General features: G+C 37.8%; 4 protein-coding genes across 4 annotated transcripts; 1 reads left to right on the top strand and 3 right to left on the bottom strand.

Annotated features, from left to right (window-relative positions):
• The first annotated feature begins 13,737 nt into the window (after positions 1-13,737).
• On the top strand, positions 13,738-14,673 carry LOC106830187 (olfactory receptor 52P1-like). Its single transcript, XM_014839601.3, has one exon. The coding sequence runs from the start codon at positions 13,738-13,740 to the stop codon at positions 14,671-14,673; it is 936 nt and encodes a 311-aa protein (XP_014695087.3).
• A 26,192-nt stretch (positions 14,674-40,865) lies between these two features.
• Positions 40,866-42,908, bottom strand: LOC139041241 (olfactory receptor 52P1-like). The gene is given in 3 exon segments (XM_070491522.1): positions 40,866-41,852; positions 41,854-41,895; positions 42,837-42,908. Coding segments are annotated over 3 exon segments (1,101 nt in total).
• A 9,030-nt stretch (positions 42,909-51,938) lies between these two features.
• Positions 51,939-52,889, bottom strand: LOC106830389 (olfactory receptor 52D1-like). Its single transcript, XM_014839969.3, has one exon. It carries the CDS (start codon positions 52,887-52,889, stop codon positions 51,939-51,941), a length of 951 nt encoding a protein of 316 aa, XP_014695455.3.
• A 16,779-nt stretch (positions 52,890-69,668) lies between these two features.
• LOC106830388 (olfactory receptor 52H1-like) lies at positions 69,669-70,616 on the bottom strand. The gene has a single exon (XM_014839968.3). It carries the CDS (start codon positions 70,614-70,616, stop codon positions 69,669-69,671), a length of 948 nt encoding a protein of 315 aa, XP_014695454.3.
• Between the last annotated feature and the right edge of the window lie 1,473 nt (positions 70,617-72,089).

Below are 72,089 nucleotides of genomic sequence, written 5' to 3'. Positions count from 1 at the left end.
TCCCCAAGGATCACAGAATATGCTTTCCCTCCCATTCATCTCTACAACTATCTCTGGGCTCTTCTGCTATGTTTACTCCTTCCTGGGACTCCACTGTTATTGAGAGTTTACTAACCATGTCTTGGGACTAGCCATTGCTACACTGCTGCAGAGTGACTGGCTTTGTAAGATGGCTTGTCATTTTTTTAATATTACCTGTGCAAGATATAGCAAGCTGGTAATGGAACTCAATAGGAAAATATACCCAAATCTAGAAGATGTGATTTGCTAAAGGCAGCTTTTCAGTATATGAGATAATTATATTGAGAGGACATATACATTAATCATTATCAAACCTATATCTCCTGGTAAGCTTTGCTGAGAATCTATTCACTCTGCTTATCTCAGTAAACTCTATTGTAAGAGAGTTCCTTTGTATTAAATACATAACCCAATTTTCTCTATCAATACTCCCATACGCAAAGAATTTATTTGGTATAACCTCACCACTCATATAGTTTACTCTGCCATGCATCATAAGGCTCTTTCGGAGCATGAATAAATTTCTTAAAATCCTATTCTCAGAAAACCAGCCCCAGTCACCATGTAGCACCCCACATTATGCCAGGATAATTCCAAGAATTCTCTGTGCAGAATTATGGTTGCTGTCCACAATGTACTACCAGACTTGGTCTCCTCATCACCTTTCTAAATGCTCCCCTGTTATTTTCTGCTCTAATTCCATGATGTTTACAGGGATCTATCTTCACTATATGCAGTCCTCACAACTGGACTAGATATAACTTCACTCAGCTGTATACTCTTGATCGGAGTTTGAGAGACTCTCCAAGACAGCAGTTTTCAAACTTTCATGTGCTTCAAAATTACCTAGAGATCTTGTTAAACAATGAGTTGCTAGTCCAAAACTCCAGAATTTCTGATTCAGTAAATTTGGAGCAGCACCCCAAAATTTGCTTTTTTATGACTTCCCAATTAATGCTGATCCTTCCAGTTAGAAAATCACACTTTGAGGATTACTGCTTTAAGAAAAAAAATATATATATATATTAATTTCTATTTGGTTTCCTCCACAAATTGCTATCTGGTATGTACTCCTAGTGAGTTCTACTGGACAATGTAGCTACCACAAACGTCTTAATAAGTCACCTTAAAAATCTAGAGCAGAGCAGCCTTGCAGTGGCTTTCCTTTTTTAGAAACCTGCCCTGAAACATCTTGTCTGTCTACAGCTAAAGGTGCCTCCAAGAAGACTTCAATCCATACCACTCCTATTAGTTAGAGGAAAAATTAAAAATTAAAAGTAAATAACAATAAATCTTTAGAATGTCTTTGCTCACCCCTCCCCCCCACAAACAAAGCTACCTCTCAGCAAGTTCTAAGAAAAGTCCTGGATGATGCATTCTATAGAACAGCTCTGTGGTCTGTCAACTAGAGTAGGCTAAACTCCCCAGAATTTCCTTTTTATTCTGTTTCTAGATAGGTTGGGCTGCTAGAGGTCGTCTCTAGAGAGGGTTAGCAGATGGAAGGGAAGCGGCAGCTCTGGTGCTGCACACAAGCACCTCCCAGTTATTCAAACATTAATATAAGTGCTGCTGCAAAGGGATTTCAAAGATGCACTAACACACTTAAATGAGTTGACTTTAAGTTAGAAGAATTATCCTGAGTGGGCCTGACTTAATTACTTGGAAAGCCTTAAAACTGGCCTGGGTCTTCCTTGGAGATAGAGAGACCTACACTGTGGAAAATAGCTTCAGTGCATGCCCAGGAAGGCTCCAGCCTACTTGTGTTCTTTCCCTCCTGACAGGCTGTCACGGACTGGACTTGCTTAGCCAACACAACACTGTATAAACCAATCTCTTGAATTATACATGTATGTCTCCTACTGGTTATGTTTTTCTGATTGAAACTTGAGTGACAGAAACAAATGTATTTTTCTTAATTTATCTCATTGTATTATTGATATATGTTTGCCAGGAATTTGGAGGTGTTTGAGAGAAGAAAAATGACAAATAAAATGAAAATTAGAAATAAAAACAGGACACAAATCAGACATACAAATATGAAAGTATTACATGATGTTAGTACAAAAACTTAATGAAAATAAGTATGAAATCTTAGACAAACAATATGCTTTTCAAGAAAATATAATGGGAAGCAAGTGGTATCAGATATTGGCAAGTCAAAAAATCAGGAATGTGAAATAAATGGGTGAAAATTTGGAAGCACTACTAAATGACTCTAAAGCAAAAATACAATGGAATCCACTACCATCCCCACTCCTTCCATATTGAGTATTGTGCTGGAGGTCCCAGCCATGAAATGAAAAAGAAAAATAACAACAAAAAAATAAGAAGTATGAATGATATTTGTATTTGTATAGAAAGTATAAGAGAATTTCTTAGCCTATTAAGATAGGTCAGCAAGATTTACAGGTACAAAATTAACATAAATGGGAAAAATTTATGAAAAATTATGGAGCAATATGAGAGATGTTTATGAATATAAAATATGTGATTAAAGAGAATACCACATCATGATCTTCGATGAAAGACTTGATACCCTATAGATATCTAATCTCCTCAAATGAACGTATAAATGAAATGTAAGTTCAATTAAACTCTCAAGAAGAATTCTGTAGAGCTTGTCAAACAATGACATTTAATTGAAAAACTAAAAATCTAAGAATAGCCAAGTTTGTAAGAGCAAGGTTGGGAGACTTGCCCTACTAGGCCTGAAGAATCATTAAAGGATATATAGGTTTATGTCAAAATGCTACTAGAATAACACCTCTAAGAAAATAATGGAAAGCCCAGAATCAGAGCCACACATTTATTTGATATATGTGCCATTAATAACTAGACAGCATAGGATATATTAATTAGTAGTTGGACTTAGCTATTAATATATTTAAAACATAATGAATATGATTGTTTCATGACCCAAAGGCAACAATAATTCTGGATGGGTTAAAGATAAGTGTTTGAGATAGTGCAGGCTTATATTTCAATGGCACTGGAAAAAAAAATAAGACAAAAATATACAAATCATAAAAGACAATTAATGTATTTCTCTTTTTCATAATTTATGTTAGTATGACATGTAATAATAACATTCAAAATAAGTAGGTTAGGAAAAAATTATTGAAACACATATGAGTGACAATGTATTTATAAGATTAAAATAAAAATAGTTACAAATCAATAAAAAAATATTAACAACCAATTAAGAAAATAGGCAAAAATATATGGAAAGAAAGTTTGCTTGGTTAACTGATAAATTTAGCCAAAAATATACAATTCTAAATAATAATGAGAAGCCATTTCACATGCATTAGTTTAGTAAAAATAAACCACACCAAGTGCCAGTAAGAATATGGGGAAATGGAGACTCTCATATATTGTGTGGATGTTAAAAGGACAGAAATATTTTGACAGAAATTTAACAATATGCAGTAGAGGTGAAAGTGTGCATAATCTTGAGTGAGATAACTCTGTTTATTTACATAGCTTATATTTTAGGATATTTCTACATTGTAATAACATGGAACTTCAAAGAAAAGAAAAATTATGGTATTTTGGTATAAAGGAATGAAGCTTCTCATAATTGGAGGCAGCCTAGCCTCCATAACAGTGCTCCACTTCCACTCCACCTCCATCCCAACCCTCCACCTCTATCCCTCTCCCCCTCCTCCCATCCCCACCCTCTCCAACCCTCACCTCCCACCATGAAGACTGAGGAGAGCAATAATTTGGCACACCTGTAACTCATCTATTATCACAAAAGGCATATCATAGCAGGCCAATTAGGACACTAACACAGAAAACTTCTTGTAAAAGGAGACATAAAAAGGAAGTTCTTTATTTGTAACAGCAAAAAGTTAAAACATTCACGTGAAAATTAAAAATATATAAAGCACATTCAAAGGATGGAATACTATGTTACAGTTAAAATAAAGAACTAGGTTATGCAAAATGTTGCATGTAAAAGATTATACAGTAAAACTATATTTAAACACACACATAAAGAAGGCAATATATGTTAATAGCTCAATCCACAATTATTTAGGAAACAAAACATGTGAGAAGTATGTATGCTAAATTTGTCATTAATTAATTCCCAGGTGAGAAAGAGGACTGTGTCCTTCTTCATTTAAAAGACAGAAAGCAGAAATTATAGAATTCTACACAGTGAGAAACTACTTGAGATTAATTAAGAGATATTCACGTGTGTGGAAAATCTCTTGATCATCATCTAGCCCAAAACTAAAATAAACACAAAGTATGTTAGGTTTAGACGTCTTTTGCCTTGATAATGCTGCAACCCACAAGTCAATGGTTTACGTGATAGGCAGAATAATGTCCCCCCACACTCCTTAAAAACATCCAAATCTTAAAATCTGTAATATGTTAGATTACATAGAAAAGAGCAATTAAAGTTTCAGATAAAATTAAAATTGGCCAACAGCTGAACTTCTGATGGGGAGAGTATTCTGTATTATCCACATGGACCCAATGTAATCAAAAGGGTCTTTACAAGTAAAAGAAAGAGAGAACTAGAGAGAAGGCAATAACTGGCTCTTACTGGCTTTGAAGAAGGGGGAAAAGGGCAAAAAGCCAAGAAACAAGAGTGCCCTCTATAATCTGGAAAATCAAGGACACAGATTCTCCATTAGATTCTCTAGAAGGAACGTAGCCCTGCTGACATCTTGATGTTTACCTAGTGAGACCTATTTTGGACTTCTAACCACCATAATTGTAAAGTAAGAAATTTGTATTGTATTAGCCTGCAAGTATGTGATAATTTGGTGCAATAGCAATAGGAAACTAATACAGTTTATAATAACATGCGTTTTGTTTCAGTTATAGTTGAGTTAGTTTGACTAAAGGCTGAGCTCAGCTGGATAGCTCTGTACATAAGACAGGTTATCTGAACTTGGTTCTAGGATTTGAATTGAATTGATGTCAGCTCCAAGTGTTTTCTCCCTAGATCCCAGACTAAAGAGGCAGAAGCCACCTGGGGCATGCTTTTCTCAGATTAGATCCCTGGCACACAAAGAGCCAAGTCCAACTGCATAAACACACTTAGGGCCTCTGCTTGTGTCACATCTAGCAAGCTCTCAGTGTTCAAAGCAAGCCATGGTTAAGTTCCGCATCAATGGGGTGGGAAAGTACATTCTACCCAGAGCCAGGGGAATCATAATTGCTGGATAATAACCCACACTATTATGCATGTTTTTAATATTCATGGAATTTTCCTATGAAAGAATTAAAGACTGGTTCTACCTTAATTTGTTCAGAACTTTACCAAGTTCTTAATAAGAAATGTTAAGTCACTAATGACAATGGAGCATGGTGTATTTGAGTCTCTTGCACCATTCACTTCTATCTGTCTGCATTTGCAACTGTCCTCTTTACAGAGATTAACTTCTAAATTCACTAGATTTCTGTTTTTTGTCATGCCTGAATATTGCATACTAAAGGACATTATTTTTGTTTATCACACACATGTGTTATATATACATGTATATATTATACATATACTTATCACATATATGTATGTATCACATACATATATTGTATATACAGTTATTACATCTATTGTGAATTTATTTATTCTCTGTATTACTATTAGCATATTATATAGCCTTTGTCTATTAAAGTAGATTATACCCATAATTTTATAATTAAAAATTACTTAAAGGTAATGTTGGGTTTGAGAAGTATAGAGGAATGTCCCTAGAGTAAAGCATGCATTAACACAAAAGAGCAAAATGTACTCAATATCATCTAGATTCCCACAGAGAATTAAAACCATGCCCCCCACCAATACAAAGTGAAGAACAATATTGATTAACATCATTATCAAAGGAGAAGAGAATTTAATTCCAAAATCTAGGATTCTCTAAGAAATCTCTGGCTATATGTGATAAACTCATCACCAAAAAGTTGTTCCTATTTTGACTAAAGAGGGAAGAAATGCAACTATGAAAATGTCAAAAGACTGACATATTTTAAAGAATCTTGAGAACCTCCATTAGCATCTCTGATCATCTGAAATTAAACGTGAATGTATGAGAAAAAAATTGCAAATATTCCCCTCTTGCAGTGTTGATAACACAGCTGGCTGTGCATTAACCCAGTGCTTCTCAAATTGGGGTTCTCAGAATAGCAGATTCAACACAAGGGGACTTGTTAGACACGAAATTTTTGGGCCCCACACCAGATACACTGAATCAGAAAAACGGGAGATGGAGCTGAGCAATCTGCATTTTAAAAAGCCCTCCTAAAGTTTGAGAAGAACTGCTGAATTCTTTTCAACAGAGATTATACAGAGAAATTCATTATGGAGACATTTGGATGCAAAATGATTGTATTTGTGTCTTCCAAAATTAGTGTCCATTTGGAGAATTCTGTTCTTATTTGATATGAAATTGCCATTTGTTGACTCAGTCCTTTGCGTTCCTCTTATAATGGCATAGAGGTACCTAAATTTCCTCATAAGCAGCATTAATTGTTTTGCACAAGGACTGTAGACTATTATCTACTGAAGCATGACCTTATTCAACAGTCCCTATTAAATTCTTAAAATTGTATCCATAGGCATGTAACACCATCATTATATGGACACTGGGAATGGTCAAAATTATCCCTTTTCCTCTGGGAACTGCTATTCAGGTCAGGTTGCTCTTTGAGTAAGAGGCTCAGTGGGATCCCCTAATGAACTGCTTCTTTCACTCCCTATCTTTCCTTGATCTCTGGAGAGTCATGACTGTGCCCAGAGTTGTTGGATGATGAAATCATAGAGTCCAAAATTTCCCATATATAATGTGAGACCCTTGGTCCACCATAATAAGAAAGCTTATATGTTGTGTCCCAGGAAAGAACACAGAAGGAGAGCCAGGGTGGGAAGGGAGCCCCTTGCCAGGGGCTAAGATCAGCTCAACAAAAAAGAAAAATAGTGTTCCATGAAACAAGAGATAAGTAGCTTCAAGCTGTGACTTCCAAATCACAAGGCTCTAATTATCAGAGGAAAAGATGCTGGTAGGAAGAATATAGTAGAACGTTTCTGGGTAAGTTCTGATTTAAATCATTAAAAGTACATCTACTTCCCTTTCTTTCAGTCAGATTGTTTCCCTAAGTGCCTTCCATCTGTAGTCCCACTAATTCTATTTAACTGGCATTTATTTGATAGCCAGCCAGCTACCTCTACTCTGGATACATGAAAGTACTGCTTCACTTCTGAAAGTTGAGCAAGTTTACAGAGAACGTAGGGGATGAGGGAGTAGGAAATTCAAGAATCAGAGGGTTTTAAAATAATGCAGAAACGTTGTCAGATATGGCACAGTGGAGTTGATTTACAAATCCTTGCCTGTAGTGACTACTTAATAAACACTAGTGAAATGAAAGGAAGTGCTTAAAGAAAGGAAAGTTAGCTTAAATGCTATGCAATAGAGCACACATTTGGGCAGAACTGTGATGCTGACAAAGTGGAGAAGTAAGGATAAGATTGAGTTAAATAAGGATAATTCTTGAGTTTGTCAAGAAAAGAAGAAAGAGATGTGGAAAGCATTTTAGACAAAAGGAGCTGTCAGTCATGGGTCTACTTCTGACTTTGTCTCCAGAACTCCATGCACTTGGCAGCAAGGTCATACCAAATTTCTCATTATAGATTAAATAACCTAAGTTTTCTTTTATTTTGTCTTTTCACTTGTTTCCTCCATTCAGAATGCCCTCCCTTCACTTATCCATTTGACTAATTATTGTTTCAAGCTATGGAAAATTTTAGTTCTTTAAAATTTTCCTTGTTTTCTGTACAAGGAAGAGTCCCTTTATCTTCCTTTAGCTCCTTTTTATCTCAGTTGTAACACTTATTGAACTGTTGTAACTGTGTGATCATGTTTAAATTTACCTGCTAGACAAAGAATGATGAAGGAGAATGAGGAGCAAGGGGCCAAAAAGGAGGAGGAAGAAAAGGAGAACCATGTCTTGTGCACCTCTTGCATCCATAGTTTCTGACTCAGCCCTTGAGCTGGTCATTCCCAAAATGGCTGCATAGGAAAATCCCCCCAGAAGCTCTGAAAGAATATAGATCCCAGGGCTACAGTTCTGTACACTCTGATTCAATTGGTGAGGCCCGGGTATCAAAAATTTTTCAACTCCTCAGATGTTTCTAATATGCAGCCAGGACTGTGAAGCACATTTGACCCTATGAACTATAAAGATATTTACTGGGGGTGCAGGTTGGGGGTGGCTATTTCAGAAGATATGTGGTTTAGTGTGATAAAAGTAGAAGTTTAGGAGGTAATTATATTTTTACAGACCTACATAAAGGTAGGGAATGGGTCATGTGAAGGTATTTGGGGAGATGAAACAGCAAGGGTAAACATCTTGAGGCAGTGACAAACTTATCCTGCTTAAAGTAGAGCAAAATAGACAAGTGTGAAGTGAGCAAGGAGGGAGGGTGGTAGAACATGAAGGCGAAGAGGTGAGCTGAAGCCAGATGATACTTTGTATATCAAGAGTATCATGAGTATTCATGGTCAGAATACATCAGAGTATCTTGTATATCACGGTAAAGACAATTAACTTTATTCCTTATATAGTAAATATTTGAATAGGAAGATATTGAGGATTGTAATATCATGTTATTTATATTTTTAAAGATAATATGGCTGCTCTGTGGGGGATAAGAAGTATGTAGGCAAAAGAGAAGCCAGATGACCCGTTAGGAGGTTATTTCAGTAGTGGAAATGAAAACAAAATGTGTCTTGGCTAGAATGGTGGTGATGTAAATGAGAATATTGGGAAGTCTCACTAGAAGAGGGAAAGTCAGTTAGGCAGGGGGGAGTGGTATAAGTGCAGGAATAAGTTTGTATATGAGGGAAAGGAAATGTGATTCAGTTCAGAAGCAGATGGGTAACCTTTAATTAGAAATGAAGCAGGCCATCCGTCCTAAGAGGAAGGCACAGTATATGGGTACCAATTCACTGGGTGCTATTTTGCTGGCAAGGAAAAGAGAAAAGTATCTTTTGGTTTATCCTGTTTTCTTATGAAAAGGGAAGATCATCTTCTAATTTTGAGGAGGGAGCTCAGAATGTTGGGAGATTAAGAAGAAAGACAATGAAATATCTAGCAGGATAAGAGTGGGAACAGAAATGGATTATGATTGTCTGGCTATGCTGAGAACTCACCTAAGGACTGTGGTTAAACTACAATCAATGAGTATGTGTTTTTTGAAAGCCATGTTCAGCTTCTTAGGTATAGATGCAAAGAAGATAGAGTTGAGTATAACAAGGATTGGATCTTTACTATATTAGTATAATTAAGGGAAAGAGAAACAAGGAAGTGGACTATAAACAAAAGAAGATGATTTTAGTAATGGAACATATTTTCTAACTTGGTGAGGTGGTAAGATGGTAATAGACAAGAAAATGTGGTAGCATTGATGGATTAGAAATCTTTATGATGTCAAAAGGTTGTTGAAGTAGAAGGTACTAGGAAGGATGAAGTGGAAAACAATGAGCTAGATGTAAGACAATGAGTAAGAGTTTTAAACGAGATTGTTACAGTTTGTAAGAGTTTTAAAACAGGATTTTAAAGGTGATGCAATTATTCTAGTGTATTATTTATGATATTGTGAGTGGCAGAGTGGGATGAAGGAAAAGACCTTTGGAAATGAGGTCAAGAAACAAAAGATGAAGCTTTTTATCAGATCATCTATATGAATTGATTATAGGCAATAATTACGACAGAAGTAGTAATAGAGGGAAAAGGAGTAAGAAAGATGCAGAAATGTAACTTGATGGGGAAAGGTGACTGAAAGCATACTAACTGCTCAGGGAGTGGAAAAGGGTGGAATGATCTGACAGCATGTATTTCAAAGGACCCTGGGTTTTTTAGGAGGAAAAATCTGGAAAGTACAATCAGGAGCAAGAGGATTTAATACATACCTCATTTCTAGACTCTGTAGTGTGCGAGTAGTGAAACTTATAAAAAAAGCTTCCATTTGACATGAATGTACAAAATGCAATGTGCTCAGAGCATAGTCTAATTTCCACTAGAGGAAGAAAGTAAAGTGAATTTTCAAAGAGAAGTCATTTTTACAACAGTCTGTAAATTCCAAAGAGCACAACATAAAGATTTTGGTAGTGATGGGTGGTTAGGGAGTTGAATATAATTAGGAGATTCCATAACTATTTGGTGATAACAATACTGGCGACAAAGACTGATTAGGAAAGCTAAGTTTTCTTCAGATGGCAATAGTAAACAAAGATGTGATCTATGATGGGATTTATTCTGAAAATATATGAGGGGGAAATGGATGTTCAGATCTAACTTAAATTCTTTTGTGGAACCATTCTATAGACAGATTGTTGTGTCAAAAGGGACAGGAGATGTGTGTTGATGGTGGATAGTGGGTAGGTTTCCAGACTAGCGTTGATTTGCCTAAAGCAGAAGGACATCTGTGGGTCTCCTCTAATTCCTGTCATGGACGGTGTTTAGTTCAGGAGAACTATCAGTCTCATTAAGAGCATGCCTTCACTATATGCTACAGATGCTGGAGTCAAGGCTCTGGAACAGGAGCAGTCTTGACAAGAAATAATATATTTTACCATTCTTTCTTAGCAATGACTCAAGATCAGGAAATTACTTTTCAGAAATCTAAGCACTTTATTTTCTCCATGACAAATGAGAAATGTTGTTGCCTGAGAGTACCGGTCAATTAAATATGAGATCATAGCTATTGGCCTTCTGGGAAGTAATGATTTTTGAAGTAAATGACAAACAAATAATAATTATTGATATTTGAGAGCTCAATTGAGACTGAAAAAACTATAAATTGATTGTGGGCTCTATTAATAGAATTGTGCAATGTTTTGTCTATATTATGATAATCAGTACTGATTTAGAAGTAAGGGTTATGGTTGAAGGACAATAGTTCAGACATCTTGATGTTGGGAGGAAATTAAAACAGTTTTAGGGTGAAGAGTTAGAAGAGTGGAAGGATAAGAGTGCGTGCAGGGAAGGTGATGGACATTGGAATAGGAAATCCAAGGAAGTATGAAATCCTCTCATCTGCATATAAACTTAATTTACCCAAAAGAATGACAGGAGTGAGGATAGAGGAGAAGAATGTGATGTATGATTCTTCTATATCTTTAAGTGGTACATGCCATCTCTCTACCTGTATTTCTGTTCCCATTCTCCCTCTAGGTCTTGTTAGCTCCAGAATAAATACAGACTAGCTAATGCCCTATCAATTATTTTCTTCTTTGAATATGTATCCCAAACTGAGTCCAATTTTACGAATGTGGAAGAATCTAGCAACATAAATTCTGTGTAATCTTTTGTAGCAACCTTAACAAATGAATTAATTTTATGGGTGTCACATTTTAATTGATTTAAGTATGATTAAGAGAGTAATCTGTAAGAGGTGCTGCTTTTCAAACTTGAAATCTCAGATCACAAGAATTTTACTTGTAATAATCAGTTAGGGTCAGACACCTATAAGAAAAGTGAAGATGATCTTTAGGGAATGTATAAAAACAATACAAGTAGTAACCAATAATGAGTGAGCTCAAATTTGAGAATGAGAACTGGAATAAGCCATGCTTATTTTTTTAAAAAACACAAAGAATATGCAGAAAATAGTTAGTATAGGCAAATTTAATATTTATGTTCCTACTACATGCAGGCAAGTCCCAAGAATCCTGATGTGTGGTGCAGAGTTTATTTTAATACAGAATTCATTTTAATCACACTACAGATAATCTGAAACAAGTATTTCTTGAATTATTATGTTCTAAAGGAGAGATTTAAATATTCAGGTATTTTCCCTAGGTTGTGTGGTGGAAATGGTATCCTGTAACATTATTAATGAAACCAGCGATTCACATTGTTCTCAGAATATATTACCTGTTAATGTCATGTGTGTTCTCTACAGTGGGCTTCTAGTATAACTCAAGAACTCTTACCAATATGGGTAAATTAATGTCTCTGTTTTCATCTTAAGCTCTTAGTGTATTGTGTGTGATCTACAGATCCTCTTCAATAAACCCGACCTGGGATGCTGCTTCCTTCTATAAGAGCTAACTGTTCTCAGTGCCTGTGTAGATGTCAATGCAAAGTTACTTCTAAGTACACCCTATATGACTATTTTCCAAAGAAAAATTGTTCCCTCTAGTATGTTCTACAAAACACTGGTGACAGTGTTACCTTTATATATTCAGGCAAGATTCTTCTTCCTGTGTCATTGGTCCGGGCTGTTCCTCCCACATACATGTGTACATAGTCTAATAAAGATTAACTTCCTATTAGAAATCTAAGTTTAATACAGATTTCCTTCATTATGCAGACATATGTACACCTGTTTCTTATAGAAATCATTAATCATCCTCATGACTGCAATAACTCAGATAAATTTCTAAATATCATTTTAGATCATAATGTTAAGTTTCATAACATATGGAACCATGAGTAGAGGCTATAAGCACAAATTCAACGTACATGAAGTAAAAAGAAAAGAGGGAATGGGCAGCATGTGTGAGATGGAAGAAAGTAGGTACCATACAGGCAGGCATTAGTGAACAACTTCTCGATTTAAACACTCCTTGGAGTGTCTATGGAACTCTGGAAAGAGAGAGAAATTCTGCATAATTCATGATAGGAACTGAAGAATAAATGAGAACTTTTAGGTAGCCTGGTGGACTAATTTGAAGTAAATGCCCCATGTATAAAGGCAATTCAATCCACACATGAGGGCCAATTGTAGCGAAAGATGCATGTGTCATATAAAAACCTCAAAGGACTGTCCTTTAAGTGCATAAATGCTTAGCTTTAGAGATACTGGGATGCAGCAATATAATTGTGTCTTTATTTGGACAGTACACCCTTCATATTATGTCCAAAAAACAGAGGACCCCCACGGGGAGAAACAGAATCACGGGGAGAAACAGAATTATGACCAGACAGTGGATTCTTTTTTTTTTTTTTAAAGTAAGATTAGCCCTGAGTTAGCATTGGCCAGTCCTCCTCTTTTTGCTGAGGAAGATGCCCTGAGCTAACATCCGTGCCAATCTTCCTCTACTTTATATGTGGGACACCTGCCACTGCATTGTTTGCCAAGCAATGACATGTCTGTACCCGGGATCCAAACAGCGAATCCTGGGCCGCCGAAGCGGAACGTGCGCACTTAATCACTGTGCCACCCGATCGGCCTCCAGACAGTGGATTCTTGAAAGAAGGTTGACACATTAAAGCAAAGTAACTCAAAGGAAATTTTCCCCAACAGCTCAGCACTCCTGTAGCAAGGGTTAAGGGAGCATATTTCCTCTCTATTTAGGAAGTTTCACAATGAGAAGATCATTGTTCTCTTATCAAGTTCTTCCATCCTTTAATCAAGGATAAAATTATTTTCTCCTATTCTTAGAACGCCACAAAAATTTTTGGAAGTGTAGAATTGCTGAACTGGGAGAGGAAAGAGTAAAGCTCCACTACAACATCCCTTATGCAGAAAAGAAGACTAAGGTTTGAAAAGAAATGAGTGTGAAAACAATATAGGTGCTTAGAGATAGGCCTGAATCCAGTTTGCAGACTCCATGATCCCAAAGAGGTATTCTGTCTTTCTCTGAGCCCCAGCTCAGCATGTCATTAAAAGACAAACTAATAAAAACAATCCACAACCCATGTCTCATTGGCAGGTGTTTAAACTTTCTTTAACAACCACCAACGGTGTCTACTATGCTAATCTTCAACCATTCCAGCTTCACAACCTTCACTTTGGTGGGTATACCAGGCTTAGAGTCACAGCATTTGTGGTTATCTCTTTCCTTCTTCTCCATGTTTTTGGCTATCCTCATTTGCAATGGTGCTATCCTCTTCCTGGTGGCAACAGATCCCACACTCCATACACCAATGTATCTGCTCCTGGCCCTGCTTATGGTGGCTGACCTCATATCCACTCTGGCTCTGTTGCCCAAGCTCCTCTGTCTCTTCTGGTTCAATCACCGGGACATAACATCCAATGCCTGTTTCACCCAGATGTTTTTCATCCATGGAGCTTCTGTGGTACGATCAGCTCTACTTGTTGCAATGGGATTTGACCGCTTTGTGGCTGTGTGTGAGCCATTACGCTACAACACAATTCTGAGCCATTCCTTAGTTGGACGCTTGGGACTAGCAGCTCTAGCCAAGGGTGTGATTCTTATTCTGCCCATGCCTCTTCTACTTCAAAGGTTGACTTTCTGCCATGTAGTCATTCCTCACACCTACTGTGACCACATGGCTGTGGTGAAAATGGCCTGTGACCACACCAGGCCCAACCGTATCTATGGACTCTTTGTGATTTTGATTGTGGTGGGACTTGATATGCTGCTTATTGGTTTCTCCTATGGTCTCATTCTGCAGGCTGTGGTGCACCTCAACTCTCGAGATGCCACCTGCAAAGCACTCAGCACCTGCTCAGCCCATCTCTTTGTCATCCTTGTCACTTATGTGCCTGCACTCTTTTCATCTTTTACCCACCGTATTGGTCACAATTTCCCACCTCATGCCCACATTCTCCTTGCCAATCTCTACCTTCTCCTACCCTCAATGCTGAACCCTATCATCTATGGTATAAAGATGAAGGAAATGCGGGACAAGGTGGCCAAATATCTGTGCAGAGGAACTACATAGGCTGTGGGCCCTGGCAACATACCTGTAAGTAAAAGACCAATGAGGACAGCTGACAATGCCTTTACCCAACCATCCAAGATCCAGTTGTATTCCAAGATGAGCTGTAGAAAAAATAGACCATGGAGTAGCATTTTGTTTTGTTTTTTGGCTTACATGAAGGACCAATTTGTTTGTACTTTCATTGAGCTATGAACTGAAAAAAGGAGTGCTTAAGATATCTCTTTCTATGTCTGTTTAACAGGAGCATCTAATAGTATGGGTTTCCTGGTGATGATCACATATGTGTTCATGTTCATCAACTACCTGCAAAATTTCTCTGTAAATGATCCCAAATCATCTTTCCATGTCTTGGTGGAAAGTTTATGTTTGCTCCAGTTTTCTATTTCTCAAATTCTCTGTGTCTGTTTCTAAATAGTATCTTATTTCTGAAAGGGACCTGACATACTCATTATCTTTGGATACCATCTCAACATGTACTATCTCTTCAGGCAATTGCTCTTTTCATCTAGATGTTTTTAAATACAACGGTAAGGTTGCTGGGAAGATAGTGGTGTAGGAAGACTCTGAAATCACCCCCTCCCATGGACACAAAAAATACAAAAATTTTACAACTACCTTGGAACAATTACCATGGAGAGAGAACCAGAAACTGGATAAAAAGAACCCCCACAACAAAGGGCAGTGCTTACTGAGGTGGAAGAAGCAGAAATACCTTTATGGAGAGAAAATAGCCAATTCTAGCCACAATTCTAGCAGTGTTTCATGATCTGGAGCCATCTTAATGGATGAAGCTTTTCCCGGGGGAGTGAGGAACCTGAGTAGGAGGGCTTTTGCCACAATAAACACTTTTGAACTCAGTAAAACTTTCATGAGTGTCATAATATCTGTCTTTGCTGGCCATTGAAAACAGTGGGAAATATCCCCAGAAAAGCTCTCAAATATAAGAGAAAATAAAGCCTGCTTTTAAAGGATCCAAGCACAAATTCATTCATTCCAGAAAGCAATACAAAATCACCAGAAAGAAAGTTGCACAGTCCTTTGGTTAAAGAGACTCACTTGATAGACTCTAGGTGTATCTCAAGGAGGCAAGAGGTAGCTGGGATGACCTCCCCAGGGACTTAAACATTGGTGCCAGCCATTATTTCAACTTAGTACAGGTATGTTGACACAGACACTGGCAAACACCATTGGAGATCTTTGCCTAGCTTGTTAGCACAGGGTTTGCTCCACCCACCAGAACATCAATTTAACCTAGCACAGCTAGGCCAGGCAGCCCAACTTGAGGACTGGCCTCACCCACAAAGAAGCCCTTTGGATACTTGTGGACTCACATGTGGGGGTGTGTGCGACCTCTGCAGTGGGGTGAGTGTCTGCTTCAGCAGGGTAGGATGTGTGTACAGGGCAAGACTGTGTTGACAAGGTGTGTGGGTCTGCAGGCTGTGGGGCTTGTCAGCTGCAGAAAACTTGTGCTTCTCAATCAGCTGCATAGGGAATCCATTCCAGCTTCCAAACGTGAAACAATTGTGTGCTGTCACACTTGGGGCCAGTACGACCTAGCTGCACTGCTGAGAAAGCTGACAACAGCCTAACAGTCTGGAGGCCTACAGCAATTATGAGTCCCTGAGCCTAGAAACCAGCAACACTGGGGGCTTACTCACTTAGAAAAACTGCAGCAGGAACGTGCCATTGGACCTTGCAGTCAACTGTGCTGGGGCTTCCCATGCCTAATAAAGTGATTGAAGGAACCATAGAAGCTGCACACAGCTGAGCCTTACAACCAGCAGGCCAAGGGGACAGCCTAGCCTCCCTGTGCACCTGCAGTACAAGAAACTATAACATAAGGACACATGTGATCTGCAGAGGGGAGACTCCTGGAAATTTAGAACTTCTGATTAAAGAGAAGCACATTACTGGGACTCATAAGGCATCTCTTACATAAGCCCACTTCTCCAAGATTGGGAGACCTAGTTGACCTACCTAAGGCATAGATATAAGACAGAGAAGTAGGAAAAATGAGGAGACAAAGGAATATGTTCCAAATAAGGGAACAAGACAAATCCTGAGCAAAAGAAAAGAGCTAATAAAACAGAGATAAACACTCCAACTGGTAAAGAGTGCAAACTAATAGTCATAAGGATGCTCAGTGATCTTGAGAGTAAAATAGATGAACATAGTGAGAACTTCAACAAAGAATTGGAAAATATAAAAAAGAACCAATCAGAACTGAAGAATACAATGATGTAAATGAAAGATTCACTAGAGAGAATCAGCAGCAGAGTAGATGATATACAATCACAGATCAGCCAACTGGATGAAAGACTAGGGCAAATCACAAAAACTGAACAGAAAAAAGAATTAAAAAGAATGAGGAGAGTCTGAGGGACCTCTGGGAAAACATCAAGCATACCATAGATGTCCCATAAGGAGAAGGGAGAGACAAAGGGGAAGAGAATCTATTTGAAGAAGTAATAGCTAAAAACTTTCCTAACCTAATGAAAGAAACAGACATCTGGGTTCAGGAAGCACAGGGAGCATCAAACAAGATGAGCCCAACAAGGCCCACACCAAGACACATTAATTAAAATGTCAAGAATTAAAGATAAAAAGAGAACCCTAAAAGCTGCAGGAGAAATTCAGCAAGTTACATAAAAATAAACCCCATAAGGCAATCAGCTGACATCTTAGGAGAAACATATAGGCTAGAAGGGAGTGGCACTATATTTTTAAAGTCTTGAAAGGAACAAGACCTAAAGCCAAGAATACCATACCTGGCAAGGTGATAATTGAGAATGGAAGGACATATAGTTTTCCAGACAAGCAAAAACTAAAGGAGTTTATCACCAATAAACCAACCTTATAAGAAATTTAAAGGGATGTATCTAAGCAGAAAATAGAAGACAACAAATGTGAATAAGAAAATTGCCAAAGAAAAAAATCACTGAAAAAGCCAAATATACAGTAAAGGTAGAAGATCAATCACCTATGAAGCTAATATGAAGGTCAAAAGACAAGAGTATTAAATTGTTTATTTCCATAATAAGAGGTTAATGGATACACCAACAAAAAAAGAAATTAAGTATAATATCAAAAACACAAAAATTGAGAGGAAGGGAGTAAAAGAGCAGAGCTTTCAGAAACAGGTCAAACTTAAGAGACCATCAACTTAGTATAGATTGCTATTTACATATGTTCTTATATATGAACCTCATGATAATCACAAACCAGAAACCTATAATAAATACACAGAAAATTAAGAGAAAGGAACCCAGACATAATACTAAAGAATGCCATCAAACCACAAGGAAAGAGAGCAAGATAAGAAGAAAGGAACAGAGAAAAACTACTAAAACACTCAGAAAAAAGTATCAAAACAGCAAAAAATAAATACTTAATAGCTACTTTAAATATCAACATACTAAATGCTCCTATCAAAAGACAAAGACTGACTGAATGGATAAACAAACAAGACGCATATATACTCTGCATACAAAAGTCACACTCAGCCCTAAAGATACTCACAAACTGAAAGTGAGGGGATGTAAAAGGAAACTCCATGAAATGGCAAAAAAGAAAGCTAAAGTAGCAATACTTATATCAGACAAAATAGACTGAAAACAAAAACTGTAACAAGAGTCAAAGAACAGCACTACGTAATGATAAAGGGAACAATCCAACAAGAGGATATAACACTTGTAAATATCTATGCATCAAACATATGGGCACCTAAAGATATAAAGCAATTATTAACAGACATAAAAAGAGAAATCTTAGGGCCGACCTGGTGGCGCAGCAGTTAAGTTCGCAAGTTCCACTTTGGTGGCCTGGGGTTTGCTGGTTCGGGTCCCAGGTGCGGACATGGCACCATGTGGCAAGCCATGCTGTGGTAGGCGTCCTGCATATAGAGTGGAGGAACATGGGCATGGATGTTAGCTGAGGACCAGTCTTCCTCAGCAAAAAGAGGAGGATCAGCAGCAGTTAGCTCAGGGCTAATCTACCTCAAAAAAAAAAAAAAAAGAGAAATCGATAGTAACAAAATAGTAGGAGGGGACTTTAACACTCACATCAATGGAGAGATCATTCAAACAAAAGATTAATAAGAAAACATTGGACTTAAATGACAAATTAGACCAGATGGACTTAGCAGATATACACAGAACATTCCATCCAAAACCAGCAGAAAACATATTCCTTTCAAATGCACAGAGAACATTCTCCAGGATAGATCACATTTTAGGCCACAAAAAAAGTCTCAATAAATTTAAGAAGATTGAAATAATACCAAGCATCTTTTCTCACCACAATGGTAGGAAACTAGACATCAACTACAAGAAGAAAACAGGAAAAGTCACAAATATGTGGAGGTTAAACAAAATACGGGTGAACAATTATTGGGTTAATGAAAAAATCAAAGGAAAAATTTTTAAAAAAACACCAGGAGACAAATGAAAATATGACGTGAAAATTTACAGATATAGTGAAAGCAGTACTAAGAGGGAAGTTTTTAGCAATTCAGGCCTACCTCAAAAAAAAAAAAAGAAAAATATCAAATAAACAATCTAACAGTGCACCTAAAGGAACTAAAAAAAATGAATAACAAAGCCAAAACTCAGTAGAAGGGAAGAAATAATAAATATCAGAGTGGAAAAAATGAAATGGAGACTAAATGAACAATAAAAAAAAACAATGAAACTAAGAGCTGGTTCTTTGAAAAGATAAATAAAATTGATAAACTTTTATCTAGACTCACCAAGAAAAAAAGAGAGAAGCTCAAATATATAAAATCAGAAACGAAAGAAGAGAAATTACAATGGATACCTCAGAAATACAAAGGATTAGGAAAGAATACTACAGAAAAGTATATGCCAACAAATTGGATAATCTAGAAGATACACCTAAATTATTAGAATCATACAAGATTCCAAAACTGAATCAAGAAGAAATAGAGAATGTAAACAGACCAATCACCAGTGAAGAGATTGAAATAGTGGTTAAAAATCTCCCAAAAAATAAAAGTCCAAGACCAGATGGCTTCCCTGGTAAATTCTACTTAATGTTCAAAGAAGACTTAATACTTATCCTTGTCAAGCCCTTCCAAAAAGTTGAAAAGGAGGAGAAGCTTCCAAACTCATTCTTCAAGGCCAACATTATTCTGATATCAAAACCAGACAGGACAGCACAAAAAAGAAAATTATAGGCCAATATCACTGATGAACATCGATGCAAAAGTCCTCAGGAAAACACTAGCAAATATACAGCAATACATTAAAAAGACCATACACCATGAACAAGTGAAATTTATTCCAGGGAGGCAAGGATGGTTAAACATCCATAAATCGATCAACATGATACACCACATTAACAAAATGAAGAATAAAAATCACATGATCATCTCAATAAATAGATGTAGAGAAAGTATTTGACAATAGCATCCCTTTATGATAAAAACTGAATGAAATGTGTTTAGAAGGAAAGTAGCTTCACATGATAAAGGCCATATATGACAACCCACAGTTAAATTCATACTCAATGGAGAAAAACTGAAAGCTATCCCATTAAGAACAGGAACCAGACAAGAAAGCCAACTTTTGCCACTCTCATTTAACATGGTACTGGAAGTTCTAGTCAGAGCAATCAGGCATGAAAAAGAAATAAAAGAGATCCAAATTGTAAAATAAGAAGTGAAACATCAGTTTTTGCAGTTGGCATGATTTTATATATAGAAAATCCTGAAGAATCCACCAAAATGCTATTAGAAATAATAAATGTATACAATAAAGTTGGTGGATACAAAAGCAACATACAAAAATCAGTTATGTTTTTATACACTAACAACAAAGTAGCAGAAAAAGTAAGAATACAATTACAGTCAAAAGAATAACATATCAGAAATAAATTTAACCAAAGACATGAAAGAACTGTACATTCAAAACTATAAAACATTGTTGAAAGAAATTGAAGAAGACAGAAAGAAATAGAAATATTCCATGCTCTTGGATTGGAAAAATTAACGTAGTTAAAATGTTGATACTTCCTAAAGCAATCTACAGATTCCATACAGTTCCTATCAAAATTCCAATGAATTTTTTCATAGGAATAAAATAAAGAATCCTAAAATTTTTACGGAGCAAGAAAAGATCCTGAATTGCCAGAGGAATTCTGAGAAAGAAGAACAAAACGGGATGCGTCACATTCCCTGATTTCAAAATATACTGCAAAGCTATAGTAATCAAAACAGCATGGTACTGGCTGAAAAACAGACATGCAGATCAATGGAACAGAATTGAGAGCCCAAAAATAAACCCACACATCTATGGACAGCTAAATTTTGACAAGGGAGCCAAGAATACACAATGGAGAAAGGAATGTCTCTTCAATAAATGGTGTTGGGAAAACTGGACAGCCACATGCAAAAGAGTGAAAGTAGACCATTATCTTACACCATACACAAAAATTAATTCAAAATAGTTAAAATACTTGAATGTAAGACCTGAAACCATAAAAGTTCTAGAAGAAAACATAAACAGTATGCTCTTCGACATAGTCTTAGCAGCATGTTTTCAAGTACCATGCCTGACCAGGCAAGGGAAACAGAAGAAAAAAATAAACAAATGGTACTGTATCAAACTAAAAATCTTCTTCACAGCAAAGGAAACCATCGACAAAATGAAGAGACAACCTAACAATTTGGAGAAGATATTTGCAAACCCTATATCTGTTAAGGGGTTGACATTCAAAATATCTAAAGAGCTCATACATCTCAACAACAAAATAAACTAACAATACAGATAAGAATGGACAAAAGATCTGAACAGACAATTTTCCAAAGAAGATTTACAAATGGCCAACAGGCACACGAAAATATCTTCAACATCGCCAATTATTAGTGAAATGTAAATCAAAACTACAATGTGATATAACCTCATACCTGTCATAACGGCTATAATTAAGACAAGAAATATCAAGTGTTAGAGAGGATGTGGGGAAAAGGGAGTGCTCATACACTGCTGATGGGAATGCAAAATGCTGCAGACACTATGGAAAACAGTATGGAGATTACTCAAAAAATTAAGACTAGAACTACCATATGATCCAGCTATTCCATTGCTGTGTGTTTATTCACAAAACACGAAAACACAAAACATGACTGTGTAAAGATATATGCACCTTGTCTTCATCACAGCCTTATTCACAATCGTCAAGACTTGGAAACATGAATGGATAAAGGTGTGGTATATATGCACAATAGAATATTACTCAGCTTTAAAAAAGATGAAATCTTGCCATTTGTGACAACATGGATGGATCTTGAGAGTATTATGCTAAGTGAAATAAGTCAAATGGAGAAAGTCAAATACTGTATGATCTCACTCATAAATAGAAGATAAAAACAAAAACAATAACAAACAAGCACAGACACAAAGATTAGACTGGTGGTTACCAGAGGGAAAGGGGAAGGGAGGAGGGTAAAAGGGCAATAGGGTACATTTGTATGGTGATGGATACTAATCAGCCATTGGGTTATGAACATCATGTAGTCTACACAGAGGCTGAAATATAATGGTGTACAACTGAAATTTATATAATGTTACAAGCCAATGTTATCTCAATAAAAAATGAAAAAATAAAAATAAGTAAATTCAAAGGTAATGCAGGATGTTCACAATACCAATTAGATGATTTTGAAGATGTGGTTGCTTATGACAAACATCAAGAAACTTGAAGATGACATATAGACTCAGGACTCAGAGACTGTTGAGATACATGTTAAGGAAAGTTTCACTTTAAGGGAAAACATGTGTCCAGATGACTAGTTCAAAAGACTGCTGTGACCGGGAACTCCATCTTGAAAGAGCATTTATTAGCAGGAAGCCACCTGCTCCTGAAGTAGTATTCCGGGGTGACTCAGATCATACACAAAGACCAACTTACATGATGAAGCATTGCCTTGTTGAAATGTTTTAAATCATTGTAGTGAATGAAATTTCTATCTAGTCATTTAAGTACATACTTACCAATGGAAGAATTGTACAATGCAATAAGGTAAATACAAGATTGGATAGTTAGGCAGAAGTGTCCACATTTCTAACAAAAGTTAAACAAGATGAAACCGTAGAGTATAAGCATCATTGAAAAATAAGGTAGTCACAATTTTCAATGCAATTTAAGCAATTGTGATTATTGATTTTCAAGTCAGGAAAAACAATCCTAAATTTCTAAACTCTCCTTAAATATCTATTACTGTGCTTTAGATTCTTAAAAGGATAATGACACTGAAGATAAGAGTAGTGAAGGTACTCTTTATCCCTAGCCAGTATAAATCCTGGCCCCCTCTCTACTCTGGTGAGCTGAACAACCTATGAATCTTAAAACCACCTTTAATTCCTCTGACCTAGTGCAGAGAGGGCCCTCTGTACTAAATACTTCGTTAGTTTAGGTTTCACTTGATCCTGTCTGGCCTTCAGAATAGGAAGATACCTACAAAACAGAAAAAAAAAATCCACATTACTCAAATCAGAGATGAAAGAAATCATTCTCCCCAGCCTGTTTTGCTGTTAATTTCTCTTAGTAAAGAAATGTCCTAACTTACTCTCAACGATGAAAGTGTTTTTGTGGAGGGTATGTAAGAGGAAGTCTGGCCTTGGGAGAAGGAAAAGGGGTAGAGTAAGGTAATTAATCTATGACAGCCTCTTTGTGACATTTGTTCTCCATAAGCCAGATTTCCCATTGAAGTTTAAAGCACAGAAAGGGGATTTATGCTGAACACTGACTGTCAGCCACCATTGCGATCACCATGTCAGACTTCAGAGAGAAACTAAGACAATAAAGTACTGAATATTGTACTGTCAACAAAATATAATGTTGTTGATGGAGAAGTATAGCATTAAAACCTTGGATAAACAGGTGAGGATACTGGGTGGTAAGAAACCATAAGAAAAGTTCAGGGCAATAGCTAAGGTTTGGCTTGTTCTCTCCTAGAAAAGGGGTGAATGGAAGAGCCCTATCTTATTTTTCTCACATTCTATTAGTATCAGCAGAAATATTATCTCTTGAGGGGGTTCTGTGCCAGTTATTTTAGATATTTTTATGTACAATTTTTAATGGATACTTTCAGCTTTAACTCAAGTTATATAATAATATTCATTTTGCAGATAAAATTACAAAAGCTCGATTTCTTTGTAACCTTCACATAGTCACACAGGTAGTAAGTGGTTAAGCCTGAATTTAATCCTAATCTATCTGAGCATCTAATATCTCTCCACTCTATTATACACATGCTGCCTCTGTATAGACAGCCCAGAATGAAGAAGTTGTACAGCAAGACTAGGTGGAACATTTAGCAAGAATGGCTTTCATCATAAAAACATGGCAACTATTGTATGCCTACCTCATTTATAATACCAAAAATTCACTCAAGGCTTATCTAGATTGTAACATAAGCAGTTACCACTATTCGGAGAACTGAAAATATCTTCCATTTCTAATTATTCTGTTTTTTTTTATTGAGTTATTGATAGGTTACAATCTTGTGAAATTTCAATTGTACATTAATGTTTGTCAGTCATGTTGTAGGTGCACCACTTCACCCTTTGTGCCCACCCCCCACCCCACCTTTCTCCTGGTATCCACTAAACTGTTCTTGGTCCATTGTTTTAAATTCCTCATATGAGTGGAGTCATACACAGATTATCTTTCTCTTGCTGGCTTATTTCACTTAACATAATTCTCTCAAGGTCCATCCATGTTATTGCAAATGGAATGATTTTGTTCTGTTTTGCAGCTGAGTAGTATTCCATTGTATATATGTACCACATCTTCTTTATCCATTCGTCTGTTGATGGGCACTTAGGTTGCTTCCACGTCTTGGCTATTGTAAACAGTGCTGCAATAAACATTGGGGTGCATAGGACTTTTGGGATTGCTGACTTCAGGCTCTTTGGATAAATACCCAGTAGTGGGATGGCTGGATCGTATGGTAGTTCTATTTTTAGTTTTTTGAAGAATTTCCATACTGTTTTCCATAGTGGCTGCACCAGTTTGCATTCCCACCAGCAGTGTATGAGGGTTCCTTTTTCTCCGCAACCTCTCCAACATTTGTTGCTATTAGTTTTAGATATTTTTGTCATTCTAACGGGTGTAAGGTGATATCTTAGTGTAGTTTTGATTTGCATTTCCCTGATGATCAGTGATGATGAGCATCTTTTCATGTGCCTATTGGCCATCAGTATATCTTCTTTGGAGAAATGTCTGTTCATGTCTCCAGCCCATTTTTTGATTGGGTTGTTTGATGTTTGTGATTGAGTTGCGAGAGTTCTTTATATATTAAGGATATTAAGCCTTTGTCAGATATATGACTTGCAAATATTTTTTCCCAGTTAGTGGGTTGTTTTTTTGTTTCAATCCTGTTTTCATTTGCCTTGAAGAAGCTCTTTAATCTGATGAAGTCCCATTTGTTTATTCTTTCTATTGTTTCCCTTCTCTGAGAAGGCATGGTGTCTGAAAAGATCCTTTTAATACTGATGTCAAAGAGTGTACTGCCTACGTTTTCGTCCAGAAGGCTTATGGTTTCAGGTCTCACCTTTAGGTCTTTAATCCATTTTGAGTTTATTTTGGTGAATGGTGAAAAAGAAGGGTCAATTTTCATTCTTTTACATGTGGCTTTCCAGTTTTCCCAGCACCATTTGTTGAACAGACTTTCTTTTCTCCATTGTATGCCCTCAGCTCCTTTGTCAAAGATAAGCTGTCCATAGATGTATGGTTTTATTTCTGGGCTTTCAATTTTGTTCCATTGATCTGTGCACCTGTTTTTGTACCAGTACCATGCTGTTTTGATTACTGTAGCTTTGTAGTATGTTTTGAAGTCAGGGATTGTGATGCCTCCCGTTTTGTTCTTTTTTTCTCAGGATTGCTTTAGAAATTCGGGGTCTTTTGTTGCCCCATATGAATTTTAGGATTCTTTGTTCTATTTCTGTAAAGAATGTCATTGGGATTCTGATTGGGATTGCATTGAATCTGTAGATTGCTTTAGGTAGAATGGACATTTTAACTATGTTTATTCTTCCAATCCATGTACATGGAATGTCTTTCCATCTCCTTATGTCGTCATCCAATTCTCTCAGAAAGGCCTTGTAATTTTCATTATATAGGTCCTTCACTTCCTTAGTTAAATTTACGCCAAGGTATTTTATTCTTTTTGTTGCGATTGTGAATGGTATTGTATTCTTGAGTTCTTTTTCTGTTGGTTCATTACTGGAGTATAGAAATGCTACTGATTTATGCAAATTGGTTTTATACCCTGCAACTTTGCTGTAGTTGTTGATTACTTCTAACAGTTTTCCAATGGATTCTTTGGGGTTTTCTATAGATAAGATCATGTCGTCTGCAAACAGCGAGAATTTCACTTCCTCCCTCCCTATTTGGATTCCTTTTATTCCTTTTTCTTGCCTGATTGCTCTGGCCAGGACCTCCAGTACTATGTTAAATAAGAGTGGTGATAGAGGGCATCCTTGTCTTGTTTCTGTTTTCAGGGGGGTGGGGTTCAGTTTTTGCCCATTGATATGATGTTGGCTATGGGTTTGTCGTATATGGCCTTTATTATGTTGAGGTAGTTTCCTTCTATGCCCATTTTGTTCAGAGTTTTTATCATAAATGGCTGTTGGATCTTGTCAAATGCCTTCTCTGCATCTATTGAGATTATCATGTGGTTTTTATTCCTCAGTTTGTTGATGTGGTGTATCACATTGGTTGATTTGCGGATGTTGAACCATCCCTGTGTCCCTGGTATGAATCCCACCTGATCCTGATGTATGATTCTTTTGATGAATTGCTGAATTCTGGTTGCCAAAATTTTGTTTAGAATTTTTGCATCTATGTTCATCAGTGATATTGGCCTGTAGTTCTCTTTTTTCGTGGTGTCCTTGTCAGGTTTTGGTATCAGCGGGATGTTGGCCTCATAGAATGTGTTAGGAAGTGTTCCATCTTCCCTAATTTTTTGGAATAGCTTGAAAAGGATAGGTATTAAATCCTCTCTGAAAGTTTTGGTAGAATTCCCCAGGGAAGCCATCTGGTCCTGGGGTTTTATTCTTTGGGATGTTTTTGATTGCTGTTTCAATCTCTTTCCTTGTGATTGGTCTGTTCAAATTGTCTGCCTCTTCTTGAGTGAGCTTTGGGAGATTGTAGGAGTCCAGGAATTTATCCATTTCCTCTAGGTTATCCATTCTGTTAGCATATAGTTTTTTGTAGTATTCTCTTATAATCTGTTGTATTTCTGCAGAGTCTGTTGTTATTTCTCCTCGCTCATTTCTGATTTTGTTTATTTGAGCTTTCTCCCTTTTTTTCTTTGTAAGTCTGGCTAGTGGTTTGTCAATTTTATTTATCTTCTCAAAAAACCAGCTCTTTGTCTCATTGATCCTTTCTACTGCCTTTTTCGTCTCAATAGTATTTATTTCTGCTCTGATTTTTATTATTTCCCTCCTTCTGCTGACTTTGGGCTTCATTTGTTCTTTTTTCTCTAGTTCAGTTAGGTGTGCTTTAAGGTTGCTTATTTGGGATTTTTCTTGTTTGTTAAGATGTGCCTGTATTGCGATGAATTTTCCTCTTAATACAGCTTTTGCTGTATCCCATATGTGTTGGTATGGCATGCTATCATTTTCATTTGTTTCCAGGTATTTTTTGATTTCTTCTTTAATTTCTTAAATGATCCATTGCCTGTTCAGTAGTGTGTTGTTTAGTCTCCACATCTTTGTGCCTTTCTCAGCTTTTTTCTTGTAATTAATTTCTAGCCTTATAGCACTATGATCTGAGATGATGCTTGTTATTATTTCAATTTTTTTAAATTTGTAGAGGCTTGCCTTGTTTCCCAACGTATGGTCTATCCTAGAGAATGTTCCATGTGCACTTGAGAAGAATGTGTATTCAGCTCCTTCAGGGTAGAGTGATCTATATATATCTATTAACTCCAATTGTTTTAGTTTTTCATTCAGCTCCACTATTTCCTTGTTGATTTTCTGTCTGGATGATCTGTCCATTGATGTGAGTGGGGTGTTGAGGTCCCCTACTATTATTGTGTTGTTTATAACATCTTCCTTTAGGTCTGTTAATAGTTGCTTTATGAATCTTGGTGCTCCTGTGTTGGGTGCATAGATATTTATAAGTGTTATTTCTTCTTGATGAAGTGTCCCTTTGATCATTATATATTGTCCCTCTGTGTCTCTCTTTACCTGTCTTATTTTGAAATCCACTTGGTCTGATATGAGAATTGCAACACCTGCCTTTTTTTCCTTGCTATTTGCTTGAAGTATTGTCCTCCACCCCTTCACCCTGAGTCTGTGTTTGTCCTTGGGGCTGAGGTGTGTTTCCTGGAGGCAACAAATTGTTGGATCTTGTTCTTTAATCCATTTTGCCACTCTGTGTCTTTTTATTGGAGAGTTCAATCCGTTCACATTGAGAGTGATTATTGATGCATGTGGACTTAATACTGTCAATCTGTCGCTCATTATCTTGTTTTCCTGTGTGCTTTAGACTACCCATTTAATACTGCAATTTCTTATGCTGGGTTTCTTAGATTTTTCCTTATCTATGGTTTGTGACTCTGTTCTGTACTTTATTTTAGTGTCTACCTTGAAGTTTGTATTTAGAATCTCATGTATAATATAGTCTATTCTCTGGTGGTCTCTTACTTACTCGACCAATACTGATTTAGACCCTTTGCTCTTCCCCTCCTAAATAATTATTTTCATTTTTTATTCCAACTCATCTTATTAATTTGTAGTTAGAGTGCTAAGATCGTCCTTGTTTTGGTAGTTTCCTTACCTTTACCCTAATGCTATAGTTGAATATTTACTATCCTGTTCTGGTTCTATCCATCAGTCTCCCTAGTCTGTGGATTGTGTCCCCTTTCTCCCTTTTTTTCTTTTTTCAAGTATGAGAGCCTTCTTGAGGATTTCTTGTAATGGAGGGCTTTTAGTTACAAATTCCCTTAACTTTTGTTTGTCTGGAAAAGATTTAATTTCTCCCTCGTATCTGAAGGAAATTCTTGCTGGATAGAGTATTCTTGGCTGAAGGTTTTTATCCTTTAAAGCTTTGAATATATCACTCCATTCTCTCCTAGCTTGTAGGGTTTCTGTAGAGAAATCTGCTGACAGTCTGATAGGAGCTCCTTTATAGGTTATTCTCTGTCTTTTTTCTTACTTCCCTGAGTATTCTTTCCTTATCATTCCTATTTGCCAACTTTACTATTATGTGCCTTGCGGTGGGTCTTTTTACATTGATAAATCTAGGAGATCTAAAACCCTCCTCTACACACATTTCTCCGTTGATCCCTAGATTTGGGAAGTTCTCTTCAATAATTTCGTTAAGCACACTTTCTGCTCCATTTTCCTTTTCCATATTCTCGGGAATTCCTATGATCCTTATGTTCTTACTCCTCATTGAATCCATTATCTTTCAGAGATTTTCCTCATTTTTTTAAATTCTTAGTTCTGTTTCTTCCTCTGTCTGGCGCCATTCAGCCTGTCTGTCCTCAATTATGCTGATTTGCTCCTCTAGGTTGTCTACACGGGCATTCAGGGAATCTGTATTCTGTTTTATCTGGTCCATTGTGTTTTTCATCTCAAGTAATTCTGTTTGATTCTTCTTTATGATTTCAATCTCTTTTGTGAAGTAACTCCAGAACTTGGCTTGTTTCTCTATCTTTCTCTCTACCTCATTGAGTTTTTTGATTATAGCTGCTCTGAATTCATTATCACTTAGTTTACCTAATTCCAAGTCCTCAGGACTTAATTCTGTGTTTTTATTGTTTTCCTTCTGGTCTGGGGCTTTTATAAATTGCTGGAAGATAGAGGAGCGTTTTTTTCTCATGGTGGTAGAATTCAGTTGCAGTTACAGCCTGTCGCCACTAGATGGGGGTTGAGAGCGGCGTGTTAGCTCTCCGCCTTGGGGCAAGATGGCTGCGCCCACTGGCTTTGTTAGGGGGGAGGGGCTGTTCCACGTGCCGGTCTGGGTTCAGATCAGTTTTGTTCTCTGGTCTCCCAAGGCCCTTGATTTGTAGGGTCCCCACAGTTGGAAGCTTTCCCCCCTGTCAGCGGGTCTCCACTGAATCAGCGGCAGGAGTCCTGGATGATCCCCCGGTCGCACGGCCCCGCCCCCCCTCCCCCTCCCCCTCCCCCCCCCCCCTCTCCCCCTTCCCCCCTCCCCCCCCCTTCCCGACCCACACCGCAGGGATCGCAGACTCTAGGGGAGGGAGCAATGTTCTCTCCTACCGTTCCAGTGCCTCTGAAGGTGTAAGCAAGGTTATGATCTCCACCTTCTTGGTATTGTAGGTCTCTAACGAGCTGGCATTATGTTTATTCTCTGAAATTTAGTTCTTCCAATCCTTTGTTGTATTTTGGAGGGGAGAGAATCCTGGGTCAGCTCACCCCGCCATTTTGCTCCGCCCCCTCCTAATTATTCTGTTTTTAATGCCCAACCCCACCTCCATCCAATTTCTACTCTTCTAAGACACATACTGTGCCCCTAGTAGTTGGCTTTGATGGAATGTGTCACCCACTGTCCATTGACATCTACCTTCTTATGGGTTTGACCAAAGGAGCTATGTTAGTCTGGATCCTCAGAGGAGACTCTAAGACGTGATTAAACACGTAAGAATTTTATTAGTGGAAACATCTGTGTGGAAAAAAACTAGGGAAACGTTAAGAGTAGGCTGGGAAAACCAACAGACTATAATTCAAGTTTGATCCTGATTGAAGGAGGGAGAGAAAGTTGTGTGGAAGCAGTCTATACTTCTTGGCAGCAAAATCATTGAGGGATCTTTGAGCTAAAGTCATCAGACTTTATTGTTACCTTCCAGGTGTGAGTCTGCCCTTAATATCTCTAGGCAGATTCTCAGCTATTGCCTAAAGCAGCCTCTGGTAGGCATGACCTTGGTAAGCAGTGGGGCCCTTGGTCAATTCTGCAAGTAGTACAAAGTCTCCATGTAGTACAACGTCCACGAGCAACATTCTCCAGGCTGCCATAATCCATTCTTTGTAGAACACAGATTTACTTCTCCATGTAGGTTCAGGATGCTGCTTCTACATGATTCCCAAAGGCCTTTCTCCCTGAGGGAAAACTCAGAAGAAGTTAGTGGGATGAACTCTAGCCACTGCCTCTGCAAGTGATCTCAGGGCTGCGACTAACATTCATCTTTGCCCTCTTCCACTCTCCATTCTAAACTTCCCTCACCATTAGTTATCTCTGAGGCAGGTATTGTGGTTTACCCAGTTGTGTGACCCAAAACTTCATTTCTGAAGTGTCTAAAAACTTAATAGTCATATATTTTAAATTCAGGATGACTACACATATTCATTTAGTCTTACCACGGGGCAAGAGAGTACCAGTAGGTGTCCAAGTAAATCACCTGATTTCATATGAGTCTTTTCTGCTGACAGTGTTTAAAGGCAGCCCTACCTCCTCCTGCTGATTAGGGTCAAAATTAAAGGAAGTCCTTGAACCTCCAAAATTCTGCTGGCAAAAACAGACTGATAAACTACTCAGTTACAAAGTAGTTACATGCTACCATTCATGAAAAAGTAAGGATGACTAAGAGGGTGGAACTATGAGTCCAGAAGGTAGAACTAAAAGCCCACAAAGTGGAGCCAAGAGCCAGGAAGGCTTATTTCTAGGACTTAAAACCTAGTCAAGGAAATCCAGGTAGAATTTCCCTGCTCAGTTTGTGGTGATTTTTGTATGCAGAAATAGAAAACACTTACATGTGATAAGTTCCATTCCCAAGAAAGTAAATTCATTGTTGCCCATCTATCCTTATGTTCCAACACCTTTGATCAAGCACCCTCAAAATTCAATCCCAGAGATTGCCCCACCTCCTACCAATACATGCCAGCTAGATCTTCTAATTCTTTAGATATCTGGTCTCTCTTTTCTCATATGAATTCTAGAATGTATCCCGCTGTGTTATGCAGTGATTCAGCCCTGCTTAGCCTGGCATTCAGGAGAGGAGGAGGAGGTATGTAATGAGAGGGGAGCCTGTGGTCTTTTAGGACAGAGTCTTTGGCAGCATCTTCTAGCGCAGAAGTAGTCCTGGGTCTTTTCAGGGATCTCTGTATGTCCAGAAGGTCCAAAGGAGATTATTGAGTCATCTTATTCAGGAACATCCACCCAGATCTTAATGCCTCTGTCCAAGTTTTCCAGATTCCTTGTGTTCTCTACCAGGACCCTGATAACAGACTTGCTTCACCTGAATGCTCAACCATCCCTTGAGCCCTTCAACTCTCACAAATAGTCTCCAGCTGCCCATTCAATTGTGTCTGCCCTTCCGCTTTATAAAAGCTGAAGTTCTCTTCATATCCTACCACCACTGAGGCTCTCTGGTTTTCACTTTCAGCTACTAAGTGCTTGTTAATGGCACTTAGTTTGCTATTTTTCTACAGGGCATCAAAACAAGTTCCCCTGAATCAGGAAACTCTTGTCACTGTAGGCACTGCTTCCTCCATATTTTTCAAATGTTTGCATAATTGTGCTTGACACAAAATTTCCCACCAATGGTAAAATCTTTAGCAATTGAAACACTGCCTCTTCCCAGTTACTATCCTGTCCCACTTACCAATCAGGACAGCATCCTCTGCCAGTCCGAATTCCCTATCTTACCACTTGTATCACCCTCAGTGTTACTTGTATCAGTCTGGGTCCTCTGCAAAGCAGATGCAAAAATGGAATTTAACACATAAGCATTTATTTGAAGAAATATCTGTGTGAAAGAAAATGGAAAACCGGTGTAGACTGGGCAATCAGTCAGACCAGATACAAACCTAACCCCAAGTTAAGGAGAAAGAGAGAAAGGGCTGGATGGAAGTATCTTAGATTGCCATGCAAAGTCAAAATCAATTGACTAAGAAGCCTGCCACATCCCCCAGGAATAGCTCTTCCTCAGCATCCTTGCCACACTCATTCACTGATGGGGGAAGCCAATGGGAGACATCACTTTGGTACAAATGCAATGATGAATTTCAAATGGTGGGAGTTAGGTCCTTCAGCCAATTAGGCTTCCCATCATAGGATATATGCAAGGCACATTCATATGGCCATTATAGGACACTGAATAGAATTTGGAGGGCAAAAGAAAATGAAATTCCAAGTAACTATTTTCCACATTCTCATATTCTCTCTCTGATTCCAGGTTTCTCTTAGGAAGGGGTCAGCAAACTTTTTCTGTTAAGTTTCAGACAGTAAACATTTTTAGCTTTTTGGGTAATAATAGTCTCTCACACTAATCAAGACTGCTACTGTAGTGTACAAGAAGTTATAAATGATATACAAACAAATGGATCTTGCTGTACTCAAATAAAACATTATTTTTAAAAATAAGCATCAGGTCAAATTTAGCCTATAGGCCATAGTTCTTCAACCCCTCCTCTAAGGCTATAACATTATTTATAAAAATGAATAATTAGAATTAATCCAAATGTCTACCAATCCAGGACTGGTTAAAGCATACTATGAAACAGTAGTCAAAAAAAAAAAAGTGAGGTGAATCTATGCTGTCATGGGTTGATGTTCATAATAATAGGCTAAACAATACATTATAAAGTAATATATATAAACATGATTCCATTTTGTGCTAATAACACTTGTAGAATTGCGTTTACATAAAGAGTAGATCTGAACAGATACATACATGTTGTACTGGAATGAGTAGTGTTCCCCCAAACTATATGTCCGTTCAGAACTTCAGATCATGACCTTATTTGGAAATAAATTCTTTTCCCATGTACTCAAGTTAAGATAGGGTTATACTGGTTTGAGGCGGGACCTAATCCAGTGGCTGAGGTCTTTTTAAGAGGGAAATGTGGACACAGATAGGCACAAAGGGAAGATGATGTGAAGAGATACACAGGGAGAACGCCACATGATGACAGAGGCAGAGGTTGGAGTGATATGTCTTTGAGGAATACTGAGAACTGGCAGCAACCATCAGAAGCTAAGAGAGAGGCAAGGAAAGAATATCCCCAAGACACTTCAGGGGAGCACGGCCCTGCTGACAGCTTGATTTGGGACTTGTAGCCTCCAAAACTGTGAGAGAAAAAACTGCACTTTTAAGCTACCTAGTTTGTAGTAATTTGTTACAGCAGCTCTAAGAAACTAAAACACATGACAGCTATTACCAGACATTAGATGGTGGCGGGGTAGGGGACATTTATATTATACATTTTATTTGAAAGCTTACATTTCATGTAGTATATTTTGGTGATGAGGCAGAAAGTGCTGCAAAAAGAAGATAAAAAATACACATAGTGTTTTCTCTAATAATTCCATTTCTATGTATTTATGCATAAATAATACTTGCCATTTTCCAAAAAAATGTCAATATAACAAGACGCTCATGATCTTTTTAAGCAACAAAAGCCTGGAAACAAACCTTTGTCCATCAAAATGTGACTGCTTAAATAAATGTTGACAAACATACAAAGGAATACTATAGACCCATGAAAAATAATAAAACAGGTCTATTTGTGCTGATATGGAACACTTGCTAAGAGATATTATTAAAGAAATGAACAAATAAAAATTTATAATAGTCTTCACATTTGTGTAAATTGTAAACTACAATGCAATTTTGCCCATAGAAGTTATTTCTTGTTTAACATTCACTATACAGTCACACAGCACTTAACAACAGGGATACATTCTAAGAAATGTGCCATTAGGTCAATTAATTGTTGTGCAAACATCATAAAGTATCCTTACACGAATGTAGATGGTATAGCCTACTATACACCTAGGCTATATGGTGCTAATTTTGTGAGACCACTGTTTCATATGCGCTCTGTCATTGACCAAAATGTCATTACGTGGCACATGACTGTATATCTTGTTCCACAGAAGACATGTAAAACACTTATCTTATCCTAAGGATGCATTTTTCCTAATGTCACTTTGTAATTAGCTAAAAAAGTAGAATGTTGTAACTCTGGATTTATAGTGGTCCTAAAGCTGTAGCATTCATCCAGATGTCAATGCCCTAATTCTAGTTTATAAGATTCTAGGTTATCTAAACAACAAGGTCTGATTATATTAGATAGGCAAGATGTCATGATGATTTGTGTTACTAAAAACTAAAAATAACCTTTTCATAAAATCTAATTACAAAGTTAACTAGTTCTGTCATAAACATGATATTTAAGCAAATATCAGACTATTCAAATAAAATAACATGAGAGGAGACTTGTTACAAATTGAAATTATTTTTCTTTTCCACCAGTCAACCATTGCTTAAACTTTCTCTGCTCAAATTCTAGGTATGTAGCTCAGATATCCAAAGTGGAACTTCAATGAAATCAGACCACTTCTGAGAGAGCCCTGCTACATTACAATTGATATTAAGAGCCCACAGTTCATATTGAAATTTATTGAACTCTGCTGGAGTTTTTCCCATTATGGTCAGTAGTGTTTTGCATGACCTGTTTGACTATACTTTCCATTCTTCTATTAACTATTTGAATTAATATTTAAACACTCAATTTCTGTCCTCTATACCGCTCACATTCAACAAAGAATCAAATTTATAGCTTCTTCCATAGAACTATAATATATAAACTCTGAGAACTCCCTAAGAACAGAGTATCATTTTTGCATTGAGCTTTATAAGGTTAAAAAAAATAAAGAAACAAAGGAAAATAGAGCAAAAGCTATAGTACTGACCATTTGAACAATAGGACCTCAATTGGTTACACATATTCAAAGTCTCAGTTTCTGAGATTCAGAATTAAATATATGGGTCTATCTTCAGTCATCATTGCCACAGAATTGACTATTGAAATGTTTTGATACAGTTGCTGGCATGTAAGTCTCCAAGATCCAAGAATATGAAATTTCAAAAATAATAAGGCAAAATGCAATGAGACACCTAGCTAGATAAGTATCTTTTGTTTTCTTACGGTAACCAAAGTTGAGAAGTTGTAAATATGCTAGCATGTTCTCAGATGTGTTGGTCTATTAAAACAGCCACAGAGACTAAAGCTTTAAGAAGAGAACTTCAAAGCAGTAGTATCTTAAATAGAGATGGAAAACACTCACCTAAAATTCCATTTTAAACTGATGGTAGGTATGTTTAGGAAAAGCATATTCAGTCTCATAATATGAAATTTTATATCACACAAGCAGAAGTCAACTTTTACTTAAAAATACATTCTAGGAGGCCATCCCAGGGGCCAAGGGGTTAACTTCGCAAGCTCTGCTTCAGCAGCCCAGGGTTTCGCCAGTTCAGATCCTGGGTGCAGACATGGCACCGCTCGTCAGGCCATGCTGAGGTGGCGTCCCACATGTCACAACTAGAAGGACCCACAAGTAAAATATATAACTATGTTTTGGGGGACTTGGGGAGAAAAAGCAGGGAAAAAAATAAAGGAAGATTGGCAACAGTTGTTAGCTCAGGTGCCAATCTTTAAAAAAAAAAATACGCTCTAAACAAAGTAAGCTCAGAAAGCTTCATTTGTCACTACAGGATACAAAAAAAAGAATGCTCACAGTTCCTAGGAAGAAGTCAGCTCTCCTGCACAAACATGGAAGACTCTCAGGAGAGGGGTGTGAAGTGCTGCCTTTATTTCTATTTAAATAGAGCAAGAGCTCACAATGGCGCATAGTTTAAAATGGAAGAAAAATGCAAAAAGAGCTGTAGGAAAAGGAGCCCAGCAGTGGGAGAGGAGAACATTGTCTTTCTCAATAGAAAACAGTGACTTGGGACATGATGAGCCAAAGGGAAGAGATGCTACAGCTTCATGTTTCTTTATTTTTTACTTCATTTGGGTCTGGTTTTGCCTCATTTGTGGAGGAGGAGAATGCACTATGGGCAGGGAAGTGCTACTTACAAAAGAACCAAAGTGGAAAAGTCCAGGACTGGATGAACCAAATAAAAACAAAGAAAACACCACTTGGCCACGTCCAGAGGCAGGAAAAGAGAATTCACAACCAGCGACAAAGAGAGAAATCAAGTTAAAATAAAAAACAAAACAACCTGCTGCAAGTTGAAGATCAAAGCTAAATAAATATCTAAGAATGGGAATGGTGTAGTCATATTTGTAAGAAAAGGGAAATATATGTAAATGCTTGTATATATGCATTTATATTTTAAATAGATGAGGTAATTATGAGAGTATACATAAACTTGTTTAAAAGATTTACTTCTTGGTATTGGGAGCATGTAGAAGTAGAAGGAAGACCTTTACATTGCATTGTATATACTGTCACATTTGATTGCTTTTACCATGTACATGTACTATTTTAACAACGGAAAAATAGATAGCAAAAAAAGAGTCATTCTTATTTAGTTCTGTGTAAAAAAAAGATTCAGAAAGAAAGAAGGGTTAAGTAAAAGAGCGCACATCTATAGAAGCTCTTTTCTTTCTAGGAATCCTTTTAAGTATTTTTTAAAGAATATCTTCTGGGTTACCTGAGTTGGCTGCAATTGTGAAAATTGACTTATCTTAATAGAGAGGGATAATTTCATTACTAAAATTTGGAAAATTAAAATACTAATTCGATTGGATGCATTCAAAGGGTGAGCCCCTTATTCATCTCAAAGAAAGTCCACAGCTTACTATGAGGTCTTGGTGATGTAGATTGTTTCATTAGACAATGCTTGCATGCCACTTCATAATTCCCTTGGTCAACATCATATCAGTTCCATGCAGGAGTAATTAGACAGAAGCCCTCGTGCTCAGTACCTGCAGCTTCTTGGCATAGAGCTTCCCCAACTCCATGGTTTGGGATGCCTCCAGCAACCAGCTCCGCCCTCATGCATACACAACCTGGAACTATGGGTGAGTTAACACCTGCTGGGCAGGCCATGAGCGCCACATGAGCCATTGGATAAAATCATTTCTTCTCCTGGGAAAGACAATTCTGAAATGTATTTCAAAAGATTCTTTGGATGGTCCTGGCAGGGTTGAACATCAGTCTCCACTATCAAAGTGCAACTGATTAAAAATCCTTGCATTAACTTTTCTTCCTTTCCTGTTTCACTCCGCCTATTTGCACACCCATGCCTTGTGATCACATTTCTAAATAAACCACCTCTATGCAAGCTCTTGTCTTAGGCTCTGCTTTCCGGAGAGCCCGGGTTTAGACTCTTTAATGCTGACAAAATCTCTTCCAATACCCTAATCTCTAGTCATAATTTATTAGAAATTATTTATTTACTTATATAACTACTATTATATAATTATTTGTATAAATCCTTATAATTTATTTGGGGCTTGGGACCATTTCAAGTCATAAATTCTCCAAATATAATGGGGATAATGAAAGTGAAGTGGACCTGCATTAATTCAACCTCCAAATACCTAATAGACAAGCAGGAAGTGATGTAAACTTTACCAAAATATCAAACATATGAACATTTTTCTCATTTTTTCATGACTAGGAACAATTCTATAGGCATGAGAAGAAAAACTAGTTAATATTAATGTCATCTTGATACTGACTCTGATATCAGTTTCCCCACATTAAACCTAGCATATATGGGGTTAAAACCAAAACACTCATTTCCTGCTTACTCTCTGGCTTCCTGGATCCAGAATCCACTATCCTCCATGGAGACAGACACTGCCAAGGACAAGCACCTGGATCATCTCCTCCCTGCAAAGAGATACAGGCTAGTGGGGAAGCTGCTGATCAGCAAGGTCATGGGCTCCCTCCTCTCTGCAAGTAGTCTCAAGGCCAAAGACAGGCTGGTGGGAAAGCTCTGAAGAGCAAGGCCATATGCTCCCTGTCCCCTACCTAAAACCCCAGATAAAAATCCTTCCTTTCAGCTTTTCAGGGAGTTTGGGATTTCAGTGTTAGCTGCCCTCTCTCCTTCCTCAGTGCTGTGCAAAAATAAAATTCCTACTTTCTTCCACTACACCCAGTGTCAGAGATTGGCTTGCCGTGCAATGGGTGAGCAAACTCACTTTAGGTTCAGTATCAATCTGTCACATTTCCAGCAGGCCCACAGGAGAGCAATCAAGTTCATACTGCATAAAAACAATCAATCATAGATTAGTAGCATATTTAAAGAAAGAAAAAAGGGGGCTGGCCCTGTGGTGCAGCAGTTAAGTGCACATGCTGCACTTCGGCAGCCCAGGGTTCACCGGTTCGGATCCTGGGTGTGCACATGGCACTGCTTGTCACACCATGCTGTGGTAGGTGTCCCACATATAAAGTAGAGGAAGAAGGGCATGGATGTTACCTCAGAGCCAGTCTTCCTCAGCAAAAAGAGGAGGATTGGCAGTAGTTAGCTCAGGGCTAATCTTCACCTCCCCGCCCCCCAAAAAAAGAAAGAAAAAGCCCAATAAAGAAAGAATAGACACGGTCAGCCTTCCTTCCTGTTTTCTCAGTTCCTTCAGTATTCCCAGAATCAGCTGCTGCTCCCAGCTTTGTCGGCACAATTATCACAATATGCATTATGTTCCAGTGTTAATAAAACTTTTGCCCATAATTTCAGTAAAAATAGACTTCTAATATTTACAAAATACCTCACCAAAAAACAAAAGGACAATAAAATAAATATGAGAGGTAGAAAATGTTTTGTAGCATATGGGCTCTGCTTCTCTACCTGAATTCCATTTAAATCAGACGAAAAAGAATTCACTCTCAGGTCTTAGCGGAAAGAAAGTTTTGTGCCTACCACAGCTTGTAGGTAATGAGTGCCTCAGGCCTTTTCACAACCTGCTACCTATTTGTCATTAAGTTAATAATTACAAAATATTTTGTTGAGAGTTTTTTTTTGGGGGGTCTGTATGTTTGTAGTGGGTTAAATAGCTACTCTTGGCATTCATTTCAGGTAGGTGATAGGCAGTACTCTGTTCCTCAATCATTACTGCTCCTGTGAGTTTTGTCCATTTATAGAAAAGGCACTTCCTAGTCAATTCTCAATTTTTTTCCTCCTGAAGGTTGTGCCCTTTATTTCAAGCTCTGAAATATCTCATCTTTCTCAACCCTTGTTGTTGAATTGCTCAGTGTACTGGAAGCCTTTATTAATATTTGTTATAGCTGGTACCACCTTCTGGAGAAGTTTCATTTATTTTCCTCTGGTTTGAATATTGTAAGAATCTACTTTAAATAGTGGCCATGTGGCCTTAAAGGTAGGTGTCTTTTTCACTGAATACTGCCTTCATATGTTAGTTCTACAATGTAAGGAAATCACTAGAATCTTTCTGGCTTCAAATTTAGTGCATCTTAAAATATGTCATGATATCCCAAATCATTGTCTAGAAGTGATAAGCAATAACCCCTGAACTTAATGAAGTCCCATATCTGGGCACAAGATCTCAGCTCCACGAGGCTGCCGTAAGTACTTGTTTGTGACTTCTTCCTGGACTCCAGAGAAATTGCCCTGCAGAGGTCTGTAACCAAAGATTTCCTGTATAAATGTGACTTTTATTATTATAACCATTAACAAAACATTCTGAGAATTGTTTCTTTGTAAGAGATTTTTGTCAGATGCTGGAATTAGTTGAGACAAATGGGAGAGTTGACCTTAGGAGCTTTTACAAGCACAAAATTAGTTAAAATGCGTATCAACCTTTTAAGCTTAGGAGCTCCCCATTGTTACATTTCCTCTGAATTTCTCTAGGAATTGAAGATGTTTCCTCTTCATATTTCCTAGTTCTATAAGGAAGCAACAAGTCCCGCTGCCCAAATGTAGGCTTCTGCAGCAGGGATAATAAAATAGTGACTCTAAGTACAATATTGTATTTTCCCTGTCCCTTCTCACTCCCTCCAAACAATCTCCACTTCCCACTTCTCCTTAAACACAAAAATAGAAATACACACCCACGTCTACACATACCTTGGCCTTGCCTTGGCAAAGTGGTGGGCAAGTTATTGTTTGCTCTTATGTTCTTTGCATATGGAAACATTCCACCCCATTTCACATGTGTTCACTGCATATTGTTATTCAAAGTGCTTTTACATACATTGTCACATATAATTTACCCAACTACCCTGTCAGGTATGGAGAGAATATATCATTATTTTCATTTCATAGGAGATAATTGCCTTGATTTGGAATTAGTGAGAACAGGGAGGTCCCCTATGTCTTAGCCTCTCTGTCCAAGGATTATGGCAGTTAATCTGCCAATATGACTTATTTCTACCACTATCCAATTCCCCCAGCAACTGCATCCACTTAACATTTTTTCCTCATATCCGCCACTGCTGGATAATCAGACAGGTTTCTGACCATGAGCAAGGGTCATGAGCTCCTTTCTCCAGCACCCATATTTGGCCAATTTGTCCCTAAACTCCTTGGTTTTCACTCCATAAATAATAGGATTGAGCATTGGAGGTACAATGAAGTAGAGGCTGCCAAGAATGGTGTGGACATGGGGTGGAATTCCCCGGCCAAAGCGATGAGTGAGAAAAGAGAATAGTGAGGGAGTATAAGAGACAAGCATGACACAGATGTGTGTGGTGCAGGTGTTGACTGCTTTGTGGTGGGCTTCCTTAGAAGAGAGCCGCATTATAGCCCGGATGATTAGCACATAAGATAAGGCAATAGCTGAGATGTCTAGCCCAGCAACCAACAAGGCCACCACTAGACCATATATCCTGTTGACTGTAGTGTCCACACACACCATCTTCACCACAGCCATATGCTCACAGTAGGTGCTGGGGATGACATGTTTGGCATGAAAGGGCATCTGCTGAAGGAGGATGGGCATGGGGAGAATGAACAGGGTGGCTCTCACTAAACTCACTAGGCCAATGAGCCCAATGCGACTATTGGAAAGGATGGTAGCGTAGCGCAGGGGCTCACAAATGGCCACATAACGGTCAAGGGCCATGGTCATCAGGATGGCAGACTGCAAAGCAGAGATGGAGTGGATGAAGAACAGCTGGACCAGACAGCCTTCATAGCTGATCTCACTCTGGCCAAACCAAAAGATGCACAGCACCTTGGGAATGGTGGTTGTGGACATGCCCAGGTCTGTGAGGGCCAACATGCAGAGGAGCAGGAACATGGGCTTATGCAGTGAGCGCTCTGTTGAGATGGTGAAAAGGAGGGTACAGTTCCCAAGGATGGTGATGAAGTACATGGAAGAGAAGGGGATAGATATCCATCTGTGTTTGTCCTCCATCCCAGGAATGCCTTGGAGAATAAAGGAAGAAGGATGGCCCTGGGTGGCATTGCAAGCAGTCATGGTGGCACCCTGGTGAAGTACCTGAGAAGAGTAATTAAGTAACTACATGAGCCTCAATTTAAAGAGGAATCAAGATTTTCAAAGTAGAAAAAAGAATTGGAATATTAAGATTCACAAAAATGATTCTGAAATGATATTATGTATCATATAGTATAGTAGTATGATGTAGTTTTGCGGTAGTAATAGTGTGGTATAACAACATTAATATCTGAAAGAATGCATTTGATAATAAATGATTTATTAAGGACAAATTGATTCATTATTCATTAACACAGTATGCCATTAAATTTATAATAATATATTATGTATACTTTTGAATGTATATCCACTTAAATAATGTAACCTGAAGTATGTGAAACAAAATTGGATAGAAATACAAAGAAAAACTGATGAAGTATTACATCCTCCCTCAGCAACCAAGAGGTCAAATAGGTCAACAAAAAGTTTTTTTTGAAAAAAGGTAACTTAAAAGCTTATAACAGGGGGCCAACCCCGTGGCCGAGTGGTTAAGTTCACGTGCTCCACTGCTGCGGCCCAGGGTTTCGCTGGTTCAGATCCTGGGCGCGGACATGGCACCGCTCTTCAGGCCATGGTGAGGCGGCGTCCCACATGCCACACCTAGAAGGACCCACAACTAAAATATACAACTATATACTGGGAGGATTTGGGGAGAAAAAAGCAGAGGGAAAAAAAAAGCTTATAACAGAATCCTTCATTCAAAAATTAAATAACAAATATTTTCTATAGATATGTGGCCTATGGGCACCTTTTCTATGAGAACTGTACAATAATGATCAGGAATGAAGCAGGTGATGGGCTTCTGGGCACCTGAGAATATGCTACCAGAATGTGAATATAAAGCCCACCCTCACCTAGAATCACTTACCTAAATGTGAGGCGATGTGAGAGTGGGAAGCCAGTCCCAGACACCTTCTTCAAACCTATGTGCGTGCGTGTGTACAGATGTATGTAGCTGTATCTTAGCAAACATACATACAGCTCTTGGAGGGCACATTCATGGCGCTGCATCTCTCCACTCACTACCTTTGGGTACCCAGAACCCATGATGTGTCCCTTCAAGTAACTTAAGTAAAGGTCCCCAGGGTGCCCAGAATTAGCTCCTTGCTATTCCCTCCTTCCCCAAACACACACACACAAGGCACCAGTACTATTATGAGTAAAATTGACCCTGGAGTTTCCCTGACTTCCCAGGAAATGAGGCTGGTTGACATAAGGATTCTGGGAATATTCCAGTCTTTGCCAGTCTGGGAGGAGCCTGAGGAAAGAGAAGGTGAAGTTAAAGCTGAGTCTGAACTAGATTAGGGCCTGGCAGGGTATCCTGAAGGCTCTCACTCCCAAGCATACGTATGTGTGAGAACCAGGGAGGGCCTTACTCAATGGCTGGAGTAGTAGTCATGCTCAGGAAGGCACAGAGGTACAACCTCTGTTGTGGGATACCCTGGTAACACTGTGTTAGCAGCTTCAAGTTCTGTGTATCCCTAGCCTCTTTCTTATTTTCACTCTAAGCTTTTTCTCAGGGCAACGGCTTTGCCGTAGACATTCCCTAGGATATTTTCTGCAATTCCCACCTCCTCCTTCAGCCCCCACAGCCTCCCGTGTCCCATCATCCTCTCAACTTCTGGTCCAAATGTGACCATATTTCTTCTCTAGTTAGTCCAGAGGAAGCAAGGTATTAAAGTCTTCAGAAAATATTTTGCCAAGTCCACTGCAAAATGCACAAGACGAAACAAAACAGTCACAAAATCTTTCAAAGACTAAACAGAAGCAGGATTCAGAGAGCCAGATTCTAAAACTTGATAGGTGCAAGTTCTGTCTGCACAGAGGCCCTGTGGGGAGACTTTGTTCAGAACCAGGGGTCAGTAAGAGCGAAACAGTGGCAGAGGAAAGTGAGTGGCAGAATAAATAAATAAATAAATAAACAATCAATACATCAACAGAAAGAAAAGATCAACCTAAATAGGCAAGCACAATGCACCTGCTGATAGACACACCCACATAGTATGCCCTGCACAAAGCTGTGGCTCTAATAACATGTAGAAATCTTAGACTTAGTCATTTTTTCCTCCCCTTCCCAAGGTGGTCTGATGGGTTTATAATGACAGGTAGCAACTCAAAATAATCATTTAATCCTTGCCCTGCTCTCCCATTTTTATATACTTGGCCCTATCAAATACCTGAATACAAGTTCTAGAGAAATTTTCTTGAAGACTATCCCCAAAAGTTCTATTAAATTATTGCCCAGAGGACTCTCACCTCAGTCACAGCTTTCAACCTCACTTTTTGGATAATCATACAACTCTGGGATAATAGCCCTGGTCTGATTTCTCCCCAAATCCTGCAGCCCTATTACTAGCATCATGTTTGGCACAGAGTAAGCATACATGTGTCAAATAAATGAATGAATAAGGAAATAACTTAATTTATGAAGTAAATATATATCCTATTTCACAAGATATTACATTTTTTTTTGTTTTCTTGTTTATATAAACATCAAAACCACACCTACATTTAAAGGCTATAGCTTCTCCTTAAATGGATTTATAAATTCATGGAAAATCCAAAGAAATTTCAATGATTCTTTCTGCTTGTAATCTTGACAAAATGATTTTGAAGTTAAATTGGAAGAACAAACATTTGAAGATAATAATGATAGAACAGAATGGCACTTACCCTACTAGAGATGAAAATGTATTATAAAATTGTACTTTATACAATGAGGCTGTGGTGCAGAAATAGACAGATTATTTAAATAGAATAGCATCAATACAAATACCCAAGTATATATGCAATATATTATATAATAAAGACAATATCTCAAAACACTGGAGAAAAGATAGATCATAGATAATATAATTATATAGTAATAATTATATCTTTATTTCTCACATCACTCACAATTTTTTATTTCTTCTAGTGTCAAATCTAGATTTACTTTAATCTATTTTGGACACACGAAGGTTATAAAGAATAACATTTCATGCATCTATATATGCACAATGTAGACTAAGAAACAAAATATCACAAAAAACAGTAAGAGCTTCCCGTGTAGCTTTTCATGTGGCATTTGCTTTCCTTATCCTTCAGAGATGAATTGTGTCATTATAATTCTCATAACGTTATATTTTTTACGCTTTCACTATATAAATATGAATCTTAAAAATTAAATCATAAATTTTAAAGCATATTTTTGTTTTATATAAAGGGCGTAAAGTCATCATGTCTCTGCAGCTTGATTTTTGCTCAGCATTGTATTTGTGAGATACATTCATGTTGATGCATGTAGGTCTGGTGAGGTATTTATTATTCCTATAAAGTGTACTTATTACTATTATTTTCAGGTACCATACGATAATGCTATATTTTATTGAGTCAAGATACCACATTTAATTCATTTGTTTATTTGAATGAAGATACTATATTTAATTCATTCATTCTTCTTTGATGAACATATATGTTATTTGCAACGTTTTTATGATTATAATTTTGTTACTAATATCCTTATATAAGGATATCTTGTTCACTTGTGCAGTGTGACTCCTGGGCTTATATTTTAGAAGTGAAATTTCTGGTTTGTAGGATATGCATCTCTCTAACTTTTCTAAATATTTATGAATTTATCTTCAAAGTGGTTGATTCATATTTAGTATCCCACTAGCAGAAAATAACTGCTCCTATTTCTCTACATCCTTACTAATCGTTAGTATTATCTGATATTTGGTCTCATTTTGCCAATCCAAGTGGTGTTAAAGTGGTTTTTATTGCATTTTCCTTATTACTCAGATTGTTGAGGATTGTTTCATAAGTGTATTGGCTATCCATATTTCTTCTGATAAGCACAAGTCCTTATCTTTCAGTATTTTTATTTTTCCTATCAGTTTTCATATCCATGAACTTTGTAATATATATCTTCATTTTTTTCTTTCATTTTTGTTTTTCCTGCTGAGGAATATTTGCCCTGAGCTAAGATCTGTGGCCAATCTTCCTCTATTTTTTGTGTGCGTTGCTGCCACAGCATGGTTGACGATTGGTGTAGGTCCACACCTGTGAACCAAACCCAGGCCACCAAAGCTGAGCACACCGAGCTTAACCACCAGGCCACAAGGCTGGCACCTTTTTTGACCTTTTAAAAATACCTTTTAATTCCTTTCTTAATTGTTTTAACATAGAAGCCATGTACACTTCCATTATATTTATTATAACTACTTAGATTTCATTGCTATTATCAATCATAACATAAAATATCTGTTTCTAATGGTGGCTTTATATGACAATGTAATTAATTACTTTTGGGTTTTGTTTCTTCAAATTCAACAAATTTCTTGAAATATCATTGGTTCTAAAAATCTATTTTTGAGTCTTATAGGTTTCGTCTGTAGAAAAATCATGTTATTTGTTAATAATTATATTTTTATTTCTTCCTTTGTGATCTTAAAACTCTTTCTTTTTATTGTCCTATCATGTCAGTTTGGATTTTTAGCACATTATTTAATAGAAGTGATTAGAGGAGGTGTACATATATCCTACCATATTTTAATGAAACTTCTTTCTTCTACCCTTCAGATCAAAATTAGTGAAAAAATGTAAATAAAACACCAAACAAACAAAAGATTTCAGAAGTACTATTCAGTAGTGAAAAATTAACTTTATGCAAAGAGAGGTCTGGCCTTTGCCCTCAGCTCCTCAGCTCCTGGGAGATGATCTCTAGGCCCTTGCAGTGTCCTGTCTCACAGGAATGCCTCTATTTTGCCTGGGGGCTTTGGCCACTGGATAGTCTATCAATATGATCTACAATGGGAGCTTTGGGTCACATCACCTTAGTTCTGATGTCAAGAAGAACTGGAGACTACAGGTATAGCCTGACCTGGGGAGTCTGGGGAATAAAAATCACCATATAAGCAGCCCCAACAACTCTGGACACCAAAGGCTCAAGTGAACATCCTTGGTTGGAAGTACTCTGTGTATAGTCACAAATGGTGACAAGTGGAGGTAGCACCCATTCATGACTCTACAGGGAGAAGATGACCAGAAGCTCCTCATTTGTATCCTTCCTGGACTATGTTCTATGCATCTCATCCCTCTGGTGATTTAATCCATGTCTTTTGTTATAATAAAACTTTAATCATAAGTCAGTGCTTTCTTGAATTTTGTGGGTTTTTATAGAAAATTATTGAACATGAGGGTGATCTTGGCGACCCCCACATATTTAGCCAGTTATTCTGAAGTAGGGGTGGTCCCGGGGTCATGTGAACTAGTTGGTGATGTTCAAAGTGAGGGTGGTCTTAGGAGAACTATTCCCTCAGATTTGCAGTTTGGCCAACCTCAGGTAACTATAAACATTGGGTAGACAAGCATTTTCTTAGTTTTATTAGACCATTATTAATCATAAGGAAAATTGTTTATGTTAGACATTGTTCCAGTTATTGCTGTGTAGGAAACCACTTCAAGCTTCACAGCTTAAAGCAACAGCCTTTGTTTTGCTCGTGAATCTGAAATGTTAGGGCTGAGAAGGGAAAGTTTGTTTCTGCTTCCCTGGGTCCTGGCTGGGGCAGCTCAAAGGCTGGCTCTGTTTGGCCTCAGAAAGGGTTCTTGAATCATCTGAATACTGACTTCCTCCAGAATCTGGTGTCTGGGATAGGAGGATTTAAATAGCTAAGTGATGGAACAGCTAGAAATCCTCATTAATCTCTCTCCATCTCCACATGATATCATGGCAGCTTCAAGGAAGCTGGAATACTTACATGTAAAAGAGAGAGAGAGAGAGAGAAATCAGAAGCGGGGGAGTGGAGGAGAGAAGGAGGGCAATGAAGAGGGGACAGAGGGGGAAAGGAGGAGAAAAAGCAGTCTGAATTTCCTTCTATAACCCAGCTTCAGAAGCAAATCACATATTAGCATTGCCAGCACATTATTTTTCCTAGAATTAAGTCACTAAGGCCAGCCCATATTTAAGGAGAAGGAACATAGCTTCTATCTCTCAGCAGAGTGTCAAGATCATTTTGTAATAAGAGCATGCAGGATGGGATATATTGGTGTAATTATCTTTTTATCATCTTTTAAAATCATTTTTAGCATTATTAAATTTAAACATTTTTATAAGACAAATTGGATACATAGTTATGAATATATAGATATAGATATTCCAATACTCCCAATCCAGATTCATCCCTGTTTCCATTATTCTTTTTAAAAATAATGTAGCAAAAGGACAATTACAAACTCAATAAAAATTTGTGCTGGTTAATTTTATGTGTTACCTTGACTGGGCTAAGGGCTGCTTCAATAACTGCTAAAACATTATTTCTGGGTGTTTCCATGAGGGTGTTTCTGCAGGAACTTAGCATTGGAATTCATACAATTGGTAAAGATTAACTTTACCAATGTGGGATGCATCATCCAGTTCCCTGAGGGCATGAATAGAACATAGAGAGGAAAGGACAATTTGCTCTCTTTGGTTGAGCTGGAACAATGATCTTCTCCTGCCCTTGAACTTCAGTGCTCTTGGTTCTCAGGCTGTAGGCCTCAGACTGAAACTCACACCATTGGCTTCTTCTTTTTCACACCATTGTCTTTCCTGGGTCTCCTGTTTGCATACTGCAGATTGTGGGAAGTTAAGTGAGACAATTCCCACAATAAATATCCTCTTTTATCTATCTATCTATCTATCTATCTATCTAATCAATTATATACTATTGGTTCTGTTTCCCTGGAAAACCTGACTAATGCAAAATTCTGTAAAAATCCTCTCTCAGTGCTCTCTTATAAGCTGCCCCATGGGTAGTCTTTGGGGGAGATTTTGATGTGCACAATAATTTTTATTTGTGAAGCACTAAAAACAAAAAGTAAACAATGTAGCCAAGGATCTGCTTTTTTTAATTGATGTGATTAGGCTTGTAAACATGCATCAGACTCAAAAATCTCCTCTCTGAAAACTTCCAGAGTCACGCCAAAAAGGGAAAAGGCTGTTGCGGAATTTACACCTGTTGAGCTCAAGCACTCCAGTCTGTCTTTGGGTACAGCCAGAAGATGCAAAAATGTGATTGGGAAATAAAAATTGATATGAACCTAAAAATTATTTAAAAGTGATAGGACTTCAATCACCTTTCTTACCCTCCACCCCCTGCCCCAATGTGTAAGTGTAACATTTTTCCATATTAATCTATGGCTAATTCTCTCTCTTTTCTTCCTAACTAACCATTTTCCCATTGGCCTGGATGTTTTCACTGTATCTAGGACTTTCTGTTGCACCTATGTGAATGCACATTTTAGGTGAAACAGACTGTCTCTAGACTTAAGAAATAATCTCCTGGATCTCTAGAATATACTAAAATGGATTTTTGTCATGCTTCTTGTGGCCTGAGTTCGTTGATATAGGTTCCTGGCTCCACAGCCTGTTACATGGACTAATAATCATTTAGCTTCTGGTAATTGTATTGCATTTGTTCAATGTACCCAGTCTGGAATCTTAAATGCTATTGCATAGATATTGTTATATCAGATAATTCAACAGTTTATCCTTTAACAAAAAAACATACAGGACTAACTCAGGCTATGTTTTCTGAACAACATTTCTATCAATAAAATTCTGACAACAGTGTGGGTATGGACCATACAAATTAACGTTCTGCAGACTGATCTTATCTACTTTGGGGCAAAAGGGGAATAGAGAGAGCAAAAAACAAATCCCTGCCAGCAGTTAGTCCATATCGTTCCCAAATGAACAAAAACAAAGCCTAAGGAGATAATCAACACATGGAGAGGCCACTCTGTGACAATATCTGGAAGACACAGAGAAGGCCAATCCAGAATTGGCTCTCCTGGCTAACATGAGTCACTGCCTTTTCTTTACCAATGTGACCCAGCCCACATTTATTCTCACATTTCCTTGGTAAAAAATATTAAGATACAATCACCAAATTACCCTTGTTTCTTGACCATATCCAATTTAGAACCCCCCAAACTTCCAAGATCTATTCTGAAAATCATTAAAAAAGCTTCACAACTATAAGAATCCCCTCCCAACTCTCTATTATGGGTTTCACAAAGGTTCTTCTAGAGTAGAATCAGTAAATTTAACTTTTTGACCATAGATATGTTCCTGGTGGTCTTAGGTTGGTCAGTTTCAATGATTTCCAACAGAGGAGACAGTTGTCACAGTTGTTTAATTGTCCTTTATCCAATATACTGGAAGTACCTTATTACAATTAACTTTTGAAAGAATTTTTCACAGAAATGGCTTAGTTATTCAACATAGGAACCATGAGAAGACTAAAAATATGTACTCAAGTTATGAACAGGTTATACATTTTTGTCTCAGCCCAATGGAAAGAAGCATTAGAATGAGGATGGATCATAAATAAATGATTACTTCACTATAAAAATAATAAAATTAGTGATTACTTTACTGTGAGAAAAAAATAGAATTATCTTATCATATACATATTTTCCTCCTTGCTCTAATAGTATCTTTTATACCTTGTCTCTGCAAATACCATATTCTGCTGTAATTACTTTTTTCTCTCCCTTGAGTGTGAATTTCCTGAAATTCAATGTCTAGTATGCCAAGTATATATTTAATCCTCAATACATACTTTTCTTTTTTTGAGGAAGATTATCCCTGAGCTAACATCTGCAGCCAATCCTCCTCTTTTTGCTGAGGAAGACTGGCCTTGAGCTCACATCCGTGTCCATCTTCTTCTACTTTATATGTGGGATGCCTGCCCCAGCATGACTTGACAAGCGGTGTGTAAGTCCACTCCTGGAATCTGAACCAGAACCAGCAAACTCCGGGCAGCCAAAGCAGAATGTGTGAGCTTAACTGCTGCACCCCTGGGCTGGCCCCCTGAACCATGCTTTTGAATGAGATATTCAACTACAAGAGTAAATAAATGAATGCAGTTTCTAAGGTTCTTGCAAAAGGTTTGTTCTCTTCAGAAAGTAGATTAGAGATTTCCAAGGCCGGAGCTGAGCTAACAATGAGGAGTTATTGCTTAATGGTTACAGAGTTTCTATTTTTGCTAATGAAATTTTTGGAAATTTTCAGAATAGATAGTGGTAATGTTTGCACAATGTAATGGGTTGAACTGACAACTTTTATGTTACATGTATTTTATAATAACACAATAAGTTTTTTTTTTTTTTTTACCTCTGTTTATCTGACACTTATAACGCATGAAGGCCAGCTGTTTGGAGAAATACACTTGTCAATCCTGACTATCCTGGGTTACCCTGGCTAGCATTAGCAGGAAAATCTGTGTCCTGGGAATTCTTATATACCCAAAGTGTTGTCGACTAAATGAGGTAAACAAAATTCCACAGTGAGTCCACAGTGGCCCACAAAATCATCTGCATATGAAGCTCATCGCTGCACATATCAGGAAAAATGCACAAGTCAACAGTCATGAGATGAGTATATTAGCTACGAAGTGTCATCTTTTGAAGTAATTCCTTGAGAAACTTGTGCTATGCCTTTCCCATTGATATATGTGCTTTCAGACTTCTCACACTTTCACCCAGCAGTTACGTTCATCTGTTTAAAATCTAATCCCAGATCCAGAGGATCCTGGGCTCTCACAGCCATTTCTGCCCTAGGGCTGATGCTCTTGCTGCAAACACACTTGGTCTAAAAAAGTGCTAACAATCAATCAGTCAATGTGTGTGTGTGTGTGTGTGAGGGGGGAGTGTGTTCTTAATTTCATGAAGCTATTAGAAAATAGTTCTTTTTTGACTACTTTCCCTGTTCCCCAGCACTTGGTTTTCTGTGCATAGAGAGAATAACTTTTTCTGGCTCTTACTGTCAAAAGTACTACCATGGCTCCTCACTTTTCCCTAGGAAGATTCAAGACCTACAGGCGCATTAGCAGACCACACAATAGTTTGACAGGAAAATGATATTCTGTACATGTAGCAGGTATAAATGAGTTGTTCTAAATACTTTAAAATACTCTAAGATAATACATGATACTGGCTTGCTGGGATTATCAGAAACAGCAACTCTAGTCCCAGGATAAGAGGTGCTGCAGAAGGTAGGACATTAATTATAACTTTTCCCATGGTCGTCAAGGTATGTAGAAAGCATAGCTATCTCTTCCCCATAAAAAAGCCAAATATTCTTAGGCGTATCTGTTTGGTGTTAATGCCATAGACCAAGGGGCTGAGAACAGGGGGCGCGAGGAGATAGAGATTTGCAAGTACAATGTGGACACGAGGAGGTACTCGGTGGCCAAAGCGGTGAGTGAAAAAGGAAAAAAAGGCAGGAACGTAGAAGACAAGAATGACACAAATGTGGGCCCCACAAGTGCTAAATGCTCGGAATTGGGCATCCTTCGAGGGCAGGTGCAGCACAGCCTGCAGGATCAGGCCATAGGATGTGGTGATGAGGACCACATCCATGCCAGTGACTGAAAGTGCCACAGTGAGACCATAAATGGTGTTGGGCTTGATGCTGGCACAGGCCAGCTTAGCAATGCCCATGTGCTCACAGTACGTATGGGGGATGATGTGATGTCCACAGAAAGGTAAGTGTTCAATGAGGATGACAAAGGGGAAAACAAAGAGAAGGCCACGGACCACACATGCCAGACCAATCTTCACAATCACTGTGGCATTGAGGATGGATGTATAATGAAGTGGACGGCAGATAGCCACATAGCGGTCAAATGCCATGGCCAAGAGAACAGCTGACTCTGTGGCAAAGACTGTATGAACAAAAAACATCTGGGTGAGGCAGCCAGGGTAAGAAATTATGTGGGATCTAAGCCAGAAGATTGTTAGCATTTTGGGCAATGTGGTTGAACAGAGTACCAGGTCAGTGATGGAAAGCAGGCACAGGAAGAGGTACATTGGCTCATGCAGAGTTCTATCCCTTGTGATGATGTAGAGAATGGTGCCATTGCCAACCAGAGCAAGGATATACATGGAGCAGAAGGGGATGGCAACCCAAACGTGCTGGTCTTGCATCCCAGGGATTCCAAGTAGAATAAATATAGAAGGATGGAAGGCGGTGTCATTGGGGACAGATGCAGAGAGCATAATGATCCAGAGAACAGAAGCCTTTATCTTTCTAAAAGTGGTTAGAAAATGAAATTAAGTCATCCTAGATGTCATTTATTCCTCCTACATATCCACTCGATTTCCTGCCTTTTTCCATTCCCACCAATTCTACTCCAAATCATGCCTTCCCCATTTCTTGGCTGGGTCACTAAAATAGCTTTGTAACTAATATGACCCCTTCTAGGATTTCTATCCTCCAGTGAAGCTTCTACACTGCTGCATAAATATTCTGACATGTGAAAATTGTCAACTATAATAAAAATATCTTCCTCTGGTCTACCATCCACCACTTTCCATCATGTCCTGAGACTTGGGACACTGGAACTGGGACATCACCAGATTCCCCTGCCCTCCCACTTCTAGATGGATTTGACAATAGGAAAAATGAACAGGATATTAGAGACAGGTCGAGGATTTATTCCTTCAGCTCCCTCCCAGCAGGGTTGTTGCGAGCTTGCTGAGTCTCTATGCTAAAAGCCTTGTCTGGTTCTGGTTTCCTCCTATAACCATATCCTCCTCTTGTCCCTTTAGTCCAAGGGTTGTAACAGTGCCTGTTGTCACTAATCCAGGAACTTCACAAGTACTTACGCTTTCTCTACACCTACCCACACCTTTGAAAGTGTTTCTGCATTACACTGTCCTGAAATTCCCTAGTTGGGGCATGACTTTGTTTCCTGCTGGGATCTTGATACACTGTGTGTAGATCTCTTCTCACTCTTGCTCTTGCCTACCTATGTTGCATTATTTACCCCCACACTCCACCATGTACTTCATGTTCCAGCTACATCTAAGCATTTTGAAATGTCCAAAAGCATGTTTTATGGCAGCTGTGTGCCTTTTCACGCCGTGCTTTTTTGCACAGAATGGTTATTCCCTTTTGGTCACCTGGCTAGCTACTAATAGTCATTCAAAACTCATATATATGCATCCCCCTCTGTGACGCCCTTCTATAATCCCTTCTGCTATGTTGAGAGAATCATATACATTCAGCATCTTTCTCTTAGGAAGTATAAATTTCTTTTATAATTATGTGTATGTCTCTTGCCCCATTACACTATGGAATTTCTGAATCTCATTTTTTCTCTATATCCAGCATCAATGCCTTGTATATGTTAAGCCAATACATAATGTTTGATGGGTAAATGGATAAAGAATTGAATGCAGCAATTGAATTTTTTAACAGACTTGAGTAAGTGACCAATGTTGAAAAATGGTGTTTCTTCTTGGAAATCTTCCTTATGAATCAGAAAAGATCTTCCCTTACTAGATCTACGATCCCCCATGTTCTTTTCACTCTGTATACTCTAGGAGGTGCTCTTTATTAGCTCTTCAATGCATTTCTAATCTAGTCTAGTCCATCTATATAATAAATTTCTGTCTGCTTTCTTGATTGGCCACATGTATTAGTTTGATTATAAAACATATCTGCCTTAATCTGTTTTGTCTGCTTTAAAGTATGAGCCCTGATGTGACCAGTCAGGACAGGAGACACACAGGTGTTGCTCTCCAGGAAATATCCAAGTGAAGCATGCCATGGGAAGGGAAGAAGAAAGGCAGAGACAGGGGCTTACTGGTGAGTTGAATCAGGGAAGATTTCTCAGTGTAATTGGGCCATGGGTTGAGATTATGCCAACAGAAAAGGAGAAAAGAGAGAAAAAGGTATCTTTCTTCAGAACCATCTTGCCTTGAGAGATTCCTGTAGGTGAAGTCAGAATCATCATTCTTATCTTACTGAAGTCTAGTCTTTGGGATTCAAAGACCCTTGTTGATAGAAGGGACTTTAACATTAAGTTCACCTGATTGTTCTCACCTAAAGAGAAGTTTAGAATGAGGAAACACCTAAGATAAGATCAAAAAGTTCTATAGTAATTAAAAAATACCCTTCCTTCAATCCCCTATTCAAATTCAACTGTATTATTAAAGGACCAACTAATTTTGTTTGTTTTATTAATTGCAATAGGCATTTTCATATACTACTGCAAGTTTATTACTTCATCCTAATGGTCTCTGTAGCTATAAATTGTGTAGGTAATAATGTTATCACAAATTTTAATTACTAATAAAAGTACTATTTTGTTGGAATTTTAAAGCCATAAAACAGAATTTACTGCTAATTCCACTGTAATTTTTTATACCCTTAAAAATTAAAAAACCAAGTTATAGTAGCAAGTAATTTGAAGCATTTTAACACTCATCTTGGAAAGTTTCAATGTTTTTTACTTCTACCCTGGAAATACCTCTTGTATTTCTGGAATGTAATCTTGTCATCTAGTTAGGAAATAAGTCGCAAAGCATACATAATTCAATACTTATATGATGCTTGAATCCTAAATGTGACATCCTGAAAAGTGGTCACCAGGCAGTTGCCAAAACTCTAGTGACAGAAAACATTTGCTTCATTGAGGCAGGCATTCTCAATTTCAGACCCTCTGACTCTGAGAATGTTTCTTTTTTTGTTAAGTCAATGTCTATAAACAATGCACATCAAACAATCATGATTCCTCTTCAGCGTCTTAGTTTTCCAATTTTATGAACATGAATATTCTTTCTAAGGTTGTTCTTTTACTTCATCATTTTGTCAAAAAAAAAATTTATGGACAGTCTACTATGTACCAGGCATTCTTCTAGATGTTCGTACATACTAAAGAGTAAGAACATGCATGCTCCATGATATATTAAGCTTGTCTAATGAGAAGACATAATTAATCAAATAATCTCCAATGTATGCATCAAAATGCTACATTGATGTATGCTATGAAAAGAGATACATAAGCCAGTTCCTGTTCAGAGAAAGCTTCCCTGAGGAAATGAAATTTAGTCTCCAAACCTGAGTCTTTCTCAAAAGCTTCAAACATCTCTGTACAACTCATTTCACAGGATTGTCACTCTCTTAACGTGGCCCAATCTGGAAAAAAAGAGGTGTGAGATTAGATTCAGACTGCCTGGGTTCAAAATCTGACCTGATTGCAGTTCTTGAAAATTATATTACCTTCAGCAATTGTCTTATTCTCTTCTGTTCTCAGTTTCCCAATAATAAAAATGGCCATAATAATAAAGTTCAGATAATAACATCTACTTCATAAGGCTTTTTGAAGAATTAATTGCGAAAAATCATGTGAAGTACATAATAGAGTCTCTGTAATTTAATAAACACTGGTCATAATGCTCACTGATTTTTCTCATGCTTTTGCAAATCTCTGCATCCATTGTCCTAATTAGGTACTTGTCTCTCAAAAGAGGACTTTTGGTTTCTCAATTTGAAAGGCATATTGGTCTTTCTTGAGTCTGTAATCTAAGGGTGAAGTCACTGTGGTTTCACTGTCTTTTTTTTTTTTTTTTTTTGAGGAAGATTAGCTCTGAGCTAACTACTGCCAATCCTCCTCTTTTTACCGAAGAAGACTGGCCCTGAGCTAACATCCGTGCCCATCTTCTTCTACTTTATACGTGGGACTCCTACCACAGCCTGACTTTTGCCAAGTGGTGCCATGTCCGCACCCGGGATCTGAACCGGCAAACCCCAGGACGCCAAGAAGTGGAACGTGCGAACTTAACTGCTGCACCACCGGGCCGGCCCCTTCACTGTCTTTTAAACCAAGAACTGTCTTCAGAGATATCTAAGACTGGTCCTCAGTCAGCTGGACTAGATGGATTCTAACAAAACACAAGATGGAATGGTTCCTCAACGATCCCATTCCATCAACATGCCAATGTCATTGAGGTCCCCTAATTAATCTCCCTTGGGACCAAGGGACAATTCCAATATTGAGGTCCTTCAATACAAAGGGTTCAATAAGTCAATCATCTGATTTTTCCCTGGAAAAGATGAATAGGGGGCACTCTGAGGGTCCTAGGTACTCAAGGACATGGTTAATCTCTTACAAATATATATAGTTTTAATCCTACCTGGCTGGCCTGACTAGTTTGAGTGAGAACAATATGTAGTTATTGTCAAAAAATTCTGACCTTATCATTGCTTCAAGAAAGGCTTCTTCTAGAGATCTGGCTGGCTTGTCTTGAGCCCATAATGAAAATAGCAAGAGACTAAAATCTCTAAACACAACAGAAAGGATTGAAGTACAAAGAAAAGAAAGGCTTACTGATGATAAATTTTGGTATGCAATAAGGCTGCCCAAATACCTGAGGGATTCAAGAAACTGCATCTTTTATAATGGAGTCAGGGGACAATCTGAGATGACCTCCAGAATAGCTAAGGACATCAATGTCTTGTATGTGTGTCCTCCCTCTATATCTTCCCCAACCTCTGCTCCTGGACTTACAGAACTATCCCCAACCTTATTTTCCATACATCTCATCCGTTTCACACTCACCCCAGCCTCAGTGGTCAGCTGCATTGAAGAAATCCTGATCCAGCACAAGTAGCACAGTTCCTGGATACGAGATTTGGTCCCATTTATCTCCACGCTGTCAAGAGTTTTGTGACCAGAGAGGCTGTGTGTGGCTCAGAGCATCAATGGTCCCAGCTGCTAAAAGTAGATATGAATTTGCAAATAAGATCTCTGGGGAGACATGCTAATCATATTAGACTCTTAAAGGCTGAACATTTTTTAAGGTAAGAGAAGGGGTCATCATTGTCCTGCAGTATGTTAATACCTGCTCAGCCATTGGACAAAAAATGTAGCCAAGTTGTGTCAAGGTGTTGGGGAGGGAAATTTAGACACAAAGGAGGTGAAATGGAATGAGGCTAGACTGGGAAGAGAGATACCTTAAGTTGGAATTTGCCCTACTTCCTTTGGTTGCCTAATCCAGTACCATATATCTCCTGTTCTCCAGAAAAATAATCACTTCATTTAATCTGAATTCCTCCAGGTTGACCTTGAGCTTTAGTCTTTATTTCTGCTTAACATTTTGTGTCTTCATTAGGGTAATTCTTTGTCTTTGCTCTGTCATCTAATGATGCCAGATGATAAGCTACTTACTCAAAGGTACTGCTAGTTACAGTTCAGTATGAAATCCTTACTACTCCTGTAATGCACTGAGAAAATACCATGTTGGCCCTTTGAAATATTCTTCAGTGTCCTCCATCAAACTTTCACTCAGGCCAAGTATCTAGATACCCTAGAATGGGCATGCGATATTATATGCTACATTGATTGAGTCAGGAGAGATTCTTATAAATTAAGGCAATGTGGAAAGTGTGTACTTGAGACAGATGTTAAAGGGGACAATGGCATTTCCCAGAACTGAATCATCATCTGGAAGTATCCAAGACTAGGGGATACCTGAGCCTTCTTTCAAGGAAGAAGGATAGACAGGTGGACTCAGATTCATTTTAAGTGTACTCACAAGGCAGATCTCACATCATTGTAAACATCTTAGTTATCCTGTCACTACTCTTCTCCTTCTCTCACCCCAAACCTCAGCTTCTCACTCATTGATATTGAACTATAAATACATATTTAGAGAACAATAATATTTGTAATAGTCCTGTGAATTTCATGCAAGTTGGTGTGTAAATTGGTTCAAGATTTTTAGAAAGCAATTTGAGAGTAAGTCCAAAGAAACTTAAAATGTGATTTCCTTTAATCTAGTGCTACCATACAGAAGAATCTATTTTATTCAGGAAATAGAGCAAATGGAAATGAGACAGATATAGATTTGAATCCAAGCTCTGACATTTACTAGCTCAGAAATTTTGAATAAATTGTTTAATTTTTCAGATCCTCAGTTTCTGCCATCTGCAAAATAGAGCTATTAATTACACTTTATGTCTATGATTAAAAAATTTTACTGTACACTGTCACCTCCTGGGACTTTTTGAAAACTGCATGCTGATTTAATTGATATAGCATGAAACCTTGGCAGGTGGATTATCAAGGCCCTGAGAGAGACTGTACTTGATGTGTTTGAGAAGACTCAAGAAGGCAAAAGCAAGTAGGTCAGGAAAACACAGTAGAGGTTGAGATCATAGAAGTACAAGAAGTCAAGCTTGGTTTGGATTCTGTAATAGAGATTTCTCATTCTCATATCTACTTATTCTCCTATCTCATATCAGTAACAAGAGTTCCTGATGTATTTATATTGGACCAATGAAGTTAGAATAGAAGTGGCAAGTGTCATGTAAAGCTAAAACATTTAAGAACAACTGTGAATACTGTATGTTTTCTCTGCACCTGCTCTTCACTGTGACAAAGGAGGCCATGTGCTGTATTAGCTGAATGGAAAGTTAGAAGAAGCCTGGTTCTCTGAGTCACTGCATAGAGAAAAGCTACCCTAGAGAGTCATCAACTACTGTAAGACTTTGTGGATATAAGAAATAAAACTTTGTTTTGTCAAATCTCTGCAATCTAGAGGCTTACTTATTACTTCTTCTTTATTACTATTTTGTTTATTCGTTACCATAGCTTAATTATTTATTATTGATCTCTTATCCTATCCTGAATAATATAAACATTTCAGGCCTTTGAAGGAACTTGACTGCTACCCTGAGTAGTTGGATAGCCTATAGGAAGTTTTTAATTTACCTTGTTTTGCTTTGTTTTGTTTTTGCAGGGAAAGATTTGTTCTGAGCTAACATCTGTTGCCAATCTTCTTCTTTCCACTCCCCATCCCCAAAGCCCCAGTGCATGGCTGTATATCATAGATGTAAGTCCTTCTAGTTATTCTATGTGAGTCACTGCCACAGCATGGCTACTGACAGATGAGTGATATGGTTCCATGACTGGGAACCAAACCCAGGCTGCTGAAGCAGTGAGAGTACTGAATTTTAACCATTAGGCCATCAGGGCTGGCTCAGCCTTTAGAAAGTTTTAATAAGAGAACTGTGATGCCTAGATTTACATTTTAACAGGAGGAGTCTGGGTACTGTTATTAGAATAATCTGTACTTGAGGGCAAGGACAGAAGCAGGCAGATCAGTTATGAGGCTATTGCAACTATTCAGGATGAAATTATGCTGGTTTGGTCCAGATTATAAGCAGTGAAGGTGCAGAATAGAGATTGGATTCTGAATATATTTTGAGGTAGATACAACAGGATTTGCTGATGGATTAGATGTGGAAGTAAGATAGAGAAAATTTGAGGATAGCTTTGAACCTCTTGGCATGAACTATTTGAAAATTTGAGGTATCATTTACTGGAATGAGTAAGAAAAAAATGAGTAGGTTTGTGAGTGAAGACAGGAGTCTACTTTTGGATTTGTTGAGTTTTAGGTGACTCTAGCAACTAAAGGAGTCAAGTAGGCAGTTGTTGATATAACAAGTCAGGACTTAAAAGAAAAGGTCCAAACTGAAGATATATATTTACTAATCATTATAATAATAATATTGAAAGCCTTTAGGTTAAACGCAATCAAAAGAGAGTGGATATATTTAAAGAGCACATAAACTAATCCCTAATATCTAAAGATTACATGATGAGGAAGAACCAGTGAAAGAGACAAACAAGGAGTAGCTATGAAGTAGGAGAAAAACCACTGCAGCCAAGTGAATAAAAGAAGGAAATGGCCAACTATATAAAATACTGATGATAAATCAAGGAACAAGAGGACTGAAACGACTGTTTTTAACAATTGCAGTCATTATTGACCTTGATAAGGACAGAATGGCACAGTGGTAATATGAAATTTGAGCAGGAGTGAGTTAAACACAAAAGGGAAAGAATTAAAGTCTGTAAATATAGACAGCTCTTTAAAGAAGTTATGCTGCAAAAAGAAGGAGAGAATTGGGAAAATAGCTGGAAGGGAATTTGAGTCAAGAAAGAATTTTAAGATGAGAGAATATTACCAAGTTTTTAAGTTGATGAAGAAAGATCTGACAGAAAGAGATAATTGATAGTTTTTAAAAAAAGGGGAGAATTGCTGGGACAATGGCTTTAAGTAGGCATTGGACAATGAAGTTTAGTGCACAAATGGAGAGTTTCATTTTGGATAGTGGCATCCATAGTAACCAGAGGGAAAGTAGAAATAAAGGTGCAGATGCTGATAGATGTGTAGATGTAGTTGTGGATGTTGAGGAAGTTCTCTCCTTTTTGCCTTTCTGTTTCCAGGCAAATAAAAGCAAGGTCATCCATGACTGAGCGTGATGATAGGAAAACAAGTATTGGAGGTTTGAGGAGACAAAAGAAGTTATGAAATAATAATCTAAAGTGGATGAGAGTATGAAACTAAGAGCTAGTTCTTTAAAGAGATAAATAAAACTGAAAAACTTTTAGCTAGACTCACCAATAAAAGGATTCAAATAAATAAAATCAGAAATGAAAGGGGGCATATTATAACTGATACCACAGAAATACAAAGGATCATATGAGACTACTTTGTACAATTATATACCAAAAAATTGGATTACCTATAAGAAATGGATAAATTTTTGGAAACCTACAACCTACCAAAACTGAATCATGGTGAAATAGAAAATCTGAACAGACTGATTAATAGGAAGGAGATTGAATCAGTAATCAAAAACCTCCCAACAAACAAAATACCAGCACCAGACGTTTCACTGGTGACTTCTACGAGTGAATTATATCAAATGAGAAGAGTAAATGCCAACTCAAACTCTTTCAAAAAACAGAAGAGAAGATAACTCTTCCAAACTCATTTTATGAGGTCAGCATTACCATCATATCAAAACCAGACAAAGATGTTACAAGAAAAGAAAATTACAAGCTAATAACCTTGATGATCATAAATGCAAAAATCCTCAACAGAATATTAACAAACTAAATTCAACAATACATTAAAAAGATCATACACCATGATCAAGTGAGATTTGCTCCAGGGATGCAAGGATGGTTCTACATCTGCAAATCAGCTAGTGTGATACACCACATTAACAAAATGAAGGATAAAAATCATGCAATCATCTCAATAGATGCAGAAAAAGTATTTCACAAAATCAAACATACATTCATGGTGAAAACTCTCAACAAAGTGGGTATAGAGTGAACATGCCTCAATATAGTAAAGACCATATATGACAAATCCACAGCTAACAGTATAGTCGATGGTGAAATGTGAAAGATTTTCCTTCAAGATCAGGAACAAGACATGGATGCCCACTCTTGCTACTTTTATTTGACCTAGTTTTGAAGTCTTAGCCAGAGGAATTAGGCAAGAAAAATAAATAACATTCATCACAATTGGAAAGGAAGAAGTAAAACTGTCACTATTTACAGAAAACATGATATTATATATAGAAAACCATAAAGACTGCATCAAAGACTGTTAGAACCAATAAACAAATTCAGTAAAGGTGCAGGATGCAAAATCAATACACAAAAACCTGCTGTGTTTTTATACACTAATAACAAACTAGTAGAAAGAGAAATTAAGAAAACAATCCCATTTACAACTGCATCAAAACGAATAAAATAAAATAGGAATAAATTTAACCAAGTAGTTGAAAGACCTGTACACTGAAAACTACAAGATGTTAATGAAAGAAATTGAAGAAGACACAAATAAATGGAAAGATATTCCATGCTCGTGGATTGGAAGAATTAAATTTGTTAAAATGTCCATACTACCCAAAGCAATCTACAAATTCAATGCAATCCCTATCTAAATAGTAATGGCATTTTTCACAAAAATAGAACAAACAATACTAAAATTTGTATGGAACCACAAAAGACCTGAACAGTCAGAGCAATCTTGAGAAAGAAGAACAAAGCTGGAGACATCAGGCTCCCCAATTTAAAACTATATTACAAAGCTATAGTAATTAAAACAGTACACTATCAACATGAAAAATGACACACAGCTCAGTGGAACAGAATAGACTGCCCAGAAATAAACTTACATAGGTACGATCAATTAATTTATAACAAAAGAGCTAAGAATATATAGTGGGGAGAGGATAGTCTCTTCAGGAGACAGTGTTGGAAAAAATGGACAGCCACATGCAAAAGAATGAAATTAGATCCCTATCTTACACCATACATAGATATCAACTCTAGGTAGATTAAAGACTTGAACATAAAACCTGAAGCCATAAAACTCCTAGAAGAAAACATAGTTGGTAAACTCCTTGACAGAGGTTTTGGCAATGATTTTTTAAGTCTCACACCAAAAGCAAGAGTAACAAAAGGAAAAATAAACAAGTGGGACCACATCACATTTAAATTTTCTGTATAGCAAAGGAAACCATCAATAAAATGAAAGGCGACCTACTGAATGGGAGAAAATACTTGCAAATCATATATCTGTTAAGGTTTCTTTTTAATTTTAATTATTTATATTTTTATTTTATTTTAACTTTTGGTGAGGAAGATTGGCCCTGAGCTAACATCTGTGCCACTCTTATTCTATTTTTTGTATGTAGGATGCTGCCACAGCATGGCTTAATGAACAGTGTGGAGGTCCACACCCAGGATCCAAACCTATGAACCCTCAGCCATCAAAGCAGAGTGTGTGAACCTAACCACTACCCCACTGGGCTAGTTAATATCCAAAATATATAAAGAAGTCATAGAACTCAACGGCAAGAAAACCTAAACAATTTGATTAAAAAATGGGCAGAAGATCTGAATTGACATTTCTCCAAGGAAGACATGCAGATGGCCAACAAGTACATGAAAAGATGTTCTACATCATTAATCATCAAGGAAATACAAATTAAAACTACAATGAGGTATCACCTCACACCTGTTAGAATAGCTATTATCAAACAGACAAGAAATAACAAGCGGTGGTGAGGATGTAGAGACGAGAATCCTTATGAGCTGTCACTGGGAATGTAAATTAATGCAGCCACTATGGAAAACAGTATGGAGGTGCCTCAAAAAATTAAAAATATAGCTACCATATGATTCAGCAATTCCACTTCTGAGTATTTGTCTGAAGAAAATGAAAAGATATATATGTACCTCCATGCTTATTGCAGCATTATTTACAATAGCCAAGATATGGAAACAACCTAAGAGTCCATCTATGTATGATCAGATTAAAAAATTGTAGTATATACACAGTGGAATATTATTCAGCCATAACAAAGAATGAAATCATGCCATTTGCAACAACACGGATGAACCTCAAGGGCATTATACCAAATGAAATAAGTCAGAGAAAGACAAATACTGTCTGATCTCTCTTATATGTGGAATCCAAAAAAGAGCAAAAACAAAAAGCTCAGGGATATACAGAACAGATTTGTGATTGGTGGTGTGGGGAGAGGTAAAGGATGAGAGAAAAGGGTGAAGGGAGTCAAAAGGCAAAAAGAAAAACAAATAGCTAGCATTTTCCGAAGCCTTCTCTGAGCCGGTGCTACACACCGTCCCTGTGATATTTCTTTCATCTCCATTTCCAGATAACAATGCTAAGATTCAGCGGTTCCCTGTGCCAGGCTACTTCAGCAGCAAGTGTCCAGGAAACCCAGAATGTCTCCCCCCAGTGCCCACATCTTAAACCAATGCTGATATTATATCCTCACATTTTCCAAGTAACTTCAAATGATTTAGGAGTCCAGCCTGATCCATTAACTCCTGGTTAAGGATCTCTGTTCCAGCCCTCTCAACCCATTTCTCGGACGCAATGCAGAAACCCTGAGACTGAGTAGCCAATCGGATGTCTGAAATCTCATAACTTCAGTGGTCGCTGGCGAAGGCACCAGGGATCTCCCACACTGAGTTTCTGCTCCTGAAGGTGACCCACTGGCTCCTCCACATGTCGCTCCCTCACCAGTCTCACCCACCTGGGTGGGTGCAGGGGGCAGCAGAGCTTGTGGGAAGCAGTGGGCAAAGGCATGGACGCCTAGGCTCTGATTGATAGTCGTGGCTCTGGGGTGGTGATCTGTAGATGTGGGTGGACGTGGCTTTAGGGCCCACTGGGCCAGGAGTGACCCAGGTGGGTGACCCATGCTCTGGGCGTTCGTTGTTGGGAGGTGGACAGTCTAAATGGCCAGGGAAGGCTAACGGGATCCCCCTCCACAAACACTTCCAAGTCACAGTGGCCAGGAAATATTTTTCCCAAGAAATTAAATTTAGTGAAGGCAAGAGTGCATAGCATTTTAAATTTAATCCATATCCCTCTCTGAGTCTTCCAGGTAGTAAGGTTTAGTGGTTAGGAATGTGGACTTTGGAGCTACATTGTGTGGGTTAAAATCTTAGCTCCTCATTTTCTAGCTGTGTGAATTTGAGCAATGTGATACCCTCTCTGGGCCTCAGTTTCCTCATCTATAAAATGAGGATAATAACACCTCACTCATGGGCTTGTTGGGAGGATTAAATAGAACTGTTGTCAGACAAGGCCTGGGAGGCTCTGGAGCATCAGGGGGTGCTGCAACTCCAGGCAGGAAAGTTGGCCGGGCCAAGACACACAGACAAGAGAGGAAACTGGGCTGCCTCCATGAGCACTCACACAACCCAGGGGAAGCAGCCACCACCGCAGGGACCTGAGGGCCTAAGGAAGGGGAAAAAAAACGGTATGAGAAGAAATGGAAAGAGAATAGTGACATAATTGCCATGAAATAAAAAGTTAGGTGACCATACATTCCAATTTACCCAGGAAAGGCCAATTTATGTCTGTTGTCTAAATGAAATTACTAATAGTTCCTCCTTTCATTTAAAATTATATGTTGTCTCTTTAACTAAAAATGTTCTTGTGATAGTAATTTTAAATTTAAAGTAAGGAGAGTCAGAGCATTTACAACTTTTATCCCATAGCTACAGGCACAAAGTGAGTGCAGAGTTAGATTTAGAGAGGGTTCTTGAAAAAACACAATAAAGTGTGTGTCATGTGTGTGTGTGTGTGTGTTAAAGAGGTGGGGGGGGTGAAAAGGAGAGAAAGAGAAAGAATTTATATTAAACAGTAATTCTAAGAATGAACCATAAAATTAATGCTGGTAAGGAGGAGAAAAAGAAATGAAGAAAATGTGAAAAGTTAATCAGACCACTCTATTTTCAATGCATTGAAGTTGAAAGATTGGTGAATTGGCATTCAAGAGAAAGTGAATTGGAAAAATAGAAAGTGATAGGTCAGGAACTGAATGCCTAAGATTTAGATTATTAATAATTTGCATATGTTTGTGGAAATACAAATTCTAAGCTATTTCCAAGGAATTAATTAGTTGAGACAGGATGCAAGCTCCCTGAAGAAAAATACACAGTACTGAGAATCAAAGTTGTTACAGTTATTTATTGTTGCATAACAAACTATCTCAAAAAGTAGTGGTTTAAAACAATTTACTATTATCCCATATGATTCTATAGACTTTCTGGGATCATACGGGCAGTTGAAATTTGGGGTCTCTCTCTCTCTCTGTCATGTGGCTGCAATCAGATTTTGGATGGAGCTCTAATCATCTCCTAAGTTTCATTTAGAACTCATGCAATTGATTCTGGCTGTTAACTATGAGCTCAGCCAGGATGTCAACCACATGAACTCTCCATGTGGCCTGGGAGTGTCACACTGTGGTTACTGTGTTCTAGAGTGTCCAAAATACAAATATTCGAAGACATCAATGAAGAAGATGTAAAGTTCTTTGTAGTCTAGCCTTGAATATCCTGAAATATCACACCTATTGCATTCTTTTTTCAAGAAAGTCACTAAGGCCAGCCCAGATAAGGGAAGAGTGGAATTAGACCACACTTTTGAAGGAGTGGCAAAATCATATTGCAGAAAAGTATGTGGGATACAAGATACTGTTTGGGCCATCTTTGTAAAATAAAACCTGCAACAGTGCACCCTCTGGCCACAATAATGCATACCTCCTCATACATGCTAAATATATTCAGTTCTTCCTTAAGATTCTAAAGTCTCATTCCCATTATGAGATTAGTTCAAAATCCAGGATTTCAGCCTCTAAATCAAGACAAAGTGTGAATAAGCCTCTTAGAGTTCTTCAGTTCCTTGTATATAGATCCTTCAATGTAGTTCCTCTCAATCTGAAGACTGTGTAGTAAAGAAATGAGAAAGGAATCTGCCACCTACACAGCCAACATACCATAGTGATACATATGTAGCAATAACTGCAATAGATATTCACATATAAAATATTGGAAGAGTCATATTATAGTCACGAGTCTATTACAGTTTCTAAAATCCAGCCAGAGATATATCACCAGTTTCTTAATAAGGACCCAATCCTGCTTCCTGGGAATGATTCTCCAAATCTCTGGGCTAACCTCTGGGAAATTGGCTCTATATTCTATGTCATCTTTGCTTCTCAGTGAGAAAAGACTTGTATTTACATCCTAGTACTTTTCTCCATCTGCTGCCTACCTAATAAAGTTTGAAACCCAAAAGCCTCATTTCATTTTGTGCTGACTCTGTCCCTTTTAGTACATTTCTAAATGTCCCCATGTGTACATTTCTCTTAAAAGTTGTAGCTCTCTATGGATCTTTCAGGGTTTACTCCTTTAGACAAAATTCATACTCACAGGTATCTTTCAGATTGCTTCCTGTGTCTGATTTTGCCTGAGAGTTAAGGTTCTCTGGGAAAATATCCTTAAGATTCTTAGAAGTTTCTCTGTCTAATTGAAAAGATTTATTAGTCATACCCTAGTAGGCATTTTCTCTATTCTCAGAAAAGTATCTTACAATCTCATCCTAGAAATGATGTTATATTTCTGAGGACATTTTTTCCTTTGAGATTCTTTTGTCATTTGGAGAAGCTATGAGAAGTACTCACTTTTTTATTTGAACGCAGCCAGCTGTGACTCCTTTGTATTTACTCTAAATTATGCTTGAACACTGAATAATTTCATTTTATTTTATATCTCTTTTTCTGTACCTTATCATATGTGGCATAAAAATAATGTTATTTTCAGTAGTCTGCTTCAAAATCTCCTTGGCCAAATGCATCAGTTAATTAGATATATTTTCTATTTTCCGTATTATTGCAAGCTATGATATTGCCAAATTTTCTATGACTACATACCACTCATACATTTTTCTCTAGCCTCCAATAATAGTTTTCTCACTGTCTTTCAAGCCTTCATTAACAACCTCTACAAGACCCTTTCAGCTTCTGCCTGCTGCCTTTCCAAAGCTAATGCTCTGTGTTTTAGGTTTTTGCTACAGCAACAACCCACTTCCTGTTGCCAATTTCTGTATCATTTATCTATTGCTATATAAGTAACCATCTCCAAATTTATCAGCTTAAAAAATAGCAAATTATTACTTCTTATGGTTTTATGGCTTGGCTTCAATCAGTTAACTAGTTCTCTCTTTGAGTCTGTCACACATTACAGTGAGGTGTCAGTTGAGCCTACAGATATTTCATGTCTCAACTGGACTGGATATTCAATATGACTTACTAACATAACTGACAGTTGTTTCTGACTGTTGGCTGAGATTTCAATTGGAGCCATCCACCAGGATATTTAGACGTGGCTTCTTCATGTTGCTTGGGATACTCATAGCATAGTGGTTGGTTTCCCAGAGGGAGCCTATCAAGATCAGACATTTCAAGAGGCCGGCCCCATGGCCCAGTGATTAAGTTTGGGCACTCTGCTTCAACAGCCCAAGGTTTTGCTGGTTCTGATCCTGGGCAAGGACCTAGTATTGCTCATCAAGCCATGCTGAGGCGGCATCCCACATAGCAAAACTAGAAGAACCTATAACTAGAATATGCAACTATATACTAGGGGGGGCTTTGGGGAGAAGAAAATAAAAACAGGAAGATTGGCAACGGATGTTAGCTCAGGACCCAATTTAAAAAAAAAAAAAAAAGAAAAAAGATCAAGCATTTCAAGAGACCCAGGTAGAAAGTGCAAATGTTTTTACGGCCAGCTTAGAATGTCACTTCCACTGAATTTTTTGTCAAGGAATCCCTAAGTCCAGGCAAGATTCAAAAGAAGTAGAATTAAACTCTAACTATTGATGTAGAAATGGCAAGTTTACACTGCAGAAAAGCATGGAAGATGGAATATATTATTGTGGCTATCTTTGGAAAATACAATCTACCACACTAAGTTATTAAGTAGTCAGCTCCATGGACATTAAAATCACCAAAAATCTTGAAAAGAATTTTTTGTTCCAGAAGCCGGAGTTCTTCAAAGCCTGAAATAAGTAGATATAATTGGTAACATATTCTGATAATGTGAGATTTAAAGTTTTGGAGTTTTAAGATGGATAAATAATACTAGGCAAGAAGCAGTTATATGGAGCATAAAGGAAAGCTATGTTACTTCCAGGCCCAGAAAATTACTACAGGAACCAAGTCTATGGGTTTTTCAAACGACTAGGACTTGTCTCATCTGGAAGGACTCAAATTTCTCAGGTATCAGAATCACCTAGAGAACCATTAAAGAACATAGGGGCCCATCAAAGTAGGATAGAGACTAGGACTTTATAATTTTACCAAGTTTTCCTGGTGATTTTGATATCCACCAACAATTCAGAGCCACTTTTTTAAATTATTAATTTTCCTGGGTGATTCTTAAAAGAGGGTAATCATTTGCGGTTAGCTTTACCAACTTTCATCTGGAAAGTGTCCTTCAAACGTATCCCAAATTGTTAGGCCTTTACTGCTCTCTTTTAAACTGTTTTAAGAATAATGTGCTCTCCATATTATATATGATCAACATCATATCCCATAAGTCTTAGAAATCTATCTCAAAATAAGATGGAAATTTCCCTCTGATCTATCTTTTCATGCAGATATATCTTCTTCAACTTTTTTTTGTTGCCTCTCTTGACATGTACCTCCTTATCTTCTCTCATTGATTCCTACAACTCATAGTGGATTTCTAGGATTTCATATATATTTAAATCACTATTATAGATATTCTAGCTTTAAAAAATGAAATGCATTCCAAAATCAATATAGTTATCTGTTTATTTTTCGAAGCTCTCAGTCTAATGTCACTTAGTCCCTCTAAGAAAAAAGAGTAGAATGATTTTTTCCCTAATATCCTTGGTCTTCACCCCATAAATGATTGGATTCAGTGCAGGAGGGATGGCTACATAGAGGTTGGCAATCAGTATGTGGAAGGAGTGAGGAATATTGTGACCAAAACGGTGGGTGAGGACAGAGAACATGGCTGGTGTGTAGAATATAAGAATGACACAAACGTGGGAACCACATGTGTTGAGGGCTTTCCAGCGGGCATCCTGGGATGGAAGGTTAAAGATAGTATGAAGGATAAGAGCGTAGGAGATGCCAATGAGGATTAGGTCTGATGTAACAGTCACTATAGGAACAGCAAAGCCATACCAGATGTTGATGGAGATATCCTCACAGGCAAGTTGGGCAACACCTATGTGCTCACAATATGTGTGGGGAATGATGAGTGTTTGGCAAAAAGGCAGTCGCTTTAATAAGAACACACATGGAAAGATGATACAAAAGCTCCTGCTGACAATACCAATTACAATCTTAGTAATAATCTGACGGGTGAGAATAGTGGTGTATCTTAGAGGGAAGCAAATAGCAACATAGCGATCAAATGCCATGGCCAGCAGAATAGCAGAATCCATGGCAAAGCTGTAATGGAGAAAAAACATCTGAGTAAGGCATCCAGGAAAGGTTATTTCCTGGGGACCTAGCCAGAAGATGCTGAAGGTTTTGGGTACACATGTATTAGACAGGATGAGATCTGTAGCAGCCAGCATGGAGAGGAAAAAGAACATGGGCTCGTGAAGTCTGCGCTCCATGTAAATAAGGTAGAGAAGGGCACTGTTGCTCACAAGGGCCACAAGGTAGATAATAAAGAAGGGAATCCCAATCCAGATGTGGAACTGCTCCAGCCCTGGTATTCCCAGTAGGATGAATGGGCCTGAATTGAAGCTGCTCAAGTTGAATGTGGCCATCATGGTCTTGGATTGGATGTGTCTCATAGACTGAAAATAAAAATTTCACAGCTGATTGTAACAATGATTTACAGTTGTCCACCTCTGTGCTTTCTCCAGTATCATGCCATCACTTTCAGCTGTGGAAAGTACTAAACTATCCATCTTCTTTTCTCTTTACTAATAAATATCTGCCAAATTTTTATCCACAATTCTGTCATAAAAGAAGTGGTATTGAAATAATTTTTCCCAGAGACACAGTCATATAATTCTGAATACTATCCTGCCTAGCTATAAGCAGCCCAGGAAGTTTTCTAAAAATATGTGCACAAAATAATATTAGGCAGAGAAATGATTGCTAGTGAGGGATTTGGAGCAAAGTTCAATGTGAAGTCCCAGCTCCGGTGAACTGGAATAAGAACTCAAGGATCTCAAGGTGCTGAAAGAAGGCAGGCTCAATGTCTAAAACCAAAGCTCACCATGCTGTCTCTTTTCTTCTTTACTCTTCTCTCCACACTAGAACATCTGCCCTGGCTCTCATTAGTGTTATAGAAAAGTTCACAAACATAAAGAGGTGACAAAAATATTATTCTCTAAAATCTAAGATTTAGTTGGTTTAATCTGCCACTTTAGATATTCCTAGGTTGGAGAAGTTTACAAGAAAATACATTCTCCAACAACTTACTATATTAGATTTGTCTCATGGAAGGAAGATAGAACCCTCCTCTGAACCCTCACAGAAGACAGTTGCAGAAGGAGGAGCCCACTCTCCCGGCGACATTATACAATGACATTCTTAACCTTGTCTAATCTATATAATGACTCATTCTTGTGAGACTTCATTGAAACAGTCTAGCTCTTCTGCCAAAACTCCTCTATTTTGTGACATGATACACAACCCCTTTTCTCCTGCTTCAGTAGTCACTCAATTTTCTTTCCACCTGTTCTTGAATTTTGGAATTCTGTGGTGCTCGATCCATCCATGTCTCCTGCTTTCTAGGTCAACAAACTCCACCTGGGTGAAATCCCAAAATGCCTTGACTTTAACTGTGACTCTTACATTGAGGATTCTAAAGTTTATAATTTTGAAGATATCCAGCTCTTCTCAGCTCTGGAATTAGTTATCTTAAACCTCAATTTGGAACTAGTTATCCTATACCTGCCATCTTCATGTAGAAAGCCCACAGGTGCATCCAACTCAGCATGTTCCAAACTACCCCATTCCTCCTTCCATTGCTCCAAATCTGTTTCTCCTATGATGTTTTCCAACTCATCAAATGACAATAAAATACAATCAGTTTCTCAATCTGGAAGCCTTGAAATTATCTTACTCACATCTCCCTCACACACAGTCATCTTCCTCATATTACAGGTAATCTCTCCCTAAGTATCTCTATATTACATACACTTTTTGTTACCCTGCATTAACTGCTCCTTCCTACATGCCACCATCTCTCACCAAGACCTCTGCATGGGTCTCCCAACACAAATGCA

The sequence above is a fragment of the Equus asinus genome, chromosome 20 (assembly GCF_041296235.1).
Source record: "Equus asinus isolate D_3611 breed Donkey chromosome 20, EquAss-T2T_v2, whole genome shotgun sequence".
In the NCBI taxonomy this organism is placed as follows: Eukaryota; Metazoa; Chordata; class Mammalia; order Perissodactyla; family Equidae; genus Equus; species Equus asinus.
The sequence above is the reverse complement of the archived record's forward strand: the minus strand, read 5'-3'. Positions and strand labels throughout refer to the sequence as shown.

What these genes read in the sequence shown, in the direction of transcription:
- LOC106830388 (XM_014839968.3), bottom strand. Translation starts at nt 70,616, where the DNA reads ATGGCCACATTCAACTTGAGCAGCTTCAATTCAGGCCCATTCATCCTA.
- LOC106830389 (XM_014839969.3), bottom strand. Translation starts at nt 52,889, where the DNA reads ATGCTCTCTGCATCTGTCCCCAATGACACCGCCTTCCATCCTTCTATA.
- LOC106830187 (XM_014839601.3), top strand. Translation starts at nt 13,738, where the DNA reads ATGCTAATCTTCAACCATTCCAGCTTCACAACCTTCACTTTGGTGGGT.